The 70,971-nt window shown below is 49.3% G+C and overlaps 2 protein-coding genes across 2 annotated transcripts in view; both read left to right on the top strand.

Annotated features, from left to right (window-relative positions):
• The window catches only part of AP2S1 (adaptor related protein complex 2 subunit sigma 1), a 16,778-nt gene extending 9,987 nt beyond the window's left edge, over positions 1–6,791 (top strand). Inside the window, exons 2-5 of the mRNA XM_048502312.1 lie at positions 677–826; positions 2,525–2,651; positions 4,912–4,958; positions 6,258–6,791. Of these exons, the coding sequence (XP_048358269.1) occupies positions 677–826; positions 2,525–2,651; positions 4,912–4,958; positions 6,258–6,359 (426 nt within the window). The 3' untranslated portion in view covers positions 6,360–6,791. The remainder of the gene's footprint in view (positions 1–676; positions 827–2,524; positions 2,652–4,911; positions 4,959–6,257) is intronic.
• Positions 6,792–38,103: 31,312 nt separating this feature from the next.
• On the top strand, positions 38,104–66,829 carry SLC1A5 (solute carrier family 1 member 5). The gene is given in 7 exon segments (XM_048501752.1): positions 38,104–39,063; positions 58,332–58,368; positions 59,702–59,788; positions 63,074–63,267; positions 64,393–64,626; positions 66,627–66,678; positions 66,680–66,829. Coding segments are annotated over 7 exon segments (1,266 nt in total). The 5' UTR covers positions 38,104–38,551.
• Positions 66,830–70,971: the final 4,142 nt, after the last annotated feature.

Here is a 70,971-nt window from a genome sequence, read left to right as displayed (position 1 = left end):
ATGGACTACAATTCCCATTAGCCCCTCTGCCACAAGCATGGCCAATTCCTTTGGCACTCCAGATGTTATGGACTACGATTCCCATCAGCCCCTGCCAGCATGGCCAATTCCTTTGGCACTCCAGATGTTATGGACTACAATTCCCATCAGCCCCTGCCAGCATAGCCAATTCCTTTTGGCACTCCAGATGTTATGGACTACAGTTCCCATCAGCCCCTGCCAGCATGGCCAATTCCTTTGGCACTCCAGATGGTATGGACTACAGTTCCCATCAGCCCCTGCCAGCAAAGGAAGTTGACTGATGGTCCTTATATCTCCATAGTTAGGATTATTACTTTATCAGTTTTCGCCAGCATGGCCAATTGGCCATGCTGGAAGGGGCTGATGGGAATTGTAGTCCATAACATCTGGAGTCCCAAAGGTTCGCCATCACGGCCTTAGTGGCAGAGCGTCTGCTTGGCATGCAGAAAGTCTCCGGTTCAATCCCTGCCATCTCCAGTTGAAAAGCGCAGGTGAAGCATGATGCGAAAAACCTCCACCTGGGACCCTGAAGAGCCGCTGCCGGTCAGAGCGGGCAGCGTTGACCTTGGTGGGCCGGTGGTTCGGTTCAATGTGAGGCAGCTTCAGGAGTGCGGATGCTTTTGCCTAAAAGCCTCGTGTTCCTTTCTCTTTTCAGATCCGCTTTATTCTGATTCAGAACCGGGCCGGCAAGACGCGTCTGGCCAAGTGGTACATGCAGTTCGATGACGACGAGAAGCAGAAACTTATCGAGGAGGTCCATGCGGTTGTTACCGTGCGGGATGCGAAGCACACCAACTTTGTGGAGGTAACATTTGCAGGCACTGGTTCCTTTTCATCTCAGGGGGGTGGGGGTGGGGGTCCTTCGGTCTCCCAGCTGCCTCAGGGCCTGCTCCTTCCTTCCTTCCTTCCTTCCTTCCTTCCTTCCTTCCTTCCTTCCTTCCTTCCTTCCTTCCTTCCTTCCTTCCTTCCTTCCTTCCTTCCTTCCTTCCTTCCTTCCTTCCTTCCTTCCTTCCTTCCTTCCTTCCTTCCTTCATTCATTCATTCATTCATTCATTCATTCATATTCACTTCTTAGATTTTTTATACTCCCACTCTATCCCTTGAGGGGCCTTTAAGTCGGTCCTCCAGACTCTTTACTGGATTCTTATTGTCAACATGCGAACCTTTGAAAAACCTAATGTTGTGCCCCCTGGACTGTCCAATAATAAGACTCTGTGTTCAGAGGATATCTTTATTATGAAACCGCATCAGGAATAAGCATTTAGACTCCTACTGCCAGACTAAGCATAAACAGTAAAGCCATTCTCATATGTCCCCCCACACATCACCCCTAAGTATGTCACAATACAACACCATCCCTGACTACCTGTTCCCAAGGGGGAATGGCTCCCTCCAGTCCCATGGTCCAGAAATGATGCAACCTCCCTCGGGATCAAAACAACCTGCATTCCACGCTACTGACAGAACTACAGCAACAGGTGTCCAATGAGCTGATAAGGCGTTGCTCAGAAAGCACAGTGCAAAGAGTCAGCAAATACAACCACAGGAATGAAGAGGGAGGGGGGATGAGGAGAGAAAGGATCCCACATCCTGCACAGGAGACGTAGCAGGACCAAACACGGGCTGATCATGACACCGCACCTCTTAAAGAAACCCCTTGTACAGGCTTCGATTCTTTCTAGTTTGGTTGTATGTCAGGTCCAGTTTCTTATATATCTCACCTCTTAAACCTTGACCACCCACTGTCGGGTTCCTGCAACTTCTTCAGTCACTGTCCATATGGCTTTAGGTCAGTGGTGGGATCCAAAAATTTTAATAACAGGTTCCCATGGTGGTGGGATTCAAACTGCAGACAGCCAGTGGGCTTGCATGGTAGGTACGACGGGGCGTACCGGCATTCCGGGCGGGCATTCCCTAAGGGGTTGTGGCAAGGACGCAGCCACTGGGCGCCGGTCCTTGGGCGGGAAACGAAGGCATCGCAGGGCGCAGGCTGCCACGCACGCCGGTGCACCTCCTAGACTGCTTCAAGTTCTGCGCGCTACTGCTGAGAGGAGGGGCGTCACTAAGGCAAAATCACGTGGCAAAATCACCCATTAGTAACCCCCTCTCGGCACACACAAATAATTAGTAACCTACTCTCGGGAACCTGTGGGGACCTGCTGGATCCCATCTCTGCTTCAGGTTTTTCCTGCATTTTTCTTGCTTTGGGGGACAAAGTTTGAAAATATTCTGATTGCGAAGCTGTTCCCCACACACTGGAATTCCCTGTTGCTCAGCCAGCAAGACGGACTCTGGCCCTCTTCATGGGGAAATTCTTGTAACCTTTGGATAGATGGAAACTTAGTTGGCCAAATGGCTACGGTTTCTCTCTCCTGCCAGGAAAGTAGCCCTCCCATTTTGCGTGACTCAAGCCTTCTGCCTAAGTCCTTGGCTTTCTGCAGCAAGGCCCAGTGAGAGCCTCTGTGTGGTGACGGGAATTTTCACTGCTCCTCCTCTCTTTCAGTTCCGCAACTTCAAAATAATCTACAGACGTTACGCAGGGCTCTACTTCTGCATTTGTGTGGATGTGAACGACAATAATCTGGCCTACCTGGAAGCCATTCACAATTTTGTGGAGGTATATCTATCATTTTGGATTGTGTGCACGCACCCACAGCAAGAAACCGCATGATCAAATGCTTCTGTATGATAGAAAAAAACAAACAAACGCACAACCCCACAGCTGACTCCTGGGGGATATGTTTTCAGTTCCATGCTCTTCCTGACATGCTGGGTCTTTATGAGCAGATAATTTCCTCCTTTTCCCCGCAGTTTTCGCTTCATGTGAATCCCCTCGATTTCAATCACTTCAGTAACCTGAACAGAGGCAGTCTACTTGTAACCGACAAGCTCTGAATGAAAGAGTAAAGGAGCAGCAGTGGCATAGGGGTTAAGAGCTCGTGTATCTAATCTGGAGGAACTGGGTTTGATTCCCTGCTCTGCCGCCTGAGCTGTGGAGGCTTATCTGGGGAATTCAGATTAGCCTGTGCACTCCCACACATGCCAGCGCCAGTGACCTTTGGGGTAGCTCACAGTCGGAGCTCTCTCAGCCTCCCAGGGTGTTTGTTGTGAGGGGGGAAGGGCAAGGAGATTGTCAGCCCCTTTGAGTCTCCTGCAGGAGAGAAAGGGGGGATATAAATCCAAACTCTTCTTCTTCTTCTAAAGCCCCCAGTGAGCCGAATGGTCTGTGCCGCTTCAGACTCCCAAGTGGTAATTTTCAGCTTTATTTTATTTTGTCTGTCGGATTTAATATACTGCCCCATCCCCAAAGGGCTATTTAAAATTCCCTCTTACAAAAAAAACCCTTACTGCAAACAAGGAAATGAGTCCAGGAAGTTTTGACCCCCCTTTCTTTCTGACTTTCTGCATGCGGAGAATATTCAGAGCAGAGCTGGGTGTGCAGTGCTCTATCTCAGCCAGAAGGGGGCACTGTCTATTCTACCACTCTGCTCCCCCACAAGCATGAAGAAGGCTGCAGTCACAGTTCCAAAATACATTATTTATCTGAAACATTTTAACGTTGTCTTTCCATTGGACTAAGGCAGACCTGGGCATTATACGGCCCACGGGCCACATCTGGCCCGCCGGATGACCCTGACTGGCCCGTATGAGTCACAAATAGTAAAAAATGTTAACATTTTGTCTACCATTGTTTTGAGAAATTTGTGTGAATAAATTACATTTTTTGGAAGGCAACCTCACTTTTTCATTGCATAACTTTTAGCATACTAGTCTTGCCTGCTTGTCAAAACAATGCTATTTACTGCTTTTTTATATAAAGGAATACAATAAATATTATGCAGAATTGAGTTCGTTCTTGGCCCGGCTCCTCCACAATATTTTCTGCTCTCTTATGCGGCCTCCCATGGAAAAGCACCGCTTTAATTGCTTCCAATTCCTGACTACATATCTGCAAGGTGCTCCACAAATGTCTTTGCAGGGGCCATTCAGGCTACTGACTATAAAACTCCTACGCACCACACCCTCCTCTCCTCTCAGATTCTTGCTTGGAAAGCCCACGAATGCTGTAAATGAGTCCATCTTTGAGCTGGACAGGCCAAGTGGGCTCAGCCCCGGATTCCCCATTTGCAATCGCATTTTGGTTGTTGGTTCCAATTCAGCCTTAGTAGCCCAGGAGTTGCAGTTGCAAGCAAGATCTCCTGTGGAAAGGCTATAGACAGCGTAAGTGGATGTAACTGATGGCTAACCTATACACGGTGCCCCGAGGGTGGCAGAATTTCAGAGTCTTCTCTGTGGGCATCGCTAAACAGTGCCCCTGCACCCCTATACATCTAGGGCTGCTGGTTCCGGCCGCTGGCCTCGGACATTATTAGCATTTAAACCTAAGACCTAGTTTTGGGAAGCAGTGTAGGTGCAACCCTGTTAAGTTCGCTAAATCCTAATTCGATTTTCATATGGCTAAGAACTAAAGCGCCATCCTTTACCTGGGAGTAAGCCTCGCCATGCTGGCAATGGGCTTGCTTCCGTATAAAGCCTCCTAGGGTCATGATTCACCCATTGGAAGAGCTTGCAAACCAAGCTTTTACCCTGGTGCAACGCATCATCCGGGCTTTTAACCGCTTTTTCTCTAAACTAAAACCTTCAGTATGCAGGTTAAATTGCTCATGCTGGCACTTTATGCTATAAATTAAGTGGGTTTTGGGTTGCAATTCTGGGGCACCTCGGGTCCCTGTGTAGCACCTACTCATCACCGCCATAGGAGATCTGGCAGTTGTAAACTCTGAATTTTACTAAGAGCTCGGTGGAATCCAACGAACCTTTCCTCCGGGTGGTCCTTTCTTCACGCAGGCCTTTTCATGCCTTCTTTGTCCAGGCTCTTTGAAATGAATCATTTCCACAACGTCTGTGAACTTGACCTTGTCTTCAACTTCTACAAGGTGGGTTTCTGAGCCTGGTTCTTCCATCATGCTGGAGTAACACCCCCATCCCTACGCAGGGCCTTTTTAAAGCAAGCCCCGGCACTCGGCTGCTGCCTCGAGGCAGGATTTTGCAGAGGGCGGTGCGTTTGATTCCGCTGCTGAAGGGAGAGGATTCCCTTTTGTTGGTGTTTTCTTGCACCTGAGAGTAGCAGGGGGTGAAATACGGGCACTGAAAAGACAACACGGTAGAGGGCAGGGCATCCAGGCAGCCGTGCAAATTGGAAGAGAGGTGAGTTGTGGAAGCAGAAATACCCGGGGACTTGGCCAGGCTTCGTACCTCGGAAGGATGCTGTTCACGCAAGGAGGTGCTCATCTGCTGTGGAAACAGAGGAATGAGGGTCTCAGTGGGGGGCAAGAGGCCTGGGGGATATGCGCAGCGGGACCTCCAAGTCATAAGAACATAAGAACTAGCCTGCTGGATCAGACCAGAGTCCATCTAGTCCAGCATTCTGCTTCTCACAGTGGCCCACCAGGTGCCTTTGGGAGCTCACATGCAGGAGGTGAAAGCAAGGGCCTTAAGAACATAAGAACAAGCCAGCTGGATCAGACCAGAGTCCATCTAGTCCAGCTCTTCTACTCGCAGTGGCCCACCAGATACCTTTGGGAGCTCACTAATGCAGGATGTGAAAGCAAGGGCCTTCTGCTGCTGCTGCCCTGGAGCTAATCTGGTCTGGTCGCAAGGCCTTTCTTTCAAACTTGGTGTGATCAAGGAGGAGCAAGATTGGTGCAGCCATAGATCGACTTCTCCTCCATCAATCTGGTCTCAAGCCCCTTTGTAAAGCTATCATCAGTGTGGAGTGGCCATCACCACCTCCTCTGTGGCATGGCATATTCCAACACAATCACACGCTGGCGCGGAAGAAGTGTTTCCGCTATTAGTCCCAATTCTTTCCCCCCCGCCCTCACTCTGTGCATTTCCAGCAATGAATGCCCCCCTGGTTCTAGTGACATTAAAGTCAGACTCTGAAGCCACCCTTTTGTCCATGCTAATGGCCAGCTGGAAGCACCTCTTGAGCAAGACCTGTAACTCCGCCAGGGGGGTGCTGGGCGGGAGAAATTCCGTGTCTCTGTTCTCCTTGGGACTCTTTAGTGCCCGAGGCCGACTATGCCTGGCTTCTTGCTGGTTGGAAAGGCTCCCCATGAATGGCGGCAGGGGGGGGGGGGGCAGCACAGTCCGAATGCCTGTCGCTCCCCGGGTCGCCTCCCTTCCCTTTGCTTCTGCTCTAGAAGAACCCTTTTTTTTTTCTCGGGCTGCAGGTTTACACGGTGGTGGATGAGATGTTCTTAGCCGGCGAGATCCGGGAGACCAGCCAGACGAAGGTCTTGAAGCAACTGCTGATGCTGCAGTCCCTAGAATGAGAGGGGGAGAGAGAGAGAAACCAGTCGAGATCCTGCCTCTTAACCCCCTCCCAGCTCATCTGTCACCCATTCCCTGAATCAGTGACTTGCACAAAGTAAATTTGGCCACTTCGTAGTTGGGGCAGGGGGAGGGGGGGGCGCCTAAAATTGGTTACCTCTGTCCTCGCGTGGAGGATGGACGCAGCCAAGGCGGGGTGGGGCTCTTCTTCTCATTGAGGTGGGGGGTGGATATCAGGAGGAGGAGGAGCCCCCACTGTCCCACTGCTGACACGATCCCTGCAACCCCTCACCTGCCCCTTCCCATTCCTCTTAACATGTGGAAGAGGGACCATAACTCTATGTGTGGTGGTAAAAGACGTATGCGGCGCGTTGTCGTGGAGGATGGCAACGCCTCGTATTCGCCGGGTGAAGTGATGTAATTGAATAATACTTGTTAAAACACCTCTGCCTCTCTGTGGTCTCTGGAACGACAGTGTTTCCTGTACTGCCAGAATCGTTCAATACTGCAGGGCTGTTTTGTGCAGTGGTTGGTGGTACTGGTGCCACGTACTCTTACCCTGTTTCCCCGAATATAAGACATCCCCTGAAAATAAGACGTAGTGGAGGTTTTGCTGAAATATAAGGCATCCCCCGAAAGTAAGACGTAGCAAAGTTTTTGTTTGGAAGCATGCTCGACGAACAGAACACAGAAAAAGAAGACATCCCCTGAAAATAAGACATATCACATCTTTGGGAGCAAAAATTAATATAAGACACTGTCTTATATTCGGGAAACACGCAGTTGCAGGCATAAAAGTCCGCTTACTCAAAGCGGGAAAATAAAACAGCTGCGTTCACATAGAACCCGTAAAGGCTGAGTACAGAGAGCGGGTCTTGAGCCAAAGTCAGCCATTTTGCCCTGCTGGGCACATTTCCAAGTGAGCGGCCACAAGAGAGCCCACAGGGACTGTCGGTTGGGGGATTCTGGCGTGAGGCCACAGCAGAAGTCCCCAGTCTTCTTGGAATGTTGAGAGCGGTTGGTGAGCACCCCTCCAAAATGGCTGCCTCGGGAGGCGGAGCCAAAACAAGAGGCAGTGCTGAATAGAGTACTGCCTTCCTCACGCTTCTGGCATGAAGGAGATCCTGAAGGGAGAATGGGACCACGCATTGACTAATTCAAGGCAGTGTGCATATGAACCTTTTCGAGGCCGAAAACGCAAATTCGCAAACCCCAAACCCAATTTTATTTATCACCAAAAGTGCCAACACGCAATTTAACCTGGAATACTGAGGTTTTGAAGCTTAGAAAAACGGGTTGGCTCCCGAGGCGTATACATTCTCGAGTAAGCTTGGTGGTAGTCGATGGGTTTGCGTTGACGCAACCGTGCAACTCTTCCAACGGGTAAATCATGACCCTAGGAGGGTTTACCTTCCAGAAGCAAAACCCCATTGCTGTAAATCTGCTTTACCCCTGGTAAAGGATCTACGAAGCTCTTTATGAAAGTTCTCTGCTGTTTATCTACACAGCTTTAACAGGGTTACCCACATGCTTCCCCAAAACTTGGTCTTAGGTTTAATGCTAATAATTGAGCCCAGCAGTCCAGGCCAGCCCCAGATGTGGGGCACTCTGTTTGCGCCGCGATCTACAGAGGGGATCTTCAGTACACTTCTGGCAACCCGGTAAGTTATAGGCCTGCACCACTGGACTAAGGGAAGCTCAGAGGCAGTGGTGTGATGCAAAAATTTTAGTGGTGAGCAGGTCTCCCATGGTGGTGGATTCAAACAGTGGCGCAGAAGCGCCAATGGGGATGTATGGGCACAACAGGGGCGGGGGTCGGCATTCCAAAGACAAGGCATTAATAATTTCTCTGTTACTGTAAAAAACTCTTACTGTAAAAAAAAGTTCCTAATTTCCAGCTGGTATCTTTCTGTCCATAATTTAAACTCATTATAGCAAGTGCTATCGTCCACTGCCAACAGAAAATTGACTGCCTATCAAATAATACTTTCAAATGAATACTCTACTTTGTTTCTAGAAATCAAAAAGAAGGAGACTTCTCCTTAAACAAGGCAACTTTACCATATTTCTAAAACATGTTTTTAAACAGCCCAACGGGAGAATTATCCCCGCTTCTACCTTCACCACCAGCCACATAGGAAACAACAGGACTTTGTGATTTTGGTACCTAATGGAATTTCTAACGGAAAAGCAGAGCCAATCAGTAACCCCCTCTCGGCACACCCAAATAATTAGTAACCTACTCTCGGGAACTGGTGAGAACCTGCTGGATCCCACCTCTGCTCAGAGGCCGACCAGCCCGCCTCATCCTCCAGTGGAAAACCCTTTCATTTGAATGAAGGAAATCAGTAATAAGTTCTGCCTTACAATGGCCTTGCCCACATTCTGGATGGCTAAGTGGGTGCCCTGGTGCCCATGAGCATCATGTTGGGAAACCCTGGCAGCAGCAGCAGCAGCCAGGTATGGATGGATGGAGGAGGAGGGAGTTCTGGATTTATATCCCCCTTCCTCTTCTGCAGGAGGACCTTGGGGGCAAAGGGGCTGAGCAATCTCTCCTTGCCCTTCCCCTCACAAATGCAAACAAACCCTGGAGGTGGTAGGTGGGGCCTGAGAGAGCTCCTGAGAAGCTGTGACTAGCCCAAGGTCACCCAGCTGGCGGTGTGGGAGTGCACAGGCAGCTAATCTCGAATTCCCAGACAGCTTCCACAGCTCAGGCGGCAGAGCCGCAAATCAAACCCGTCCCTCCAGATCAGGAGCGCACCTGCTCTAACCTCACGCGTTCACCTACCAAGAAGTCCTGGGCCTGAGAGAGTTGGATGAGCGATTGTGCCAGTCACTTGGGGGCAGGGTGGGGCCAGTGGTGGGATCCAACAATACCTTCCTAGTAACAGGTTCCACATGGGGTGGATTCAACTGTGTGGAGCTTTACCGGCTGGGTGGGGCAATTTTAATGGCCGGGCACCCTTCAAGCGGGCGGCATTCTGGCAATGTGCAAGGACGCTTAAGTTGCTACCGGGTCCTTGCGGCAGGAAACGAATGCACGCAGGCGCAGGCTGCTACACGCCAGTGCACCTCCTGCTAGACTGCTTCAAGTTCTGGCGCCACTACCGGTTGAGCAGGGAGGGCCGTGAAAATCACGTGGCAGAATCACCCATTAGTCACCCCCTCGGCACTAATGCGCAGTCAATGAGTAACCTACTCTGGGAATCCTGTGGAGAACTCATGCTATCCCACCCCTCTGCGGGGCCAAGTAACAGGACTCTTCGCAAGTGACCGGGCCACTCCAGTGGGATGAGGAAACGGGATGACCTTCTATCCTCAATAGCCTCAGCTCCAGCCTCAAAGCAGCAGGCTGACTGCAGGCTGTGGGCTGAGGGACGAGGTCTTTGCTCTGTAGTCAGTTCAAATAAGTTATCATCTTTATCAGCCTGGCTGCCCCCACAGAGACGTTTTGGTTGTTGACTCCAGTGGGGGAGAAACAGTATAGAAATTGCAAAAAGAAAACCTCTGTCTGGCTCAAAGAACAGTGTTAAAAGCAAAACAGGTTTAAAATAATTCGTGCATCAGCACCCAAAGTTATCCAACAAAGAAAAATACAAACCGTGGCTAACACATTGCAAACCGAAAGAGGATCCCAAAATATGCACTCAGAACTTCATCCATTACGCTTAGATGCATGTGGCCGGCTACTCTATTGAAGTCATACTTTGGGCCTAGATGCCTTGTCATTTCTGTATATAATCGTGGCTGAGGAAGACCGAGGTTGAAAGTGTTGAACTCACATTACCACCGCTAAATAATGTTTCTACTAACTGGTGTTTGTATGGGGCCTGTCTGGTGAAGCGGAATCCAGCTAAACAACTGGCCATTTCTGAAACCTCTGAATCTAACTTGTGTTACTTTTGATTTTTTCACCTGAAGGATATTTCATTTTATACAGAGATTCCCTTTGAGTTCTAAGTCTAAGGAGCAGTGCAAGTGGCGAGGGGAGGCGCTTAAGAGCTCTGTATCTAATCTTGGAGGAACTAGTTACCTGATTCCAAAAGCTCTGTTGCCTGAGCCTGATGGGAGGCTTATCTGGGAATTCAGATTAGCCTGTGCACTCCCAGTTGACAGCTGGGTGACCTTGGGCTAGTCATCACAGCTCAGAGTTTCCTCTCTAGCCCCACCCACCTCCCAGGTGTTTGTTGTGAGGGGGGAAGGGCAAGGAGATTGTCAGCCCCTTTGAGTCTCCTGCAGGAGAGAAAGGGGGGATATAAATCCAAACTCTTCTTCTTCTTCTCCTAAGTGTTTGTAATGAGTTATCCATGTTTTGTATTTTTCTTTATTGTTGGCATTTTGGTCTTTTGACACAGACGCTTTAACTATTTCTATTAAAGGTATAGTTTTCACGCTGTTCTTCAAGCCAGACTGAGAAATATCTCCTTCCCAGTGGTTTAACAGGAATCTCTTTACCGTTGGAACGCCTCCAACCCGGCCATCCCTCCTTCTTCCACACCTAATGAGCAACGGGTGAAATTTCTCAAGACAGCTTAAGCCTTTGGCATGTTTTGATATAGTAGAAGAAGAAGAAGAGTTTGGATTTATATCCCCCCTTTGCTTTCTCTCCTGTAGGAGGCTCAAAGGGGCTGACAAACTCCTTTCCCTTCCCCCCTCACAACAAACACCCTGTGAGGTGGGTGGGGCTGAGAGAGCTCAGAAGAACTGGGTGACTAGTCCCGTGCATCTTTGAAATGCGTCACTCAGCTGGTGTGTGGGAGTGCACAAGCGTTTAACTCAAGCAAAGAAGAGTAGTAGTAGTAGTAGTGCAGTAGTAGTAGTAGTAGTAGTAGTAGCTCTTGATTTTATACCCCCCTTCTCTCCTGTAGGAGACTCCACTTACTAATCCCCTTTCCTTCCCCTCAAGCAACAAACACCCTGCAAGGTAGGTGGGGCTGAGAGAGCTCAGAAGAACTGTGACTAGCCCAAGGTCACCCAGCTGGTGTGTGTGGGAGTGCACAAGCTAATCAAGAAGAAGAGTAGTAGTAGTAGTAGTAGTAGTAGTAGTAGTAGTAGAAGCTCTTTGATTTATATATCCCCCCTTTCTCCTCTGGGAAGGAGACTCACTTTACACTCATAATCCCCCCCTCACAACAAACACCCTGCAAGGTAGGTGGGGCTGAGAGAGCTCAGAAGAACTGTGACTAGCCCAAGGTCACCCAGCTGGTGTGTATGAATTCCGCAGATAAGCCTCCACAGCTCAGGCAGCAGAGCAGGGAATCAAACCCGGTTCCTCCAGATCAGATTGCACCTGCTCTTAGCCACTATGCCACTGCTGCTCCCAGGAAGTGATCTTGGTATTCCGGAGAGTCACTGTAATTCCAGGAGATTTCCAGGCACCACCTGGAAGAAGAAGAAGAGGAGGAGGAGGAGGAGTTTGGATTTATATCCCCCCTTTCTCTCCTGTAAGGAGACTCAAAGGGGCTTACAATCTCCTTGCCCTTCCCCCCTCACCACAAACACCCTGGGAGGTGGGTGGGGCTGAGAGAGCTCGGAAGAACTGTGACTAGCCCAAGGTCACCCAGCTGGCATGTGTGGGAGTGCACAAGCTAATCTGATTCCCCAGATAAGCCTCCACAGCTCAGGCGGCAGAGCGGGGAAGCAAACCCGGTTCCTCCAGATTAGAGCACACCTGCTCTTAACCGCTACGCCACTGCTACAAGTAGGCTCATAGTAAGAGTATTGTACAGTGATCCTTTTGCCTCACTAATGGCTTCTGAGTGCGAGACAGGAGGGAATCATGGTGCCGTGCCCAGTGCGGGGCAGCTTTCGTTACACCTCAGCTCATTTCCCATGCAATTCTAGAACTCTTCAAGGTCAAGCTGCCCTGAACTTAACGTCTCTGTATTTCCGACCCCTGTCTAAACAGGAAGGTCATGAGGGCCTCCAGATGGACTCTTATTGCGCCTCAATGGCCTGGTAAACAGCAAACTTACTTATTATTCCTCCTACTGAAGTTCTGCTGGACTGAAGGTAAGGCCCAGTTTAAAAGACAGCTGCTTGCTGTCCCACCTGGGCTCCTGCTGACCAACGGAGAAAAGCTCCATTTGCGCAGCTGAGCAGTTTCTGTCGGTGGCCACGAGGGGTCAGGACTTTAGTCCTACAATCGATCCCTGAGGAGCTTCCTGGAAGAAAGAATCTCTGTATGTAATGCTGAACTTCAGAGGCTTAGGAGCAGCAGTGGCGTAGTGGTTAAGAGCAGGTGCATTCTAATCTGGTTTGATTCCCAGCTCTGCCACCTGAGCTGTGGAGGCTTATCTGGGGAATTCAGATTAGCCTGCGCACTCCCCCACACGCCAGCTGGGTGACCTTGGGCTAGTCACAGCTTCTCGGAGCTCTCTCAGCCCCACCCACCTCACAGGGTGTTTGTTGTGAGGGGGGAAGGGAAAGGATTTTGTCAGCCCCTTTGAGTCTCCTACAGGAGAGAAAGCAAAGGAGGGATATAAATCCAAACTCTTCTTAGTCCAGAACAGTGGTGTTCCAATACGCCTGCAATGCCCACTCTTATTTCTTTACAAACAAATATAGTAGGTGCAAAATAATGTTGGTTCCTTTCTTTCTCTCTCTGCGGTGCCACCTCTCTCTACATCCCCCTGAAATAGTGTGTTCGAGCTTTAAAGCAGGTTCAAAGAGCTACGTGGTCCTGAGAAAATTTCTAGTATGGGATTCCAGGTCATTAAACAAAATAAACCGAGGCAGCAACTTTTGGTGAGGTAACTTCTACTGTACTTTAAGAACATAAGAACGAGCCTGCTGGATCAGACCAGAGTCCATCTAGTCCAGCTCTCTGCTACTCGCAGTGGCCCACCAGGTGCCTTTGGGAGCTCACATGCAGGAGGTGAAAGCAATGGCCTTCTGCTGCTGCTGCTGCTGCTCCCGAGCACCTGGTCTGCTAAGGCCTTTGCAATCTCAGATCAAGGAGGATCAAGATTGGTAGCCATAGATCGACTTCTCCTCCATACTTTGGCTGGTTAGCCATCGGCTCTCTGGCACGGGTTGGGAGCAGAAGTGTGTTGGGGCAAGAAATCTTGTTCCAACGCGCTTCCTCTTTGTGGCACACCGAGAGAGGAGGCGCATCAAGGCAAGATTTCTTTCTCTGGCCCCACGCGTCCTTTCTGCATAGAAAGTGAGAGCGCTCCTGGCATGACTTTTCGTGCCAGTTCAGGGCCAAGGTGGGTAACAGCTAGCAGTGGGTAATCGGCCATCAATTCCCTCTTTCCTTCTTTACATATGTGAGACCCTCTAGGACAGCCATTCTCAACCAGGGTTCCGTGGTACCCTGGGGTGCCATGAGCATGTCCCAGGGGTACCACGGCAACACTACCGCCCGCCCCCCTCATTTTTGTGGTGTCTCCCACCGACGCCAGCAAGGACATGGAGCTGGCCCATGGGGCAGGGCCTGCCACAAGGTCAGCAGCCACCCCCCCCCCCAGTGCTTCCCTTCACCCTGGGAGGGGAAGGTGGGGGGTGTGGCAAGCAGGGGCAATGGGAGGGGAAGGTGGAGGGTGGCGGCAGGGGCACCGTGAGATATGAAGAGTGAGGTCAAGGGTACCCTGACCTCGAAAAGGTTGGGAAACACTGCTCTAGGATTTGACTTATTTTCTAGTCTCTCTTTTTCAGTACATCACAGAATTACTCTCTCGGTCCTCAGTACAGAATCCTCTCTCTCTCGTTCAGCACCTAATATCTTCTCTCACGTGAGTTCTGCGCACACTCTGACCAGTGGTGGGATTCAAATAATTTAACAACTGGTTGTTTACAAGCACCATTTTAACAACCGGTTCTGCCGAAGTGGTGCGAACCGGCTGAATCCCACCTCTGACTCCGACCCTATCTCAGTTCAGCACGGGCGTTCCGTAGTCAACCTCTGGCATTCAACCTGCCACTTTGCTCTCTCGTCCACCTTTCACGCCTTTTCCTTCTATAACTTACCTCTCAATTTAGAAAAAACAGACCCACAACATTTTAAAACATTGCAGTGCCCTTTTCCGCAGCTTGCTTTCATACATCGTCGTTGTGCGTCTTTTGCTTTGCCAGTTTTACCTGCTGCCACTCCCAAGTTGGTCATTTCTTCTGTAACTTGGGTGTAAAGAAAATTTTAAAAGTGTATGACAATAACTTGGTGCAAGTGATCGGGTGCAGAATAGTCAGATGTTTCCTCACCATTGGGCAGCACAACCTGCAGCCATCAGACCTACCAAACGGCCCCATCCAGGAGGTAATAAGGTGGCCGTGTGGCCATCTGTATGGAGATACCTGATAGGAAAAGGGATTGAACGATGTTGACAGCTTCAAACCTGGTTTAAATTCTTTGAGTAATTTTTCAGCAAAAGAATGCTTTTGAGAATGTGCAGAGTGCCTTTCCCAGGTAGCCACGCCTGTGTAACGAGGAAAGAAAAGGGTTTGCCGAGGGGCAGGCCCTGGCTTCAGCTGTTTTACTGCAGCCACGCCAGTTCTTTCTTCCTTTCCCGGCCCCTGCCGTTCAGGAGTGAGGCGGTTTTAACAGCGTCACCTGGGCAGATCTAGCTGAAAGGCAGTGACGCCGGTTCTGTTGACAGAGTGCTCCACCTTGACGTGGGACACAAGAGTGCCCTTTATCAAGCAGGCCAGATGCAGCCTGGGGGAAGCGATAGGTTCTGTTTTCTTTATCTTTCCTCTGCCCTCTTCGGTCCTGGGGCCAGGGATACTTGCAGCGGCTGGTTTGCTGCTTCTGCCAATTGCCAGCCTCCCCTCACCCTTGCAAGACTGCATAGGACAGTGGTGGCGAACCTATGGCACGGGTGCCAGAAGTGGCACTCAGAGCCCTCTCTGTGGGCATGTGCAAATAGAGTGTGTGTCCACCCCCCCCCCCCGCCCCCGCACACACATCTAGGCTGGCCTGGGCTGCTGGGCTCAATTATTAGCATTAAACCTAAGACCTAGTTTTGGGGAAGCAGTGTAGGTAACCCTGTTAAGCGCTGTTAAACCCCACTGATTTTCATGCAAAGAACTAAAGCGTGATCCTTTACCAGGGAGTGAGCTCGGTTGCCGGCAATGGGGCCTGCTTCTGAGTAAACCCTCCTAGGGTCGTGATTCATCCATTGGAAGAGTTGCACGGTTGCGTCAACGCAAAGCCACTGACTACCACCAAGCTTACTCCCGAGTAACCACGCCTCAGAGCCAACCGTTTTTTCTAAACTAAAACCTCAGTATTTGGGTTAAATTGCCATGCTGGCACTTTGCGATAAATAAGCGGGTTTTGGGTTGCAATTTGGGCACTCGGTCTCGAAAAAGTTCGCCATCACTGGCATAGGAAGCCAAAATGCACTGCATCTTTCAAGACGAGGCGTTGAAATTAGGATGTCATCCACCTTACTACACTGGTTCTTCTTTCCCTTTGAACAGCCGCTTGCTGTTCAGACCTTAAACAGGTGAAGCTGCCCCTATTGCCTTAACTCCAGCCAGGCCAGGAGTCCTTTCTCTGACGGCTGCGAATACCAAGCGGAGCTAGGAAACTGGCCACTTTATTTACAGTGTCCGCATCCCGCCTTTCTGCCTTCACAAGGGCTGCCGATCACCTTTTAAGATCGCTAAAATCAACCCACACACCTCATCAAAACATTTAAAAAACAGAGTTAAAAGAAGTACAAAGTATAAAAGCGACAGTCAAAACATTCTGCAAGGAGGAGGGGGTCACTGAAGGGATGCCAAGTCTAGGCACCGGGGGAAAATTCTTTGCCCGCTGGCGGAAGAAGGCAATGGAGGGGGACAGAGGAATCTCCAGGAAGAGAGTTCCAGATCTTTGGTGTCGTGACCAAGAAGAACCTTCAGAAGGTGGGGGCACCCAAAGTGGGGCCTCTGAAGATGGCTGTGGTGATCAGGCAGGTTCCTAAGGGGGCATGTAGTCCGCCAGGTATCGGGTTTTGAAGGTCAAGACCAACAGAAAACCTATTGGAGCAGCAGTGGAGTAGGAGAAGCAGCGGCGTAGGAGGTTAAGAGCTCATGTATCTAATCTGGAGAAACCGGGTTTGATTCCCAGCTCTGCTGCCTGAGCTGTGGAGGCTTATCTGGGGAATTCAGATTAGCCTATGCACTCCCACACACGCCAGCTGGGTGACCTTGGGCTAGTCACAGCTTCTCAGAGCTCTCTCAGCCCCACCTACCTCACAGGGTGTTTGTTTGGGGGGTTGGGAAGGGCAAGGAGATTGTAAGCCCCTTTGAGTCTCCTGCAGGAGAGAAAGGGGGGGTATAAATCCAAGCTCTTCTTCTTCTATACCCAGGTACCAGTTGCAATATAGGCACCAGCTACATGCAGCAGCTCCTAGCCAAAGTTGCCATTTTCCTATGCCTTTAACAACATCCTGAAGTTTTATTCCCCCCATGAAAGGCCAGAAGGGAGAGTTTTAATCTACTTCAATTCAAATCACCTGGCTGCTATAAAAGAAACAGGATAGCCCCTGTAATTATAACATGCAAACACAATTTCCCCCTTCTGTTACCAGCCCTGTTTTTTTTGCGCTCAAAATATGCGCAGCCTCAAGGCATGGAATGAGTGAACAAATACTGGAAGTGACCCCTTTCCTCCCCCTTGCCCCCCACGTCTGACTCAAAGGAGGAAGAGCAAGCTTTAGCATCACCTGGTTCAAGCCAGATAAGCTGTTTCGGAAGGCAAGAGAGATTTGCACGGTTGCCTCCCTCGAAGGTGTTGCTGCTGATGCAACTGAGGCCACTTCCTTGATCCGCTGATGCAACTCCTCTCTGTGAAATAACAGCAGTTGCTGCTTTCTCAGAAGTGGCGAAAAAAGATAGCTGAGGGGGAAATGTGAAGCATCTCTTGGCCCTAAGGTTTCTGTCTCTTATCTTTTGTGCTCTTGCATTCAAGGACTTGACTATCTTCAACTTCTAGAGGTGCTTAAAGCATTTAATATCCAATGCCGAAGCACTGCAGAGGAAATTTTCCCACTGCTTTACTTAAGGGACATCACATGAGTTCCAGGCATGATACAAAAGAAGAAGAAGAAGAAGAGTTTGGATTTATATCCCCCCTTTCTCTCCTTTAGGAGACTCAAAGGGGCTTACAATCTCCTTGCCCTTCCCCACTCACAACAAACACCCTGTGAGGTAGGTGGGGCTGAGAGAGCTCCGAAAAGCTGTGACTAGCCCAAGGTCACCCAGCTGGCGTGTGTGGGAGTGCGCAGGCTAATCTGAATTCCCCAGAGAAGCCTCCACAGCTCAGGCGGCAGAGCAGGGAATCAAACCGGGTTCCTCCAGATCAGAGTGCACCTGCTCTTAGCCACTGCTCTTAGCCACTACGCCACTGCTGAATGAATTAAATGAATAATTCTTAGCCACTACGCCACTGCTGAATGAATTAAATAAATACGTTTCAGCATCCTTATTTAGCAAGGAAAATCCAGATTTAGGGGCACCTGTCCTTTATAAATTGCTGAGCTCTATTAGAGTTGTCATACTTCAGGTGAACTCCTCCTGAGCTTCTAGAAATGAAATATCTGTGTGGTGCCGGTACTGTGCAACAGTTAGAGTAAACGGGTTAGGATCTGGGAGACTCAGATTCAAATACCTGCTCTGCCTTGGGTGCTTGGGTGCTACGTGACCTTTGAACAGTCATGCTCTCTTTTGGCCTAATCTGCCTCATAGGATCGAGAGGATCAAGTGGAGAGGCAGAGAATTATATCAACCACCTTGGTTCCCTGTAGGGAAGAATGGCAGGGTTTAAGTGAAGTAGATAAAATAAAATAATAATGGCACCGCTCAAACGGTCAAAGAGGGCTCTAGCTAGCCATGTGGCGGATTTGCATCTGAGAGTTTTAAAGACCCTGATCTGTGGGTGTTTTTCAATCAGCCAGCGTGGTGTAGTAGTTAGGAGCAGGTGCACTCTAATCTGGAGAACCGGGTTTGATTCCCCGTTTAGCCACTTGAGCTGTGGAGGCTTATCTAGGGAACCAGGTTAGCTTGTGCATTCCAACACAATGGGTGACCTTGGGCGAGTCACAGTTCCTCTGAGCTCTCTCAGCCCCACCCACCTCGCAGGGTGTTTGTTGTGGGGGAAGGGGAGAAGGGGAAGGAGATTGTAAACCCCTTTGAGTCTCCTTATAGGAGAGAAAAGGGGAATATAAATCCAAACTACTACTACTACTACTACTACTAGTAGTAGTAGTAGTAGTAGTAGTAGTAGTAGTAGTAGTAGTAGTAGTAGTAGTAGTAGTAGTAGTAGTAGTAGTAGTTTGGATTTATATTCCCCTTTTCTTTCCTATAAGGAGACGACGACGACTACTACTACTACTACTACTACTACTAGTAGTAGTAGTAGTAGTCTCCTTATACTTATATATTATAGTCTACTTATAATATACTTATAGTCTACTTATAGTCTACTTATAATATACTTATATATTATAGTCTCCTAGTAGTAGTAGTAGTAGTACTATTACTACTACTCCTTCAAATGTGAGGTGTGATGTTACCTATAAACTCAGCATCCATTGCAAAAGCCAGCTGGTAGTTCCAGGCAGAGGCTGGTTCTTTGAACATGTTGTTCACCTAATCCGGAGCTGGTCCCTTTATCAGAAAGATAAGTGTGCACGGAATGGAAAGCACTGGCCCTGCGGAGGAATGGGATCAAGGTTACACACTCTGTTTTTCCACAGTTCAAATGCAAAAATCAGACTTGAAGACAAAGAGTGTTGAGTCATGATTAAAACTGGGCAACTGAGCAAACAGCATCAGGTGCCAAACGGCCTCTTTTAATGCTGACATCGTTTATGCCAGCATGGTTTATCTATAAAGTATTTTAATGTTTTCCCAATAATATATTTGGAGAAAGGTTGTTTTCAAAGGAGCGAGGCCAGACAAGCTGGATAATGTCCTCTTTTTCCTTGCTGCTTTGGTAGTTTTCATAGAATCATAGAGTTGGAAGAGACCCCAAGAGCCATCAAGCAGGCGAAGCTACAAGGGGGCCAGGGGGGTGCATATTGTGCTGGGCACGCACAAAAATTCAGGTTTGTGTTTTTTGTATTTTTTAGGTTTTTTCAGTTTGTGGCCTGCAGGGGGTCCAGTTTTTAGGCTAGCAGCACCAAAATTTCAGGGTATCTTTAGGAGACTCTCCAGATGATACCGCCCAGGTTTCGTGAGGTTTTGTTCAGGGGGTCCAAAGTTATGGACTCCCAAAGGGGTTCCCCATCCCCCATTGTTTCCAATGGGAGCTAATAGGAGATGGGGGCTATACCAATATTTTGGGTGTCAAAGGACCTGATGATGAACATCTTATCTGGCAGGTGGGATTACTATATAGAGACTTAATTAGTAAAAGAAGCCTGGGTTCTATAGCAAGCTTCTGTAATTTAAGCCATAGCAGTGATCTATCTACGGAATCAAACGCCCCCTTTAGATCAATAAACGCTACATCTAGGCTGGATTTTCCTCTGTGAAGGCCTCTACCTCAAAATGGATAGAAAGGGCCACGGGCTGCAGTTATTTGGTGTGGTGAGGAAAGCCAGTACTCGGAAGCGTTCCCTGATGTTTTCCTTTCAAATGTTCAGAGATGCAATCGGGCTCAAGCTAAGTCCTGAAAAGCCCTGTTGTTAATTACAGCGATGTTCCATCCTCAGCCCTCCAGACATTAATATTCTTCTGAGGATGATTACACCTACACGGCCCCTCGGAAGTAGGGCAAGTCGCCGCAAAGCAACACTACAAGGGGACCGAGGTTTTCAAGTGATGAAGAATCCCCACCACCACCCTGTTTTCAGGATAACATGTCTGCACTGCACCTCGGTTTTAATAACTTTTTTATTATGGACACAAAAACCTTTGCTCGAAGGGGATGGCGGGATTTAATTTGCTCTCCACCTCCCGCTGGTGCCGGAGCTTAGGAAGCTGCGAGGACACGGATGGAGTCATGCACGGGCATGCGAGTTGCGGCAGAGACGAGCCATGTCCCAGCAAGAAGGGAATGCGATTGCCCCTGCTGAGTAGTGGGCGTACGTTTTTCTTTATTAAATTAGAAACAATTAAGAAAAAGCCATTCTTGCTCTGTCTTGCGGGGAGCGTTTCCTTCTCCCTGGAGCCAGGGCAAAGCTGGTAATTATGAAAGGGTTATATAATTATTGTGAGAACGGGGGCAATTAGGCAAGTCAAACTTTTTTTTTGGAGCTTGTGGCAACCGTGCCTTGATGAAATGGCCTGGCAAGTTTTGTTGCAAACAAAATGGAAGCTGTCCCAGAGAGGCCTGCTGCAGCCCCACCCCTCCGTTTCCCCCCAATTTGCTAAGAAGCCAGATGTCCCCCCCCCCCTCAAAACTTTGGATCTTCTTTGGTAGGCCTCCAGGTAACACTAGAGGTGGCCTTGAAATTCAAAGTTGCAGCTACTTAAACTGGAAGAGAAGAAGAGTTTTATTGATTGATTGATTGATTGATTGATTGATTGATTGATTGGATTGGATTATTTTAATTATTTGGGGTTTTATACACCGCTTCCATCCCCTATGGGCTCTGAATGTGTACAAATAGTAGAACTAATACAACGTAATCTAGGAGCAAAACAATATAATTGTTGAAAACAACAATGGCTCCATAAGGCTCCATCATTAAAACATACTAAATTTTGTTAAAACAGCAGTAATCATAATAAAAGGTGCCCTGTGAGTCCTTACTTCTAAAACCTCCCCTAGGAGCAGCCGGACTTCTCCATAGGGAGACACCTTAGATGTGGGCGAAAGCAGGGGTGCCATACTAAGCCGCTGGGTTAAGCCATCTGGGTAGCGGAACAATCTCAGTCTTACAGGCCTCCCAAGTGGAACTCACCGCAAGATCTCCGCGAGGGGCCCGGCAGTTTTGCTTCTTATATCTCCCTTTCTCTCCTGTAGGAGACTCCAAGGGGCTTTACAATCTCCTTTGCCCTTCCCCCCCCCTTCACAACAAACACCCTATGAGCTAGGTGGGGCTGAGAGAGCTCCGAAAAGCTGTGACTAGCCCAAGGTCACCCAGCTGGCGTGTGCGGGAGTGCACAGGCTAATCTGACTTCTCCAGATAAGCCTCCACAGCTCAGGCGGCAGAGCTGGGAATCAAACCCGGTTCCTCCAGATTAGATACACGAGCTCTTAACCTCCTACACCACTGAGAGCAAGGCTGGAGTTATGATAGGTAGATGACCTCTGTTTCTTATACAGGCCTTAAGAACGTCAGAAGGGTTCATCCTCTCCGGCATCGCATCTCACACAGTAGCCAACCAGTTCCACTACAGCAGGGGTTCACTCCAGTGGTTTCCCTCTCCAGATGTTCACTATTAAATCCCATCAAGCCTGCCAGCATGGGCCAATTGGGAATTATAGTCCACGAACATCTGGAGTGCCATAGGTTTGCCACCATGGGGCCAGGGTGTCAGATGTGGGAAACCCGGGTTCGCCCGTTCTACTGCAGTAGCCAATTGCAGCCACCACATATGCTGGCAGTAATGCCATGGGATTTGGTAGTCCATGAACATCTGAGAGCCGCGAGGTTGCAGTCCCTCAAGGTGCACAGGATCAGCACCAGAGTGCAGAGAAGACGAAGCTTTGGATTTATACCTTTGCCTTTTTTTTCTCCTAGCAGCAACGCGTAGGGTAAAACCCTTGGCACTCCAGATGTTATGGACTACAATACCTCTATCAGTTCCCTGCCAGCACGGGCCAATTGGCCAGTGCAGAGATGGTGAACCTTTTCGAGACCAAGTGCCCAAACTGCAACCCAAAACCCACTGATTTATCGCAAAGTGCCAACATGACAGTTTAACATGGCTCCGGTGGCTGCTGCTACTCAGTGAGTAAACTTGTGAAGCAAACTATGCAATACTTCAAATGGGCTTATCTCAGGACTCCTCGGAGAGTTTACTCAGAAGCAAATTCCCATTGTCAAAGCAAACTGAGCCTACTCCCAGGTAAAGCATCATGCCTAGGCTAAATAGATGTGTATGGGGTGATTCCCCCAATGCATGATGAACTCTGTGCTGCATGCCCACAGAGAGGACTCCCCAGTACAATTCTGGCAACGCTCCGTGGGTTCGCACCAACTGGCTAGTGGTTCGCAGACAAGCCAAGAGCAGCAAGCCAAGAGCAGCAGCACCGCCAGCCACTGAATCCAGAACTAATAGTCCACGCAGCTCACCTGAACCAGTGAAGCAGGAAAGCATTTGTGGCCAACAGCAACTGCACTCTAAAAGTCGCAGTGTGCGCTTGGAGGGCCAGAGGTGCCGCAGAGGATGCTGAGTTGGCTCAGGATGACGCCACAGCCTTGCGGAGGAGATCGGCCTGGAAGTGGAAGTGGCGGGAGCACGTTGTTGGAGCATTCGTGGCTTTCTCGGCCACACTGACTGGCACAGACTGAATGAACTCAGAACTCCACTGCCCGACTCCACCTCGGCCATTGACTGCCTCTTCTCAGACCTGCTTGGAACTAGATCCTCTGGACTCGGAGCAAGACAGCTCTCTCCCTCTCTCCCCTCTGTGCCTGCTAGTGGCTGTAATCTGACTCCTTGTGAATTCGGCAAGCCAGGAGGACACCGGGATTCAGAGCCTCTGAACATGGAGGTTCCCTTAATTCTGCAGTATCCAAAAAAAGAAAAGAAAAAAGCCACACTGCACACCAGGCTGGATATCTTATTCAGTTTACCAAACTAATTATTTTCATAACATCTACATAACTCATTGCGTTCACATATCACCAAGTGAAACAAAACAGCAATACGCTTCAATTCGTTTGAATGATTATTTAAAGAAACATAACACCATATAAACGGGATTGAAGTCTCCAAATTTGGTAGTCCTCAGCAACTGTCCAGTGTATAATAGTACAGCATAAGCCAATCAGGCGGTAGTCATATCTTCTATAAATCATTCACGAATTTGTACTTCTCATTTATATTCCATTCTTAAATAGGTGAAACCAGTGGTGTGATCCAAAAATTTTAGTAACAGGTTCCCATGGTAGTGGGATTCATCAACTGCATGTACCAATGGGCTGGGCAGGGCAATTCGACCGGGCTGGCAGGGCATTCCTGGGTGGGCTGTGGCTGTAAGGATGCTGGCACGGGTCCTGGCTGGAAACGAATTTCGCACGAGGCTAAAGCAGGCTGCCACGCGACGCCGGTGCACCTCCTGCTAGACTGTTTCAAGTTCTGCGCTGGCCATGTTGATGAGGAGGGCGCCACTAAGGCAAAAACCACGTGGCAAAATCACCCATTAGTAACCCCTCTCGGGCACACACACAAATAATTAGTAACCTACTCGGGAACCTGTGAGAACCTGCTGGATCCCACACCTCTATGAAACGCTTTAATTCACAATACAACTGGCCTTATGCATTGTTACTTACAAATGGACAGAAGTCCAACATCTTTGTTTACAGAAACTCCTTTATCATCAGGTTTGAAATCTATAACCATTTATTTTTATTTTATTATTTATTTATTTCTTTTTGATTTCAGAGTATCACCAACTCCTAAGGGGATCTAAGCGCGGGTATTTAGGTATTGATTCATTGCAGGTGATCCGCTTTAGCTGATGGATGCTATGGGATGATTCAGCTCTGTAAATTGAGAGACATTGAGTAATAATGTAGTACTATAGTATAGATTATAATGATATATGAATGAATAAGATAGTGGTATGAAATTGTTGTTAAAGACTGTATTGAGACTATGGGGTCATTAGTGAAAAGATACCCCTTTAAACTACATGTTATTATTTATATCAGGGCCCCTGCAACTTTTTAAACAGGGGCCAGTTCACTGTCCCTCAGACTGTTGGAGGGCCGGACTAAAAAAAAAACTATGAACAACTTCCTATGCACAAATGATTGTAAAATGTTTGATTTCTACCCCCCCAGCCTTTCTTGGCTCATGGTCTATTTTGTAGGAAATACTGAAAACAAAGTATGTCAAGTACAGGTGGGTTCCAAATATTGTTGGGGAGGCCGTGTGAATACCTTCCCCTGTAAAAAAAAAGCAGAACTTTCCCAATGAAGCATCTCCATCTAACCCAGGATCAGGTATCTTCCCAGTTCTTTTCCTCTCCCCTAGCCACGCCAGAGAGCTGATTCGCCAGCCTGGCTGGATGCCAATGGGAGTGAGGCGGAACAGAAAGCCTGAGAGCAACACATGGGAGTAGCTGAGGAGGGAAGGGCGGAGCAGGAGTTGCCAAGCATGTAAGGTTTCCAACTCTGGGTCAGAAAATTCATGGAGATTTGGGGGGTGCCATCATGTAACTGCAATCAACAGTCATTGGGGCCAGTTCCTCCTCTCCCTCGAGCCCCCACTGCACATGAATCGAGGCCTATCACACCAATGCCGTTGGCGGGTCGATAAATGCCTCATTAGGGCTGCTGACATTTGGCCCCCCCCGGCCAGAGTTTGGGGACCCCTGATTTATATGTACATGTGTATTTTCTTAATTGACTGACAGATTACCCATGGGATGCCCAAGTATAAAATTAATGAACTGAGATGTGGTACTGAAGAAGACTGTGGAAAGCGCTTATTACACGCAATGCGTTTTACCTATTTAAGAATGGAATATAGATGAGAAGTACTAATTGGTGAATGACTTACAGAAGATATGACTACCACCTGATTGGCTTATGCTACACTATTATACACTGGACAGTTGCTGAGGACTACCAAATTTGGAGACTTGGTAATATGTGAATGAAGAAAAGGAAGAAGAGGAAGAAGAGGAAGAAGAAGAAGAGTAGGAGGAGGAGTTTGGATTTATATCCCCCCTTTCTCTCCTGCAGGAGACTCAAAGGGGATGACAATCTCCTTGCCCTTCCCCCCTCACAACAAACACCCTGTGAGGTAGGTGGGGCTGAGAGAGCTCCGAGAAGCTGTGACTAGCCCAAGGTCACCCAGCTGGCGCAGGTGGAGTGCACAGGCTAATCTGAATTCCCCAGATAAGCCTCCACAGCTCAGGCAGCAGAGCTGGGAATCAAACCTGGTTCCTCCAGATTAGATACACGAGCTCTTAACCTCCTACGCCACTGCTGCAATGAGTTATGTAGATATTATGAAAATAATTAGTTTGGTAAACTGAATAAAGTATCCAGCCTGGTGTGCAGTGTGTTTTTTTGGATACTGCGTCGTTTGACGCTGGTTCCCTCAATTCACCACGGCTCGTAGCCACTGAGAGACCTTTCTGCTATGAATCTGTCCAGTCACCTTTTTAAAGTGCTCCGTGCCTGTGGCCATCTCCACATCCAATTCCACATTTGATCAGAGTAGTAAACCTTCCAGTAGCTTGGAGAAAGAAAGGCTGAGCGGAAGGTAAAATGGAGGGCAGAGAGCAAGAAGCAAGCATGGGAAAATAAAAGAGAAAGAAGTAGGGAGACGGCCAGATGAAAGATAACAGCCAAGATGTAAAATTAAAAGGCAGCCAAGGCCCATTAAAAGACCATGCTATGATTGCAATGACCCTTGTGCTGCTTTCTGCTATTCCAAATAGCACATGGAGGAATTATGGGTCTTTTGCCAGGGTCTTTTGGAAGCTGTTGAGCCCCTGAAATTCTGTGCACCCAGCCCTCAGTGGTCTCTTCCAAGCTCCAAAGGGAAAAGCAACATCAGAATTCGAATCTGTGGCTGGCAGGCACTGTGAAACCTTGATTGGCCAGGCTGAGTATAAGCCCACGCTGCCTTCTGCTTCTTGCCCAGAAGAAGAAGAAGAAGAAGAAGAAGAAGAAGAAGAAGAAGAAGAAGAAGAAGAAGAAGAAGAAGAAGAAGAAGAAGAAGAAGAAGAAGAAGAAGAAGAAGAAGAAGAAGAAGAAGAAGAAGAAGAAGAAGAAGAAGAAGAAGAAGGAGGGAGGAGGAGAGGGAGGGAGGAGGAGGGAGGAGGAGGAGGAGGAGGAGGGAGGAGGAGGAGGAGGAGCTTGGATTTATATCCCCCCTTTCTCTCCTGTAGGAGACTCAAAGGGGCTGGCAATCTCCTTGCCCTTCCCCCCTCACAACAAACACCCTGTGAGGTGGGTGGGGCTGAGAGAGCTCCGAGAAGCTGTGACTAGCCCAAGGTCACCCAGCTGGCATGCGTGGGAGTGCACAGGCTAACCTGAATTCCCCAGATAAGCCTCCACAGCTCAGGTGGCAGAGCTGGGAATCAAACCCGGTTCCTCCAGATTAGATACACGAGCTCTTAACCTCCTACGCCACTGCTGCTCCAGGACAAGGTGCGCAACCAGGGCTGGAGTCCGAGGGTGGCCAGCTTTGGCTTGGGAAAATGTGAAGACTTTGGGGAGTGTCTGGAAAGAACAGTTCGAGTAGGAAATTCAGCAGAAATGCTCTTGAAATTGCTCTTTCCTGTCGTCTGGCGATTGGTCGTAATTCCGAGGGAACGTCGGTCTGCACTGTGAAGCTGATAGCCCCAACCGGAGAACATTCCCACCTGCAGGTTCAGAAATTCTCCATCGCGGACGCAGACTAATTGTCAGCACCATCAGGGGAATTCGAAGGCAGGGCGCTAGGGTCAGCCAATTCTGGAGAGCGCGGGGAGCCCAAGCTACGTGCCCAGAATGTGTTTGCCTGGCATGGAGTACGTGTATTAATTAATGAACAATTAACTCTCCTTGTTCATGCCAAATAGAAACTCTGGCCTCTCTGCTACTCCCACCCCGACCCCAAAACCCAAGTATGTCCAGAAAGAACATCATGCAAAGGACTCCATCCATTTCAGAGGGTTAGACCAGGGGTAGGGAACCTTTAACACTCAAAGAGCCATTTGGACCCGTTTTCCACGGCAAAAGAAAACACTTGGAGCCACAAATAATTTTTGACATTTAAAATAAAGATAACACTGTATATATTGGGTTTTTTTTTACCTTTTACTCTGCTCATTCTGAGAAGCGCATGGATGCGTCCGCTCTGCTGCCTGCAGGGCGGGCAAGGATGGGGCCAGCGGCTCAGCTCATGGAGCCGCAGTGCAAGGGCAGAAGAGCCGCATGTGGCTCTCGAGCCGCAGGTTCCCTACCCCTGGGTTAGACAAAGGTCCCAGCCTTCTGGAGCCTGTGGACACCTTCACGAGTCTGAGACTGCGTGATGGATGCTGCCCCAAAATGGCTGCCAGAGGAGGCGGAGCTAGCCCCCAAAATGGCTGCTGCAGCTTACCTTCAGACACACACTGACGATCCTTGCGCTGTGGTGGCAGATACGGCCCAAGCAATTTTGGCTCAATCTGCACAGCCAATCAAATCTCCAAAGCCCAGCCAGAAGCTTGGCTAGGCAAATGCCCCACCTGGCCTTGGCCTCTTCCTAAAAAGAGGCAGGTACCGGGAAAGGTGTCGGTGGCAGGGGCGTAACAAGGCAAACTGGAGCCCTGGGCAAAACATTAGTTGGATGCGCCCCCCCCCCCATGGGCGGCCACCGCACCATGACCAAAAAAAATTTTTTGCACCAGGACATTGGTGCCTGCAGGGGGTGCATTTTTAGACATATCGCCACCAAAATTTCAGCGTATCATCAGGAGACTGCCCTAATGATACCCCCCAAGATCGGTGCAGTTTGGTTCAGGGGGGACAAAGTTATGGACCCTCAAAAGGGTAGCCCCCATCTCCTTAGCTCCCACTGGAAAGAATGGGGGATGGGGCACCCCCTTTGAGGGTCCATAACTTTGGCACCCCTGAACCGAACTTCACCAAACCTAGGGGGGTACCATAAGGACAGTCTCCTGTTGATATGCTGAAATGCTGGTGCTGCTAGCCTAAAAACTGCGCCCCCTGCAGGCCAAAAACAGAAAACCACTAAAAATAGCCAAAAACAAACCCTGCATTTTTGGTGCCCCCCATGAGGTGATGCCCTGGGCAGCTGCCCACCTTGCCCAATGGGCATTATGCCCCTGGTCGGTGGGCACCTTGGATTTAGAAGGTGGAAGATGTAATGCACCCAAACAACTGAGAAACGAGGAATAACACAAGCCAATGGCACCTTCTTCATGCTAGAAAATGAAACCCTCTCTGCTCTCTCCCATTGAAGCCATTGTCTGGGGAGGGGGTGGGGGGCTTGGAAAGAGGTGAGGCAGGAGGGGCCTTTGTGTCGCCTTCTTAATGGGTTCAGTCACTGTCTGCTTGATGAGAGACACCAAGTGATCAGCGAACCAAACAAGAAAATTCCACTCCTTAGTACAAGCGCACGATCCCCAGCTCTTTGCTGATGTGTGACTTACCCAGTGCTTTCTATCGTATTTCATTTCAAGACGCCCCCCTGTATACTTGTGATACTGTTGTGTGTTTGTGCACACATGCAAAGAGCCAGGAATAAGTTTACTGACTGAGACTTTAAACCACAAGCTGGGACAGTGGATTTCTGTGCAGACAACTGCTCCGGCCTCGCTTCAAAGATTGGGCTTCGGTGTAGATTTAATTTTGAGCAGGCAGGGGCAACCTGCGGGGGTGGGGGAAATGCTTTACTTGATCTGGCGAAAGGCCCACATAGTTCTGCAATCAGTCTTCATCAGTGGTAGGCTATATAACTCCTTAAAACCAACACGTAATAAAGATTTGTTTATTAGCAGGGCCTGGAACTCAGATACACTGCCTTCGAAACAGGAGGTTCCACTTAGCAATCATAGTACATAGCCAGTAATTGACCTATCAACCATTCACTTGTACCCAGTGGTGGGATCCAAAAATTTTAGTAACAGGTTCCCACAGTGGTGGGATTCAAACAGTGGCGTAGCGCCAATGGGGCTGGGCTGGGCACAATGGGGGCGTGGGCAGGCATTCCGGGGGCAGGGCATTAATAATTTCTCTGTTACTGTAAAAAACTCTTACTGTAAAAAAAAGTTCCTAATTTCCAGCTGGTATCTTTCTGTCCATAATTTAAACTCATTATAGCAAGTCCTATACTGCCAACAGAAACAACTACTTCTCCTCTAATTGACTGCCTGTCAAATACTTAATACTTTCAAGTACTTAATTTTGTTTCTAGAAATCAAAAGAAGGAGACTTTCCTTGAACAAGGAACTTGACCATATTTCTAAAACATGTTTTTAAAACTGCCCAACAGGGAGAATGATCCCGTTTTCTACCTTCGCTCACCAGCCACATAGGAAACAACAGGACTTTGTGATTTTTGGACCTAATGGAATTTCTAAGAGAAAAGCAGACCCAATGAGTAACCCCCTCTCGGCACACACAAATAATGAGTAACCCCCTCTCGGGAACTGGTGAGAACCGGCTGGATCCCACCTCTGCTTGTACCTTTTTAAAAACGTCATTTGAGGCAGTGATTGTAATAACATCTAATGGCAACTAATTCCATAAATTAACCAAGCGTTGTGTGACGGATGCATGGCGACGCTTATCCAGCAGTTTCGTTTTGTTTCACTTTGAATCGAGTATCACCCCTGATATACCATTAAAATGTTCACCCCACATGGCTCGTTTAGAGACCTCCAAAGACATCTCTTCAAGTCTACTTACCATTACCCCATCTGGCTTGCGCCTCATTGCAGAGAAGGAGGTTAGCTTACCTGCAAACACTGGACCGGATCTTCTGTTGGCATCTGCCTCTGGAGGAAATGGGGGTTTCCATGACAACGTGCACTGAAGCTCTTGGCTCATGTTTCTCCGCTCGGCTCGGCTTCTTCCTGCAGAGAAGTGTCTGACCTGCTCGGACACATCTAAGATACAGACGTGTTTGCAACAGAAATGCCATTCCCTTGTCTTGACCTGCAGACAGTCTCTGTTCTTCCAGCACTTAGATCATCACAACTGGATCTCAGATTAGTTAACCAGCGGGGCGTAGCAAGGCAAACTGGAGCCCTGGGCAAAACATGAGTTGGATGCCCCCCCATGGGCGGCCACCCCACCATGACCAAAAAATGTTTTTTGCACCAGGACATTGGTGCCTGCAGGGGGTGCATTTTTAGACATATTGCCACCAAAATTTCAGCGTATCATCAGGAGACTGTCCTTATGCTACCCCCCAAGATTGGTGCAGTTTGGTTCAGGGGGGACAAAGTTATGGACCCTCAAAAGGGTAGCCCCCATCTCCTTAGCTCCCACTGGAAAGAATGGGGGATGGGGCACCCCCTTTGAGAGTCCATAACTTGGGGAGTATCATTAGGGCAGTCTCCTGATGAGACCCTGAAAGTTTTGAGACTGTGCCTTCAGAAATGTGCCCCCCCCCCTCCAGCCTGCAACCCCCGTTGACAGCAATGCAGAAAACTCAATGCAGAACAAAGATTCTTGGGCAAATTTCTGGGATGTTCCTGCAGGGGGGGCATTTTTGGATGTATCGGCACCAAAATTTCAGGGTATCATCTGAAGACTGTCCTGATGGCACCCCCCAAGTTTGGTGCAGTTTGGTTGGGGGGGGCAAAGTTATGGACTCCCAAAGGGGGTGCCCCATCCCCGTTGTTTCTAATGGGAGCTAATAGGAGATGGGGGCTACACCTTTGAGGGTCCATAACTTTGGCCCCCCTGAACCAAACTGCACCAAGCTTGGGGGGTGCCATCAGGACAGTCTCCAGATGATATCCTGAAATTTTGGTGCCGATACGTCCAAAAATGCTGGGAAATGCCTCACATATCCATGGAAAGCCACCCCTTGCTTCCTTCAAATCCTTTGGGCAGATTCACCTGTTCTTTTAAACCTGTGGAACCTCCTCTCATTTACAAGCTCCCCATGAAGCACTCTGGTTTGTGTACTGATTTGACAAAGAGAGCCATGTTGACATTCAAGGCATCAATCACTTGTGTTTTGTGTTCACAAAACTAAGCTACGCAAGCTTAACAAAACAAAGCTCGGGTTCATCCATCTTCACGGTTTTTCCATGCTGGCAAGTCACCAGAACAGCTATAATAATCAACGTCAGGGCCTGTTAGTGCCGTGTTTCCCCGAAAATAAGACAGTGTCTTATATTAATTTTTGCTCCCAAAGATGCGCTATGTCTTATTTTCAGGGGATGTCTTGTTTTTCTGTGTTCTGTTCGTCGGACATGTTTCCAAACAAAAACTTTGCTACGTCTTACTTTTGGGGATGCCTTCTATTTCGCACTTCAGCAAAACCTCTACTACGTCTTATTTTCCGGGGATGTCTTATATTCGGGGAAACAGGGTATCACGTGGGCATCATGGTGGGCATCACGGTGCCTGCCGCCGCCTTTTCTGTTTGTCAGTTATTGTGAGAAAATGAGTGGGGCCAAGTAGGGATTTTGCCCAGCAAGGCTTTCATTTGGCCTTTGGAGATTGGATTGTATGGTGCAGATGTTGCTTCCCAGAGCACAAACCTTTTTCCTTTTTTGTTCTGTAAAACACCACATGGATGGTGCTATGTAAATATTGGCTATCAGTTACGATAACAGCGTAAATTGTGGGAGGGCAAGTGGGGTTGTGTGGGGCAGAACTTGTGGGTTCTGTGCGGCAGAACTTGGAATGAGTTTGCAACAACAAATTTAAAAAAAACCAAAATGGTTTACTTTCTTAACATATAACATCAACATTTAACATCACACTTCAAGGTCCTGTTCAGGTTGCAGTTTCAAGTCCTTCTAGTTACAGTCTACTGATACTGCCAAGTCCAATTCTTCTTTGCGAGTGGGTTGGCTCCTGAAGACTCCAAGGGCTTGATGAAACGTTCAACATGATGAAGGTTTCCAGGAGAACTCTCACCCATTACAACCACAAAAACCCTGAAACAATAAACTCCAACATTTACAACATAGCAAAAATAAACAACTACCCTCCCACTAGTTACCAACAACATTGCAGTTACCTCAACAAGGTGTTAAGGGCTTATACAACCAAGGTCTGAGTCTGGTAGCCTTGTCTCCTCCAACTACATGAGGTCTGCTGCAGCCTCTTGCTGCTTTGAGTCTCCACCCCTTACTGGGTCAACCCATTCTGAGCATGGGGGTTACACAAGCACCCCCAAAATCAGTGAACACCCTCAAAGATCTGAATTAGTTTAGTTCATTTATTTACGATTAACAACCAGTAAAACAACAATTCGCAAAAGCCAAATTCCAAATTATTTATAAACGAAGAGTTAGAAAGTTAAAATATAACGTAAAACTTATTTTAACATTCCTCTATAGGAATTAAGGGTCTCCAGTCCACCTGCTCTCCTGTATTTGTTTGCTAAAACACAAAACCGGGCTACATCACTTGAAACTTTTTTGTCCTTATCCAACAACAAATAGTTCAGTTTCTGTTTCTTGTCTTTTCCAGCCCATTCAGTCAAAATAGGCCCCAGGATTTCTTCTCTAAGCTTGTCGTATAGAGGGCACTTAAGCAACTCATGTTCTGGAGAATCGAGTTCTTCCAAGGAGCAACCACAGAGCCTCCGTTGATAGGAGATTTTCTTGAATCTACCCTCTAAGACAGCAGATGGCAGGGTGTTGCTTCAAGCCAATGAAAACATCCTCCTCTGATTTTTAAATAAGGGGCTGGTTTCACCTGGAATCTAAAGGTTTCGGGAGCCAGGTATTCTGGGGAGAGGCTTAAATCAGATTGCCCAACATCTGAATTTATGTTTATTTATTTTTTACATAGTTTGTTACCCATGGTCTGCCTTTCTCACTGAGACTCAAAGCAATACAACCAAAGTGAAATACAATCAAATAGGATAGGCCAGCGATGGCGAACCTATGGCACTGGTGCCAGAGGTGGCACTCAGAGCCCTCTCTGTGGGCACGCGCAAACTGAGTGCCCCCCCCCCATCTAGGCTAGCCTGGGCCACTGGGCTCAATTATTAGCATTAAACCTAAGACCTAGTTTTGGGGAAGCAGTGTAGGTAACCCTGTTAAGCGCTGTTAAACCCCACTGATTTTCATGGGAAGAACTGAAGCGCGATCCTTTACCTGGGAGTAAGCTCAGTTGCCGGCAGTGGGACTTGCTTCTGAGTAAACCCTCCTCGGGTTGTGATTCACCCATTGGAAGAGTTGCACGGTTGCTTCGAAGCAAAGCCACCGACTACCACCAAGCTTACTCCTGAGTAACGCATGCCTCACAGCCAACCGTTTTTTTTTTAAACTAAAACCTCAGTATTCAGGTTAAATTGCCCTGTTGGCGCTTTGCGATAAATAAGTGGGTTTTGGGGTTGCAATTTGGGCACTCGGTCTCGAAAAGGTTCGCCATCACTGGGATAGGACATCCAATAAACAAAGCAACACAATTTGGATTGCAGAAATCTGAAAACAGAGCCAACACAAAACTCACCACCTTTTCTCCACACCATAAATTGCTCCCACAAAACTCATGCTTGGGGCTGGGATGGATTTTGCGAAGAGGTCAAACGAGAAAGACCTTTATGGGATATTTTACAGCATCTCATGCTGAGTTCACAAAACTCTAGTGCTCTTAAGGGTGAGCATAAGTGATAGGTCAAGGTCTCAAATTACTGCTATATAAAGGAGGTAACTATATAGCCCAGAGAGGAAGAAGTTCCTAGTGGAAGAGGGATTGCAAATTCAATAGCAGAAAGGGCTGCAGGCAAACGAGGAACTAGCGCCCGTAGCGCAGTATGTCAGAGAGGGTTGCCACACAATATTTTGATGCCAGAAGGGGAAATAAGCCTATTGGTGCTAACCTGACCCAAAGACAGTTAACCCTACGGTGCACTTATGTGGCTTCTGCATTTCAGCAGGGCTAGTGCAAGGGAGTTTCCCCACATATCGTGACCTAGAGGTCAGACCCACTGCTTTTTGCCTTGAGAATAGTATTAATTACCGTGTTTCCCCAAAAATAAGACAGTGTCTTATATTAATTTTTGCTCTCCAAGATGTGCTATGTCTTATTTTCAGGGGATGTCTTATTTTTCCTGTGTTCTGTTTGTCGGGCGTGCTTCCAAACAAAAACTTTGCTATGTCTTACTTTCGGGGGATGCCTTCTATTTCGCACTTCAGCAAAACCTCTACTATGTCTTATTTTCCGGGGATGTCTTATATTCGGGGAAACAGGGTAGCCAATACCTTTTCTGAAGCTTGCCTGGTGTGTGTGTTTTTTATAGAAAGTGGAAAGGCAAAGCTAGGTGGAGCTTGTGCCCAGCAATACTTATGACTGGCTGTGTAGATTGAAAGGTTTAATGGCGCTCTTGCCTTAAATGTTGAAGTGTTACCGTGAGTGGGTCACTAATTATTTGTGTGTGCCGAGAGGGGGTTACTAATTGGGTCTGCTTTTCCGTTAGAAATTCCATTCGGTCCAAAATCATAAAGTCCTGTTGTTTGCTATGTGGCTGGTTAGCGAAGGTCGAAAACGGGATCATTCTCCCTGTTGGGCTGTTTTAAAAACATGTTTTAGTAATATGGTAAAGTTCCTGGTTTAAGGAAAGTATCCTTCTTTTGATTTCTACAAACAAAATTAAGTATTTGACAGGCAGTCAATTAGAGGAGAAGTAGTTGTTTCTGTTGGCAGTAGACGATAGGACTTGCCATAATTAGTTTAAATTATGGACAGAAAGATACCAGCTGGAAATTAGGAACTTTTTATTTACAGTAAGAGTTTTTTACAGTAACAGAGAAATTATTAATGCCCCGCCCCCAGAATGCCTGGCCACGCCCCTGTCGTGCCCTGCCCAGCCCCATTGGTGCTACGCCACTGTTTGAATCCCACCACCATGGGAACCTGTTGCTAAAAATTTTGGATCCCACCACTGGTTGCAACCACTACCCTGTGTCAGAATGACAAATGTGCCCACAAGTTCAGAAAAGTCGGAGGACCCCTGGCTAAAAGAATAAGATGCAGTTCAGCCTCTGGGCTCCATCTGTGATGGTCTCTCCACTGAAAGGATTGTGATGACAATATGCACACAAAGCCTTCTGAGCCCTGAAAGTGCCATAGAAATGCTGAATATTCTTGAGTTATGAAGAGCAGTATGGGGAGAATGTGCAGTGGTGGGATCCAAAAATTTTAGTAACAGGTTCCCATGGTGGTAGGATTCAAACTATGGCGTAACGCCAATGGGGCTGGGCGGGGCACGACGGGGGCATGGCCGGGCATTCTGGGGGCGGGGCATTCCTGGGCGGGGCTGTGGCAAGGACGCAGCCGCTGCGCCGGTCCTTAGGCGGGAAACGAATGCTTTCAGGCGCAGGCTGCCACGCACGCCAGTGACCTCCTGCTAGACTGCTTCAAGTTCTGCGCGCTACTGCGGAGAGGAGGGGCGTCACTAAGGCAAAAATCACGGGGCAAAATCACCAATTAGCAACCCCCTCTCGGCACACACAAATAGTTAGTAACCTACTCTTGGGAACCTGTGAGAACCGGCTGGATCCCACCTTTGAGAATACGTGCAAATGCATCCATCCGTACTTAGCAGTGTGCAATACTTTTATGGAAATGTTTCAGTTTTGCAAAGTACTTGGAGCGGTTTCTCAGGGGACAAAGGAGCCTCGGTTTTCTTCACCATATGGGAGAGCAAAGCCTGTACTGCAGATCCTTCCCATAGCAACGTGAGGAATATGATCAGGTGCGGGAACTTGCTTTCCAGATGTTCAGGAACTACAATTTCATCAGTTTCCTACCAGCATGGCCAATTGGCCATGCTGGTAGGGGCTGATGGGAATTGTAGTTCCTGAACATCTAGAGAGCCGCAGGTTCCCTACCCCTGACCTAGGTTAATAGTGATGTCAGCAGAGCATACCTGAGCTTCTCACAGTGTCCCAGTGGAGCAGGATGTGCCACAACAACAGGGTGCTACTGTAACCGGCCAGGCCTTGATGTGTGGCTTCCAATTTGTGCCAGCCATTTTGCTCCCTCAGTTTGTTACCCCAATTAGAGGGAACAGGATAAGTTACCCAATTCAGATTAGAGAATCAAAGAGACAGACAAAGAAAATGATTTCAAGAAGTTAGTAAGTTTATTAGAGAGGAACAGGTTGCAATAGCAGCCTGGGAGGAAAGACTCAACTTCGGCTTTGGAGACCGACCCTTTTATAGAAAAGCATCACATGCTAAGTCATTAAATTCCTATACATCACAGAATTCTTGACACCTCAGGGTCAATTACAGGACAATCCTTAAACAATTTTCCACTTTATTAAAACAACTTTCTCCCGAAGCTTCTCGATCCTCGGCACCATCTCCAGTGCCGCCCCTGCCTTCACCCTTTAGATGGATGGTAAAACACAGAATCTGACAGGAGGAATGCACTGAGAGAGGCAAGTGTATTCCTAACTAATAATATGTGTCCCCTTTAACTTAGTTCCCTTTCTCCCGACCTTGGTTCCTGTGCTGAACGCTATTGGCTGTATCTCTTAAAGGCCTCCCTTTTGTTATGTGTTAGGCTTCTTAGTTAGAACTGAATTTACTCACCAGCATGGCCAATTGGCCATGCTGACAGGCTGATGGGAATTGTAGTTCCTGAACATCTGGAGAGCCGCAGGTTCCCTACTCCTGTTTTAGGCTATGTTTTACCTATGCCTTTAGAGTCTGCTGAATCAGCAGAAAGTGTAGACATCCATGTTGTCTAGCTCTCCGCCATCCAGCTCAAATTGAGAGCTGAAGGCCTTTCCACAATGAGCAACTCAAAATAGCTAGTAGAACATGGGAATAAGCATATCGTGATTATTGAATATAAGTGCCCAATAAATGTGATTAAATATGATTAAATGTGATTATACTTTCAGTGCTAACAAGTTAGCAACTCAAAATGGCTTTCCTCCTGCCATATAACCTTGTCAAACAGCCTCTCTCGGGGAGGGAAACTGAAATGGCCTCTTAAATGGTGAGGCGAAGGTAAATCGATCTAAGAATCTGCCTCAAAACTCCACATTTCCTGAAGTTTTCAACCTGGGATCCCGAGACTGACTGTCTCCGCAAGATTGTTGTGAGGATGACAAGGACAATGGGTGCAGCATAGTTGTGACTGTGTAATGGTGTAATGACTGTGTAATGGTGCAGCATAGTTGTGGCATGGTTGCCTCAGTCAGCAACTTAAAACGGCTTCTCTCCTGCCATGTAAACTTGCAAAACTGTCAGGGAGCGAAACTAAAATGGCTCCCTAAATGGTGGGTGGGCTGAGGGTTTTGTGTGTGTGTGTCTATATGCGACACACACATACATGCACACACACACGCACACACAATGTATATGTATGTATGTGAATCTGCCTGAAAACCCCACAATTCCTTGAGTTTTCAACCTGAGACTGGCCTCCTCCACAATATTGTTGTGAGGATGACAAATGGGAAGCGGCTGTGTAATGATGCAGCATAATTGTGCAAAACACGGTTCTTCCCCCCCCCCCCCCGCTCTTGCCCACTTCAGTAGCTTTTACTACACAATTGGAAATTGTGGGGGTTAAATCCGGTTTAATCAAGGGTGTGGAAGGGTGTGGACATGCTTGTGCGCCAAAACTGATGTAAAGTTCCTCACCCCGCCCACCAGTAAGGAGAGGGGAGTACAGAGATGCCCATTTGGGCGGGAAACCCCCCCCCCCGGCTTTTTTAGCCCCGCCCCTCCTGCCATTTCATGGGCATCAATCAGCGGCCGTTGGCTCCCAGCCCACTTCTTTTGTGATGTCATAGAAACGTCCACGCTTTAAAGTTTCCTTTGTACTCATTATAATATTGCATCAGCTCCAGCCAATCCGGTGCAAGACACCGTCTCCCTCCCTCCCCCCCCCCCCACGTTCTCCCGCCCTTAAGGCTTTGAGTTTCCTCCTCAGCCAATCCGCTCACTCGCGGCGGATTCTAGCCCGGCCCACGTTCGTGGCCACGCCCCCAGCCCCTTCAGCGCACAAAAGAAGCGGTCCGCGTCAGCTTGCCGGGAGATCCCGCGTGTCTGCGTGGCTGGGAGGCGTACGGACCCGAAAGAGGACTCGGCGCGGCCACGTGGAGCCGGAGAGCTGCCGGACGCGGGGAGGGAAAACGTCCCCTGGATCCCCAAAGCAGGGAAGGGGTCGGCGGGATCCGCTGCAGGAGGGTCGCGCGCCCGGCTTCGTTAAGAAGCGGCGAGGCAGGTCCAATTTTGGGGGTGCCGGAAAGAAACAGAAGCCCCCCGGGCACGCTTTGAGGACCTCGAGGAAACCAACCGCGCCGGCTCTTCTCTGTGCGCGCGCGCTCGAAATAGGATCCGCACGAGCTCCGAAGAGAATACAAAGTTTGGGCTCCCCGCCGGGCTCCTCCCCTCCGATTTAAGGGCTCGCCGGCTCGCCGCGCCAGATCAGGGAGTCGCCCACGAGACGCCCGCGCTGCTGCCGCTGCTGCCATGGCGGCGGAGAAAGGCGCCCTGAACGGGGCCTTGGTCGGCGTGGCCCCCGGCGGCTCCGGAGGGGAAGAGCCCGGGCTGGGCGCGTCCCGGCTGCGGGGCTGCCTGCGGGCCAACCTGCTGGTGCTGCTGACGGTGGCCGGCGTGGTGGCCGGCGTGGCGGTGGGGCTGGGCGTGCGGCAGATGCCCGGCGAGCTGAGCCCGGCGCAGGTGCTCTACTTCTCCTTCCCGGGCGAGCTGCTCCTGCGGCTGCTGAAGATGATCATCCTGCCGCTGGTGGTCTGCAGCCTGGTGGCCGGGGCGGCCAGCCTGGACCCGGCGGCGCTGGGGCGGCTGGGCGGCTGGGCCATGCTCTTCTTCCTGGTGACCACCCTGCTGGCCTCCTCCATCGGCGTGGCTCTGGCCTTCATCGTCAAGCCCGGCGACGGCGCCTCGCCCCCCAAGCTGCTGGGGCAGGTCGCGGCGGTGCCCCCCTCCAAAGAAGTGGCCGATTCCTTCCTGGACCTGATCAGGTGAGGCGCCCCCGGCAGGGATTCCGCAACCCTCGCATGCTCAGAGGCACGATTGTTCGTCTCTCGAAAGAGGCGGGGAGGGGAGCTTTTGCCCAGCCCGAGTCCACTGAAGTGGGTTGATTGCCTTCATTTTTGCTCCACTTTCCCAAAGCAGCATGCATTCTTCTCCATCCTATCCTCACAACAACCCTGTGAGGTAGGTCAGGTTGGTAGTGTGTGATTGGTCCAAGGACACCCAGTTAGGTTCTGCAGTGGAGCAGAGATTCAAACCCGGGTTTCCCACATCTGATGGGAATTGTAGTCCATAACATCTGGAGTGCCAAAGGTTCGTCACCACGGCATGGTGGCAAACCTATGGCACTCCAAATTTACATGGACTATCATTCCCATTGGCCATGCTGGCAGGGTCTGATGGGAATTGTAGTCCATAACATCTGGAGTGCCAAAGGTTCGTCACCACGGCATGGTGGCAAACCTATGGCATTCCAAATTTACATGGACTATAATTCCCATTGGCCATGCTGGCAGGGTCTGATGGGAATTGTAGTCCATAACATCTGGAGTGCCAAAGGTTCGTCACCACTGCCCTAGCCACTACACCACACTGGGAGAGGCCATGACCAGGTTCACACATGTGGTCTTATCACTCACTCACATGAGAAAACTCAAAGTGTTTTCCAGGCAACGTTCACCCCAGGTGGAAACTGGAAGACCAATGAACGATGCATGAATTGATTGTGCCTTGTCAGTAGCATGAGTTTTACTTTGTGTGTGTGTGTGGGGGGGGGATTGCAGGTTTGGCTAGTGCAATCCTCCGCCTTGTCCAAGTCATTAAAAGGTGTGTTGTGTTGTACTAACTATCAACTCTATATCTAGCTTTTCATTAAAAAAAACCCTTCAAGGAGACGCTGTTCAATCCCAGAATTGCTCTGGGTGTCTAGATGAATCTGTTCCTTCTTTTGCATTGAGGAGATTGGGGCTGTGAACATCTGGTGAGAACCTCTGGAATCGGGCATTCAAGGACACACTCTGCTCACTTCCCCCACAATAAGTTTTTCTGAGATCTGTTTATTCCTTTCTGCCTTCTTTCCCCCATCCTGCCTTTTGAACATGCGTTTGAGAGAGAATATAATCCTGCATCAGAGGATCATGTTAAACGGTAGAATCAATTTGTAGCCGTCCTTTCCTTCCCAGAGAAATAAATATTTATCTCCCCCCCCCCTCCCCCATCTATTCTAAATAAACCATCCCTAAAAAGGCAGTTGGTTAGTTAGTTAATTTCCTTGCTGGAGGAACATTCTGTCCAAATAAGGGGCAGGCGCAGAGTAGGCTGGGGGTTGGGTGGAGGGAGGAAAAAAGCCATCAGGGCCAAGAGGAGCCACTGGGGCGTGGGAGAGGGAACCCCGGAGCTTGCTGGGGCCAGCCCTTGGTGGAATGGCCATTCGCAGCACTGTGTCCCTGCAGCATGCAAAGTTTGCAGTGTGACTGTACTAGTGCGGGAGGGAGCCGTGCAGAATAACCACTCCTTTGTGTGTGTTTCTGGAGAGGCGTGGAGGTTTAAATATTGCCTAGGCAGGTCAGCCCAGAGTAGTATTCCTAAAGAAACGCATAATTTTAATATCATACCTTCTGGGAAAAAAATGGCGATGTTTCAACAATAGTGAAGGCGTTTTAGATGTACTAAAAGTTAGGGCAATTCTTTTATAGTAATCCACAGGGGGGAAGTATTCGTATGAAATCAACTGAAACTTGTTTGGGGCACACTTTAACAACTGGCTCAAAGAGAACCTAATTGTACTATAATTTGACCAGCTATTTTGGTTTAGCTTGGATTGTCCAATATACAACACCGCTCGCTCTTTTTGCAAAATTAACGAACTCATATTATCTAGCTTTAGCTTCCAGGTGGGAGTAGGCCAGTGGTGGCGAACCTATGGCACGGGTGCCAGAGGTGGCACTCAGAGCCCTCTCTGTAGGCACGCGTGCACAGAGTTCATCATGTGGGGGGGGGGATCACTTCCCCCACACACACATCTAGGCTGGCCTGGGCCCCTGAACTTGATGTGTGTACACCTCAGTGAGCAGGGACGACTCGGCTGGTGGGCCTGGTGCCTGTGCTCTAGGTGGCTGCTGCCTGGGGGGTGGGGGTGGGTAGAGAGACGCAGAGCGGCACATGTGGGAGTTGCTGGAGGCTACAGCAGGCTGGCCCCTGCTCGAGGGGGCCATTCAGGTTAAATTGCCGCGTTGGCACTTTGGGAGACATAAGTGGGTTTTGGGTTGCAATTTGGGCACTCGGTCTTGAAAAGGTTCGCCATCACTGGCGTAGGCCTTGAAGGCCGATAGGCAGTGTCTGAATAAAAAGGAGCTACCACGTCAGATCCATTTCCTGAAGCTTGTGTCTTTAAAATTTGATGGGAGATCAAATCTAATTTAGCCCCCAGGGTGGTAAAATTTGTTAAAAGCAAGTCAAGAGTTTTTGAAATTAAAATCAACTCATTAGAGAAAAGTTCCTGTCGAATATATAAATTGTGACAGCCCAGAGTAGCACTTTAGCTCAGCCTCTGTCTGGGGTGTGCAGCTCGCTAGATAGCCGGGGCAAGTGATCGGAGGGGGGGGGGGGGGCTGCCGTTCCAGTGGCTTCGTCCCATCATGTGGAGATGCTCGGTGTCTTTCAGCGATGGGGATGGTTCCAAGTGGCTGCTATTTTAGTAAGGGCAAAATAAAAGAGGAGTTCCCGTGACAGAATTTATTCCAGAAAATGCATCTGGCGAACTGACTCACAAAAGCTTCCGCTGGAATTAATTCGGCATTGACTCTAAAATGCCACGGGGCTCTATTATTTTCTGTTTGAAGGGCATTCCATTCCAAGCAGATTGTATCTGTCTTTGTTGCCTTCGCTAATTTATTTCATTTGTTTCTGTTCCTTATTGCCCGCCTTTCTCACTCGGCTTGTGCAGAGGGAGTCAGGGCAATCGACAGGACTGGGATACGCAATTTTTCTGATTTTTCTCTCTTTCTCACAATACTAGAACCAGGGGGCATTCATTGAAAATGCTGGGGGGAAGAATTAGGACTAATAAAAGGAAACACTTCTTCACGCAACGTGTGATGGGTGTTTGGAATATGCTGCCACAGGAGGTGGTGATGGCCACTAACCTGGATGGCTTTAAAAGGGGCTTGGATAGATTTATGGAGGAGAAGTCGATTTATGGCTACCAATCTTGATCCTCTTTGATCTGAGATTGCAAATGCCTTAGCATGCCAAGTGATCGGGAGCAAAAGCCGCAGAAGGCCGTTGCTTTCACCTCCTGCCTGTGAGCTCCCAAAGGCACCTGGTGGGCCACTGCGAGTAGCAGAGTGCTGGACTAGATGGACTCTGGTCTGATCCAGCTGGCTTGTTCTTATGAGTCCTCCTTGGGCATGCAACTTATCTGACATTTGGAAGCCGCTTGGGTTTTCTGGCCATCACAGCAGAGATTCAGCCGTGAATTCTTATGTGGAAAAGGTGGCTGTAAGAGAAGTAACACAGCAACATAACCTGCGTAGATTCCATAGGTTTGGTCGTTGCGAGGAAAACTCTTGTGATGCCTTGGTTTCAATCCCAGCTTGAAAATTAGAAGGGCTGCGGAGTTGCTGTTCAGTAGGTCTGGTTCTTGCAAAGATCGGCCCCCTAGAATGAGTCCTTTGATAAAATCAGAATTATTTTTGATAGTTCAGCTATCATTAGAGAATGCTGCTTGTGCGTGAAGAGTCACTGTCTGCTAGATGGGAACTCCCAAACATGTCTCCTAACATTTTATGAATGGTCTAGGTCGGATGAGATCAACCAGGGGATCTTTGTACTTCTTCGGAGCTTGGGTATTTGTCTTGGCACAAGGTACCCAAATGCTGGCCTGGAGCACAGAAAGAAAGGGAAAAGGAACTGGGAATCAAACCCAGTTCCCCCACCCACCCACGCCACCCCTTCTTCCTTTGCCTGAGCGTGTGCTCCCAACCGTGGATCTGTGCCGAGAGCCTTTTCCCTAGCTTGGAGCTGTGGGTGCAGTTGGCATCTGGTGCCAGCGTGGTGCTGTGGGTGTAGCTTGCTCTGGTGCCAGCTAGGAGTAATTTCACATTACCTGGAGATTTTTTAATGAGTGTTGTCTGCTTTGTAAACGTGTTTTTTCATCTTCCCATTCAAAGGCTGGCAACTGCTTGGTTGTTGACATGGAAGGCGTGACCAAAGAAATGTGGCAGCCATGTCATTCTGCAGTCAGGGTTGGCAGTATTCCGTGCTCAAGTGTGGGTATCTCTCTTTAGAAGGTATTTATTGACCTCTCATTGGCCCCTTCCGCACACGCAAAATAATGCGTTTTCAAACCACTTTCACAACTGTTTGCAAGTGGATTTTGCTATTCAAAGAGAAGAAGAAGAAGAAGAAGAAGAGTTTGGATTTATATCCCCCCTTTCTCTCCTGCAGGAGACTCAAAGGGGCTTACAATCTCCTTGCCCTTCCCCCCCACAACAAACACCCTGTGAGGTGGGTGGGGCTGAGAGAGCTCTGAGAAGCTGTGACTAGCCCAAGGTCACCCAGCTGGCGTGTGTGGGAGCGCACAGGCTAATCTGAATTCCCCAGATAAGCCTCCACAGCTCAGGCGGCAGAGCTGGGAATCAAACCCAGTTCCTCCAGATTAGATACACGAGCTCTTAACCTCCTACGCCACTGCTGCTCCTGAAAGCAGCTTCAAAGAGCACTGAAAGCAGTTTGAAAGTGCATTATTCTGCGTGTGCGGAATGAGCCTTTGTAAGGTATTTATTTACTTCAACCCCTGCATTTCTGCTCTGGTGTTGTCCTCACAACAACCTGTGATGGAGGTGAGGCTGAGAGTCCTTCAGCTAGCTTCTGTGGCTGAGCTGAGATTGGAGCCTCGCTGTCTCTGATCCTCGTCTGACACATTAGCCACCACGCCACCCCTTTTGATCTCCACGACGCTGGCTCCTTTTCTAGAACACGGAAATGTCAGCTCCCACGAGGAGCAAAAATGCTGCCAAAGAAACCTGGGAGTTCAAAGTTCAACCTCAGAGCTTTGGTTTTAAAATTTAATTTTCAGGCGACGCTTCGTTGTGGAAACTAGAGCAATATTCGTGGGGGAGGGAAAATAGGCAAGGAGTGCCCCGTTGCGTAACTTCCTAGAATTCCTTCCAAATGGAGTCTCATTTTCCATTCTGTGAGACCTGGGCAGCCCCCCCCCCCCACCCTTTGCTGGGCTCCATTGCTGACTCAAGAGGTGACCAAGGTTGCTCTTGGCTTTTCTGCCGTTGGAACGTCTCCAAAGGAAGATATGAGGACACTTGTGTATCCCCTTCAGCTCGGAGGATGGGTTGTCCATCTTAAATTACGACGGTGGTGATGATTTGAGTTGTTTACTTGCTGGCAAAACAAGGCAGCCGGCCTCCCGTGTTTTTGCCCAGTCATCCACTTCCTGCTCTCTTTCAGTAAAGAAGGTTTGGATTCATATCCCCCCTTTCTCTCCTTGTAGGGAGACTCAAAGGGGCTGACAAACTCCTTTCCCTTCCCCCCTCACAACAAACACCCTGTGAGGTAGGTGGGGCTGGGAGAGCTCAGAAGAGCTGTGACTAGCCCAAGGTCACCCAGCTGGCTTGTGTGGGAGTGCACAAGCTAATCTAGTTCACCAGATAAGTCTTCACAGCTCAAGCGGCAGAGCAGGGAATCAAATCCGGTTCCTCCAGATTAGAGTACACCTGCTCTTAACCACTATGCCACTGCAGTGCAACAGATGTGTGGTGGGTTTTTCTAGGCTTCTGAACTGGGAATCCCCTGTAAGTCCCAGGGTGGGGAGGGGTTATGGCTCCGTGGCAGAACATCTTCTTGGCATGAAGAAAAGTCCCAGGTTTGATCCCCGGCATCTCTAGTGAAGGGCCAGGGCAGAGGTGACGTGCAGCTGTTTCAGGATCGTCTGTCACCTGTTGGTCTTGAAACTTACACAAACCTGTGAAACAATCTGTCATTGACTTTCAACACGTAATCTAAGCCGCCCCTGTTAGCGTCGCTGCCGGTCCGGGAGAGTTGAACCCCGTTCTGCGTGGAACCGGGAATATCCCGCTCAGATGGGCTTCGGCCAGGGTGTTCCAGTGCGGGGCAGCGCTGCAACACAACAGAGGAGTTCTCTGCTGTGAACTGCCGACATCCGAAGAATCGTATGGACGGAATCACGTCCCCCTTGCCTGATCCAGGCCTCCGGATGCAAAGAGCTGCTCAGAAGGGGAGATCCATTTTCTGCTCCACCTGCTTTGCTTTTGGAAACTGTCCTTTTCACATGATAAGAACATAAGAACAAGCCAGCTGGATCAGACCAGAGTCCATCTAGTCCAGCTCTCTGCTACTCGCAGTGGCCCACCAGGTGCCTTTGGGAGCTCACATGCAGGAGGTGAAAGCAACGGCCTTCTGCAGCTGCTCCTCCTGAGCACCTGGACTGTTAAGGCATTTGCAGTCTCAGATCAAGGAGGATCAAGATTGGTAGCCATAGATCGACTTCTCCTCCATAAATCTGTCCAAGCCCCTTTTAAGGCTATCCAGGTTAGTGGCCATCACCACCTCCTAAGAACAAAAAACATAAGAACAAGCCAGCTGGATCAGACCAGAGTCCATCTAGTCCAGCACTCTGCTACTCGCAGTGGCCCACCAGGTGCCTTTGGGAGCTCACCTGCAGGAGGTGAAAGCAACGGCCTTTTGTTGCTGCTCCTCCTGAGCACCTGGACTGTTAAGGCATTTTGCAGTCTCAGATCAAGGAGGATCAAGATTGGGAGCCATAGATCGACTTCTCCTCCTCCATAAATCTGTCCAAGCCCCTTTTAAAGCTATCCAGGTTAGTAGCCATCACCACCTTCTAAGAGCATAAAAATATAAGAACTAGCCTGCTGGATCAGACCAGAGTCCATCTAGTCCAGCACTCTGCTACTCGCAGTGGCCCACCAGGTGCCTTTGGGAGCTCACCTGCAGGAGGTGACAGCAACGGCCTTCTGCGGCTTTTGCTCCCGAGCACCTGGTCTGCTACGGATTTGCAGTCTCAGATCAAGGAGGATCAAGATTGGTAGCCATAGATCGACTTCTCCTCCATCAATCTGTCCAAGCCCCTTTTAAAGCTATCCAGATTAGTGGCCATCACCACCACCTGTGGCAGCATATTCCAAACTTTAGATCGCGGGCCGAACAGGGAACCAGCAATTTCAGTAAAACATCCACTCATTCTCCCTCCGGTTTTGAAAGGCTCTCTTTTCAGAATCAACTTTTCTCTTGGCCCTTGTTAGGGGCTAGCTTTTATTTGAAATTGGGGCTGTATACATCAACAGACGCCTGATCTGACGTAGGTAGCCTGTAAGGCAGCCGCTTGCGCTGCATTATGGGATTTGAAGTGTGTGTTGAATTGCACAAATGATGGATTGCACAAATTCCCGCCTTGCAGGAAATCAGAAGCCCCAATGTCTGACGGTGCGTGGAAGTCACCGTTCCCCCTGCGGAAACAGCTCCGCAATCTGTCGTGGTTTTCAAAGAACAGCCTGCTTGAAAATTAGCACTGTGGCCAGATATTGGGCAACAGGTGGACGCCCCGTTCCTGGAGGAGGATCTCGTGTCTGCCACTTGAGGAAATCGAGGAATAGTGAACACCATAACGGGGGGCATCTGGGTCCCTGAGCCCCCTGCAAGGCTGCTGCCTGAATCTATCCCTGGTTCTCTCTGAGCTGAAAGAGGTGGAGGGGCTGTGAGTCAGAGGAAGAGCCTCTGCTTTGCATGCATAAGGTCATAGGTTCAATTCCTGGCAGCATCTCCAGTTTAAAAGGACCAGGCAGCGGGTGACGTGAAAGATCCGCAGCTGCCAGTCTGAGAGGGCAATTTTGGCACTGATGGTTCTGACTCAGTTGGAGGCAGACACCTGTGTCCTTGTCTAAAGGTGCTTCCAGTTTGAGTTCTGACCCAGGAAAGAGCCGGGGTATGTGGGGGGTGGGCGTGTGTGATCTTTCCAGAGACCATTCAGCAGTGGCGTAGGAGGTCTTGATTCGGTCTTGATGTATGTAATCGGTCTTGATGTATGTAATCTGTATGTAATTCGGTCTTGATGTATGTAATCTGGAGGAACCGGGTTTGATTCCCAGCTGTGCCACCTGAGCTGTGGAGGCTTATCTGGGGAATTAAAATAAACACACGCCAGCTGGGTGACCTTGGGCTAGTTACAGTTCTTCAGAGCTCTCTCAGCCCCACCCACCTCACAGGGTGTTTGTTGTGAGGGGGGAAGGGCAAGGAGATTGTCAGCCCCTTTGAGTCTCCTGCAGGAGAGAAAGGGGGGATATAAATCCAAACTCCTCTTCTTCTTCTCCTTCTCCTCCTCCTCCTCTTCTTCTTCTCCTCCTCCTCCTCCTCCTCCTTCTTCTTCTTCTTCTTGTCTAAAGGTGCTTCCAGCTTGAGTTCTGACCCAGGAAGGAGCCGGCGGGTATGTGTGGGGTGTGTGTGTGTGTGTGTGTGTGTGATCTTTCCAGAGACCATTCATTACATCCTCCTTAATGTTTTTCCTGTGCCCCGAGTGTCAGCTTTTCCTCATGTGTGACTCACACGCCGTGCCCTGGAAATATTGGCATTTGAATGTTCCTTGGCTTACGAACCTTGTCTGGGTGCCTGTAGATTGAGCAAGGGGTGGGGCGGGGTGGGGGGAAGCGGCAGAACCCCAATTTCCTTGGCTGTCTGCCTCATAAGGGGAGTTCCCCGGCTGCACCAGAAAGGGGAAACGGCAGCAACATTTCTTCATCCTGGCTGCTATTTCTAACCCGTCTGGCTCTTTCGGTCTTGATCTGTCTCGAAAGGGGCGGGGCGGAGTAGGTGGCTTTCTCGGAGTCTGATGCAACTGACACAGAGTATTGAGTTTCCTTAGCTGGTGTGACAAGGATCTCTCTTCTTGGAAGGCCTTTTAGAAAGAAATCGGCCATCCGGAGTATGCAGGGGAGTTCGTTGGGGCTTGTTTGCAGGCTGAGGGGGGAAAAACCCCCTTTGGCTTCCCGGACTTCAGCGATCTATTCTTGTCCAGGCCAAATAGCTCCTTTTTAGGGGGTTGGAGGCGCTGGAATGAAGTGGTTGGTTGGCAGTTGTGGATATTCCATATTTGAGGACTGACATTCTGACTCATTGGGTCAGTTTGACCTTTTTTCCTGCAGGCCACCGGCCCTGTGGAGTCAGGAAGGTTCTTAAAAGTTTGGGAGCTGGAGCTCCGGTGGCAAACCTCTTCACTGCAATCGGAACTCACAGCTTTTGGAGAACTGCACAATTTACGGGGGTTTTTTTTTGGGGGGGGCGATCTCTGTGGCAGTGACATTGGGGAATGGATGTGACAGCTCACAACCCCATGAAAATCATGAAAATATATTGTCGAAGGCTTTCACGGCCGGAATCACTAGGGCAGGGGCGGGCAATTATTTTTTCCATGGGGCCGCATAAGAAACAGAAAATATTGTGGAGGGCCGGGCCAAAAGGCAGGGGGGCGAGGCGCTTTTGAAAGCCCCGCAGAAGCCGGCAGCCAAGGCAACCGGCTTCTGCGGGGCTTTCAAAGACGCCTCGTTCCCCAGCACGGCAGGGGGGCCAGTCAGGGTCATCCGGCGGGCCGGATGTGGCCCGCGGGCCGTATAATGCCCAGGTCTGTACTAGGGTGTTGTGGGTTTTCTCAGTTGTGTGGCCGTGTTCCAGTAGCATTTTCTCCTGACGTAGCAGTTTCTCCGGAAGATGCCAGCCACAGATGCAGGCAAAACGTCAGGAGAAAACGCTACTGGAACGTGGCCATACAACCTGGAAAACCCACAACACCCATTAAAATAAAGATTGTCAATATTTACACGGGATGAAAACAACCGAAAAGTCCAGCTGCTTTTCCATTCGGAATGCCGAATACTGGATTTCCCACACGGTCTGCCCTGACCTTGTTCCTTTCTCCCGATTCTTGGGAGCCATCCATAACGTGCGCTTGGGGGTGCGTGGCCGGTCTCTGGACTGCCCCCGAGAGCAGCTCACGGGCGCAGCCTGGACCCCAGTCGCGTTTTTTGCAAGAACCGTTTTCAGGTGTCTCGACCGCCTGGCAAAAGCGATCTGACGTTGATGATTAATTCAAAGGCTAACAATAGTTCTTGGCATGTGTTTGTATTGTGTGCCACATCCACTGTGCAGGTACGCTGTTGGGACTCTTGAGGGAGAATGAGAACGGGAGCAGGCTGGGTTCCAGAGATCAACCGAGTGAAAATGGAGCAAGCAGAGCTGCTCCGCGTGTTTTGTTTTACCTTAACCCTGGCAAACGTCAGTCCTTTTGGCTTGCTTGATTAAATCTTGTTCTAGAGCGCGCGCGCGCGCGCAGGCCAGAGGTCCCAAACCTGTGGGCACCTTTGGAATTCTGACAGGGGGCACCGCCACAAAACGCCTGCCACCGCCAAAGATCAGGAAGTTAGGCTGCGCATAAATCTCATGGTAACTCTCCAACATTTCAGGCAGAAGAGCTCTTGAACAGAATGCCTTTTTAAATGGACGGACTGGTTGTTTTTCCCGTCAGTAACACAGTGGAGATCATTGTTCCGAGGGGCGGCTACTGCCAAAGTGACATTTTTAATGATTTGCACACCCAGTCGGAAAGCCCCGCTGAACGGAGCTCTCTTCTGGCCCCGCGCACTTTGTAAAAACACTTGGCAGGCACCCAGGAAGGTGTTTGTGTACCCCAAGGTACACAACCCAGGAGTCATGGGTTCAAGGTAAAGGAAAAGAGATTCCACCTAAACATCAGGAACAGCTTCCTGACAGTCAGGGCCGTTTGACAGTGGGATGCACTCCCTCGGAGTGTGGTGGAGTCTCCTTCTGTGGAGGTTTTTAAAGAGAGGCTGGATGAACATATATTGGGAGTGTTTCCATTGTGTGTTCCTGCGTGGCAGGGACTTGGACTTGAAGGCCCTTGGGGTCCCTCTATAATTCTAGGGCATAGGTGTCAAACTCGCAGCCCTCCAGATGTCATGGACTACAGTTCCCATCATCCCCTGCCAGCATAATGCTGGCAGGGGATGATGGGAACTGTAGTCCATGACATCTGGAGGGGCGCGAGTTTGACACCTGTGTTCTAAGGTGTCCCCATCCAGTGGTGGCGAACCTTTGGCACTCCAGATGTGATGGACTACAATTCCCATCAGCCCCTGCCAATTGGCCATGCTGGCAGGGGCTGGTAACATGGGAATTGGGGATTCCATCTTTGAAAGTGCCAAAGGTTCGGCCACCAATGGATACAGACTTACACAAAAATGAGACTTGCCTGTTGGTTTGGGAAGAGAGAGACGGGGAAGCTGCCTCAAATGCAGGGTTGGGGAGTTCGATTCTGACGTTGGAACATAGTCACCGTTGGAGGACTGGACATTTGGTGGAACTTAGCAGTTGCTGGTCTATTTGTTATGGATTTGAGATTTACAGAGATGGGAATCTAGGTCTGACAGCCGTAGAAGGAACAAGGCACAGAACTACTGTCGGTGGAAATACCAAGCCAACATTGTGACGGGGGGGCGGGGGGGGGGGTGCCATTCTCCCTTTTGAGGCAGAGAAAAGAAATCCAAGATGCAGCGTGATGACATGTTGGGATAATGGGGAAGCTAATTTTAGTGATTGTAAATCCATGCGGGATGTAGATCTAGCTAGAGCTAGGATGAAAAAAAAATGATGGAAGAAGAAGAAGCATTTGGATTTATATCCCCCCTTTCTCTCCTGCAGGAGACTCAAAGGCTCACACTCTCCTTGCCCTTCCCCCTCACAACAAACACCCTGTGAGGTGGGTGGGGCTGAGAGAGTCTCCTGAAAAAAGCTGTGATTCAGCCTGGCTGGGTCACCCAGCTGGAGCGTGTGTGGGGAGTGTACAGGCTAATCTGAATTCCCCAGATAAGCCTCCACAGCTCAGGCGGCAGAGCTGGGAATCAAACCCGGTTCCTCCAGATTAGATACACGAGCTCTTAACCTCCTATGCCTCTGCCACTGATGAAAAATATCATGCAAATGCTAGAGAAGAGCGTGACCCTTGGGATCCATTTAGAGATGGAAGCGCTGCTGGAACGCCCAGGAACAGCAATACACGAGGTGCGTGTAAGTGGAAATACTGTTAACAGGTATGGGCAGGGGTGGGACTTAAAGAATTGGTTAAAATTAAGCTGAAGAGGAGAGTTCAGAAAGTCAAATCCCATCAGGGAGACTGTTTACTTTTAAATTACCCAACTCTGATATTCCATGCCTATTAGAAAGGATCTGGACAAGCCAAAAGGGATGCCAGCGTGGTTGAACGGCAAAACTTTTACAGAGAGACCTGTGGCCCAAATGTTAGCGGAGCGTGCGTGTGTGTGTTTTCCAGGCAAAACAAAACGTTAAGGTAACAGAAAGAAGTGCGTGAAGAGCTGGCAGCCAAACCAGTTTGTGGAATCGACGTGGCAGAAAGGCTATGTGCTTGCATCATTGTTGATACAGGAGAGCCGTGGCTGGCTGGGGTTTCACCGGCTCTTCCGTGCCAGACAGCTGGCATTGCTGAATCCTGGTTATTGCTTCCAGTTGGGGGTGTATGTGTGTGCATCTTTGGGTTACTCCCCACTCCACCCCCCCCCCCCCCATCTCAGTCTTGGGCTCTTAACACATGTGTAGCTTGGATGAGTTCCCTTCTCCTCACTCTTGGTGTCTCCTGGAGCAGAAGATAGTGGAAACACGTGATTCTGCCCTGATCCCCAGGAGGGGTATCGGGGCATCGCTGGCTTTCAACCCAACTCCTAAACTGCAAAGATTGTCATGCCCTTATATAAAGCAGAAAGGCGACCAAGCACTTGGAGTAACTGTGTCCAGCGCTTCTTGGTCAGCCAGATCTCAAAAAAAGGATATCGAGGGAGATAGAAAAAGTGCAGAGAAGGGCAAACGAGGGATGATTGAGGGACTGGAGCACCTTCCTAAGCGAGGAGAGGCTTCGCAGCCGCTTAGACTCTTTTTTTTTAGCTTTGAGAGGAGTGAGGACAGCCTGAGGGGGGATAAGGATTGAAGCTCCATAAAATTCATGCATGGGTGTAGAAAATGCCTCTGGACAGAGAGAAATTTTTTCTTTCTCACAATACTAGAAACCAGGGAGCACCCATTGAAACAATGCCAGGGAAGAATTGGGACTCACTGTGCTGAAACACTTCCCTCACACAACGCGTGGATTGGTGTTTGGGAATATGCTGCCACAGGAGGGGGGTGGATGGCCACTGACCTGGATAGCTTTTAAGGGGCTTTGGATACAGATTTTATGGAGGAGAAGCTCGACCATGGCTACCAATCTTGACTCCTCTCTTTGATCTGAGATTGCAAATGCCTTAGCAGACCAGGGTGCTCGCAGAGCAACAGGCCGCGAGAAGGCCATTGCTTTCTACATCCTGCACGCGGAGCTCCCTAAAGGCACTTCTTGGTGGGCCACTGCCAAGTAGCAGTGCAGAGGAGCTGGACTCAGGATGGACTCCCTGGTCTGATCCAGCTGGCTTGTTCTTATGTTTGTCTCTGAATTTATCAGGGCTGGAAGACTTTTTTTCCCAACCTTAGAACTGAACGTTTCTCCCCCGCCCCCCCCTGCAAGGTTAGGGAAAATATCAGCATGTCTAGATAACCTGGTGCTTCCGAGCGTCTCCAGCCTGGGGCTTGAAGTAGCTTTGGGACAGAACTTTGTTGCTGGTTTCTCCGCCACGAGTTCCTGCAAATTACAGTCATGCCTACCCCGATTGAAAGTGTGCGAGAAAGACGAGCATTCGGAGTTCACGAGGGCACAGACACACAAAGAGAAATATCGTTTTCAGCGCGGTCATAGGGAAGAAATGGACACTGGGCTAAGGTTTTGCATTAATCAGGTGGATTGGGTCTACCTATGAAGGGGGGCAGCATTCTTGAATATTCCCTATTTTGGGGGGTGGGGTGGGGAAATAGCACCACAAGGAGAGTGCCCCCAGACCCTCTCTTTCCCTGCTGGGCTAACGCTCTTCCAGCCTTGGAGTGATTCTTTTCGGTTAAATGTAGGAGAGTTTTAAAAACTGTGACCTGCAATCTGAGCCTTATTATGTACTTGGCCTCCACCTGATACCGCTGCTCAGTTTGTGTTCAAGTGACGGATCTGACGAATGAACGGCCGGGATGCCCCACGAAAGAGCTTCCTCCGTGTGTTCTGGGACCTGTGAGCGCAGTAAATTGGGGAGGGGCACATAAAATGTTTGTCTTTAAGTGTATGGCTCTGGGGGACACCCCCCCCCCCCACCCACCCAGAAGACAGGAAATTCAGATACAAATTTGGGACCTCCCCAGAAGACAGGGAATTTGGATAAAACTCCTGTCCTTATTTATGGGTGGGGGAGTTGTGGAATTGCTCCCACAAGGTGTGCGTGTAGGATCACCAACGCTATAAGTTTCCCCTTGCCTTTATGCGCTTCGAGAGCGTAGGCTGCTTTGTCTTGACTTGGCAGGGTGGCAGTTTTAGTGTGTGTGTCCATAGCATGCCCAAGGTAGGTCACGCACGGAAGGTGGGTTAGGGTTACAAATCGCAGGTTGAGTCAGGAGGAAGCTGCTCCTAATTATTGGCAACAGACTGTGTCGAATGTTGAAGTGTCGTTTGTGTAAGAACTGGCTTTCAATTACACGGTAGAGTTCTGTTCAGAGCCTAAGCAGACCCTCCATGTATAGAGGCCGTGGGACCTTTGAATAGCAAATGCTAACAACAGGGAACAGGTGGACAGAGCTTGTTGCATTCGTTCCCCTTCCTTCCTTCCTTCCTTCCTTCCTCCCTCCCTTCCTTCCTTCCTTCCCTTCCTTGCTTCCTTCCTTCCTTTTCCTTCCTTCCTTCCTTGCTTCCTTCCTTCCTTCCTTCCTTCCCCTTCCTTCTTCCTTCCCTTCCTTCCTTCCTTCCTTCCTTCCCCTTCCTTCCTTCCCTTCCTTCCTTCCTTCCTTCCTTCCTTCCCTTCCTTCCTTCCCTTCCGGATTTGGATATACTGCCCCCATCCCCATAAGGCTGTGGTGGCGAACCTTTGGCACTCCAGATGTTATGGACTACAATTCCCATCAGCCCCTGCCAGCATGAAGCCACAATTAAAATCTTTGCTCTGGGTCCGTTTTGAAAAAGAATTACGATGGAGCTTTGTGGGATACCTGTTTGAAAGCAAACGCATTTTTTGGGCTTAGCTGTCAACTTTTTTTTAGCAAATGGGAGCGGCCGTAACTTTTTTTTTAGCCTCTCGTTTGTTTCCTGCGCAGGATGGTGCTGAGAGGTGCTGAGCCACACCGGCATGGGCCCCGCAGCGGCTCCGGTGTAGCTGAGCCCCACCCAGTGCCAACGGAGGGCCCTCCCATCCCCCCCCCTCCTTGTAAAGCTGACAGGCAACTGGTTTAGGTGAAAGCACTTTGATGCCAACCACAAACCGGTCTGGCAGAGTTCTGGGGGCAGCTCCCTCCTGGGAGTGGGACGGGGCAGGACTGAGCTGGTGAGCTAGTTGGTGCTGCCCATTCAATCTCCCGACAGGTGCCCTGCTCTGAACTGGGCGAGGGGGTGGGGTAGCCATGGGGTGGCTTGATTGGGTCAGAGAGGAAGCAAAGCAAAGCAAAGCCTTTATTGGCATACATAGAACAACAGCAACAAAACACAACAAACATATAGGAAATTTTCCTTTAAAAAGGCAAAAAGGATAACCTCAGATAAAATAGCATATTATTCTTGGCTCTTGAATTGTTCTCCGGGCAACAAAGTGCTCTTGCAACCCTTTCTTACAAAAAAAAAACCAGAATCTTGGGGAAATCTTGTTCCAAACAAGAGAAATGGATCTAACTCAATCTGTTAACCTAGATTGTAAGAGGAGTGGTAGATTTCGACATACTTAGATCTAATTTTAGCAAATTTGGTGCAATGCAATGGCTTTGCAGGAGCCTAAATGTTTCAATTTCACCTTTAGAATTACAGCTACACAACCTTTTAGATTTTTTTCCAGAGGTTATTAAACTCCTGCCATGTGCAAGGCAGATGGCATACAACATCAGAATCTAGCAACTAGAAGGCTCTCCTTTGGAGCAGGGCAATAGTTGAAAGTATAAGCAGCTGGCCATGCTAATTCTGCCTTCAAAATGGAAATCTTTAAAAATTGTGCGGGTGGAGATAGTTATTTCCAGCCGCTAGGATACAGTTCTGCAAATTTCTAATCATCGGTTTCTTTCTCCTGGACACATGCAGAATAATGCATCTTTCAAAACCACTTTCACAACTGTTTGCAAGTGGATTTTGCTATTCTGCACAGCTACAAAGAATATTGAAAGCAGTTTGAAAGTGCATTATTCTGCATGTGCGGAAGGAGCCTAAGAGACGGTCTTTGGGTAGCTCTTGTAACGCCTCTTGAGCAGGGAAAGAGAGAGTAGGAGTGATTTGGAGAGACAAACCGATAGGATACAAATTTTATTTTCAATCAGAGAAAACCAGGGTTAGCCTGTGTGTCTGGGAGTATTAAGGAAACAAGGGAATGTTCAGATGGAAGATAATGAAGATGCAGAGAGGAAGCCAGGTGCCAGCAGGCGAGGGGTAAGGCTGTGATGGCCGACCCCTTCTGTGGGCTGATTTTGAGCAAGGCCCAGATACTCGGGAGCGGCAGGCGGCAGGAAGGGAATGCTTCGTCTGAGACTTGGTGTGGAATAACAGCAGAGTGTGCTGTGAGAAGGGAAGGCGCAGTCTGGTATTCTTGCTGACATCATGTGACGCCACTTCAGGGTTCCCCAATATGGTGCCGGTGGGCATCTGGGCACCAGCCAACGTGTTTCCTGGTGCCCACCCAGTGTTTTTAGAAATGGGCCCAAATGGAGTTCCTGCCCAGTTGTAGCAATATATACAACAAGACAACAGGCAGAAAAGAACGTCTAAAACCCAGAAGGATTCCTTCCCTAAGAATCTTGATTGTATTGAGAAACACAGATAAGGGATCCTCCTGGATTTTAGACGTCGGACATTGGTTATGCCACGACCTTGTTGAGTTGTCTGTCTTACAATCTTGTTCACTGTCTTTTATACACAGTGCAGAAGTATTTGAAAATGTTTCCTTGCATGTTACATTATTAGTGTTGATATATAATGTGATCATCACCTCTTTATAATATAATATTAGCACAATACATTATACGCCTTGCAGATTTATATACAGTGTGTTGCCTTGTTCTTTTGTTCCTGCCCAGTTGGCCACTGGAGATGTGATTGGCTGGACAGATTATAATAACCAGTGTGGATTGTGTTCTCTCACTCTTTCCCAGTTTGTGTGTCCTTTTGATTAGCCCTCTTATACCCTCTGTACTTGGGCTTCCTCTATGATTAGGTTCAGGGCCCCAGAGGCTCAGAGGCCTGTTCATGGACTACAAATCCCAATTGGCTATGCGGGCAGGGGCTGATGGGATTTGTAGTCCATGAACATCTGGAGAGCTCAAGAGGTTGCAGGACCCCTGCCTCCATGGAGTATATCATTGGTCTCTCTAACCCAAGAGGGGGGGTAGCTTTGTCACTGTGCCACCACCCTGTGTGTGTAGCAGCAGTGGTGCAGTGGTTACAGAGCAGGTGTGCACCTCTAATCTTGGAGAACCGGGTTTGATTCCCCTCGCCTGCCACTTCAGCTGTGAGGCTTTATCTGGGGAACCAGATTAGCTTGTGCACCAAATACACACACCAGCCAAGGACCTTGGGCTAGGTGACAGTTCTTCAGAGCTCCTCCCAGTCCCACCCATCTTTAACTTTCACAGGGTGTTTGTTGTAGCGGAAGGGAAAAGGGAGGATTGTAAGACCCTTTGGGCGTAGTTCTCAACCTCCAGGGTCTAGAATCCACTCCATTCTCACACAGGGGTCATTTCTAAGACCTCTCTGCAATTCAGTGTCTCCATCTGTAAAATGGATGAATGTTAGGGGGTTGGGGGGTCAGTCATACAACATGAGGAACTGTGGATCAAAGGGTCGTGCGCGGGCATTTGGAAGGTTGAGGACCACTGCCTTTGAATCTCCTTACGGGAGAGAAAGGAGCCAATCCAAACTCTTCTCTTCTTCTGTGTCAGAATTTCAAAGATGCTCACAGGCTCAAAAGGTTTGGGGAACTTTGCTTTAACATGTCCAAAGCACAAAATGAAATCTCACGTAAGCGAAATAAGGCTGATCAAGCACTTAATCCAACTGCGCCACACAGCACGTAGGTTCCTGTGGCAGAGGGATGTATCCCTTCAGGATTCCTCCTCTGCGAGGATAATATTCAAGACTTTGCAGGGGCCAGCTCGGCGCGGTTCAGCCAGCAGGTGGGAAGGGTTTCTTCCGGTCGCTATGGTAGGTGCAAGCTTCAAGGAAGTGGACGTGCCGGACAGTCACAAGCAGCCAAAAAGCAGCCGAGGTTGCCCAGAAGGGTGGGATATGAACTTTGGCTGAAAGGCGTCAGGCGCTCTCAGGGGACTAAGTTAGCTGTGTGTGGTACTATGTTTCCTCGAAAATAAGACCTACCCCGAAAATAAGCCCTAGAGTCTATTATCATGAAGAATTTTAGGCCTCGAGATACATGGATCATACTCTAAGAAGCTCTGCCAGCATGGGCTACAATCACAGCTGGCCATGCTTTGTATTGATGGGAATTGTAGTCCATAACATCTGGAGCGCAAAGGTTCGCCACCACTGCCCTAATATCAAGGCGATTTTTTCAGGGATTTTGGGAGGAGGCTTTAAATATATATCTCCTCCAAAAAAAATAAGCCCTACTCAGCCGCCACATGGATCAGGGATGGTGTGATCCAGCAGGGGGCTCCCGCCAATGAGGATGCAGCTTGCTCGGCATGTGACGGGAAGCCGGCAGAGTCCGGCCTTTAATGAATTGTGAAGGTACCCTGGGCATTCCTTCGGCAAAATAAGCCCTACCCCGAAAAGTAAGTCTCTAATGCAGTGGGTGCAACACCACGTTTCTTCCAGGATGTTCATGAACTGTAGTTCCCACTCAGTCCCTTCCCAACATGAGCACTTGGCTATACTGCTGGCAAGGGGCTGATGGGAATTCAGAAGTTCATGAACATCTGGAGGGCCGCAAGTTTGACACCTGTGCCCTAATGCATCTTTTGGTCCAAAAAATTCAATATAAGACCCTGTCTTTATTTCTTCGGGAAACATCGTAGGATCAAAAAAGGGCTGCAGTTTCCAAACACCCTCCTGACCTCGGGATTTCTTTGCTCTCCTTTACAGGAATATCTCTCCTCACCTAACCTGGTCTCGCCTTTATGTCTCCATCTGTGAGTAGCGCTTTGGCTCTTTCTTTCTCCCCTTTGAGAAATCCATTGATTATTCACCCCCCCCCTAGCTGGATGCCAGAAGCTGGGATGCGGATTGCTACCCAGCTGAATCCTTGCGGCACTGAGTCGGCCTCTGTCGCATCCGGGCACACACCCTCCACCTTCCAAAACCATATAAACCATCACCTAATGAAGTTCATTTTTCCCATCGTTGTTTATTAACCGCCTTGAACTTCTTTTCAGACGCAGCCCAGTTCAAAAACAGGAAGTAGTTTGGCTTAACTGTGTCAAAATCCTTGTTAACGTCAACAAAGGCATAGCTGCCAAAAGGGCAGAGGCCGAAAGGTTTCCAGGGAGCGTGGCTTCGGCTGGTGTGTGTTCGGCGCGCAGGTGCTGTCTGGCCAGTTGGCGGATACCTCTGTAAAAGCAGCTCAGATCCATCCTCCTTAAAAGTACACTTTTTTTCATCTCCTTTGTTGCACAAAACAGCTTGTGATCCCCAACAAGCCGCTTCAGGTATAGATGTGTCAGGCAGTTGTGGTGGTAGAAAGTACTCATCAAGTTTACAGTGTGGACTTTGAAAACCTACAATGGGGGCTCTGCAAGGCAAGAGATGTTTCAGGGGCTGTTGGCCATTGCCTCATTTTCATAGTAGTTTGAAATAGTGGTGTATAATTTTGGCACTCCAGATGTTATGGACTACAACTCCCATCAGCCCCTGCCAGCATGGCCATGCTGGCAGGGGCTGATGGGAATTGTAGTCTATAACATCTGGAGTGCCAAAGGTAAGCCACCACTGGCCTAGGACTTCCTTGGTGGTCTCTCATCTGAACCAGGACTGATGTTTCCATGCTGGGCCACGCTCCGGCTAATCTGGGCTGTTCAGACTGCCGTTGTGCCGCTGGACTCATCCACTTATCCAAGTTTTCCCCCTCTGCGTGGGGTCGGTGGGTCTGAACTGCTGGTGGAGATACAGTGTTTTTCCTGACTCATCCTTCCGTTCCCATCTTCCAAACAGTGAAAGGGCTGAAAAGCAAATTTGTCCAAATCCAAATCCAAAACCTTTATTAGGCATAAAACCGGTGTGTGTCAATAATTCCAAATACAATAAGAAGATCACATTGCTAACTTGCAGTACACAGAGTAAAAATATAGCAACAGCTTGCTCTAGTCACGACCCATCTGCAATTGTAATTAACAAGATGTTCCAGCAGATTTGTCTTGATTTGGGTCTCTGAACACTTCCAGATCCAATAGATAAGAAAGATGTAAAGCCCGGGTAGTTTGGGATGTATCTGACGTCCTGCTCTGCTTCTCCCCCAGTATGCGACTACTTACGAGACTGTGCTGATCAAGAAGAACTTGACTGATGAGCAGGGTGTCATTGTTGAAAATGTCACCATGATGAAGGTGAGTCTGAAGACGGGATGTGCTTCAGTGACAGACGGGTACATAAGAACATAAGAACGAGCCAGCTGGATCAGACCAGAGTCCATCTAGTCCAGCCCTCAGCTACTCACAGTGGCCCCACCAGGTGCTCTTTGGGAGCTCACCTGCAAGAGAGGGGTGAAAGCAGCAATGGTCTTCTCAAGTGGCTGCTGCTCCCGAGCACCTGGACTGTTAAGGCATTTGCAATCTCAGATCAAAGAGGATCAAGATTGGGAGCCATAGATCGACTTCTCCTCCATCAATCTGTCCAAGCCCCTTTTAAAGCTATCCAGGTACATCGGAGGGTGCTTTGCTGAAGACTGTTAGTTAGTTAGTTAGTTAGTTAGTTAGTTAGTTAGTTAGTTAGTTTGTTTGTTTGTTTGTTTGTTTGTTTGTTTTCATTCCATTATTATTCTGATTTAATATACCGCTCTTATCCCCAAGTGCTGGCTCAGGGCGTGAACAAGCCATAAAACATATATAAACATAAAAAATATAAAAGCTTTAAAATTTACCTATTATCCTAAGAGTATCCCACAAACCCATAATGCAACCCCCTCTTAAGAAGAATAATAGTGGGTCCCGGGAGGATAGGGACCCTATACAGCAGGGGGGGGGGAGGTGATGTGAAAGCAGGGCACCCCTCAGCAGCTGGTCTCTCCCAAGGCCCGTGGAACACCAAGGTCTTTACAGGCCCCAAGTGGAACTCTGTCCCAAGGTCCCAGGGCCCGGACAGCTGGTGGCAGAGTGTTCCCATTTCCAGGCAGGGCCAGGAGCTCGGCAGTGAAGGCCCTGGGCCCGAGTGGAGGCCAGCCGCATCTTCACTATTTCTAGCCGCCACGGGGCTGCAGGAGCAAATAAGAGCTGCATAGATCCAACGGATTTATCCAAGTCCTGGTACTGAAACGTTCATGATCTTCTCTTGAGAGCCAGCACGGTGTTGTGGTTAAGATCAGGTGGATGCTAATCTAGAGAACCGGGTTTGATTCCCTGCTCCTCCACCTGAGTGGGTAGAGGCTTCATTCAGGAATCCAGGTGTGTTTCCCACACTCTCCATTACTCCTGCTGGAGTGACCTTGGGCCAGTCACAGTTCTTTCTGAACTCTCTCAGTCCCACCTACCTCATAAGGTGCCTGGTGTGGGGAGAGGAAGGGAAAGGAGCTACCTTGAGTCTCTTTACAGGAGAGAAAGGGGTGTGTGTGTATAAATCCAAACTCCTCTTCTTGTAAAACCCATTGTGTGGTCCCTGTTGTTTTATTTTTTATTTAATTCATTTCTACTCCGCCCTTCTTCCCAATGGGGATCCTTCACTCTCTTCCTCCCTCCAGGGTAATACAAAAAGATAAAGGGTCAAGCTACACGATGAAGAAGAAGAGTTTGATTTCCTCTATCCCCCCTTGCTCTCCTCCTGCAGGAGACTCTGGGGCATGGATAATCTCTTGCCTTTCCCCTCACAACAAACTCCCCCTAGGAGGTGGTGGTGTGGGCTGAGAGGGAGCCCTCCCCGAGAAGCTGTGGACTCAGCCACCCAAGGCCACCCAGCTGGCGGTGTGGGAGTGTACAGGCCAATCTGAATTCCCCAGAGAAGCCTCCACAGCTCAGGCGGCAGAGCGGGGAATCAAACCCGGTTCCTCCAGATTAGATACACGAGCTCTTAACCTCCGACGCCACTGCTGCTCCATAACACCATTCAGTTTCTTAGGGTGTGAACTCGCTTGTGTTGCTAGGGTTTCCTTCACACTCTGACCTTGTGTATGTTTGTTCTTTTTGCTGTGACCACACAGCTCGCTTGCTTGAGCCACCCCGGTCGTTACGGGCCAGAAAGGGATTCCCTGCTTGGAACACCTGGCAATTTTGCTCCTCCTTAGGAGAAGGGGGGTTGGGATAGCAGAAGAGCATTGGTGCTTTTCTCCGGTTTGGGGCTGCCCCTGAGGAAACGGTATGTTAGCAAGGGTGGCTGTTGAGGCACAGATAGGTAATGAGGGGAGAGGCAGGTGTTCTGTCCTTTAGGTAGGACAAGGTCTCAGCATCGTAAAGCACTAAAAAACCTTTCACCTGGTTGCCTGAGGACAACTTCTCTTCCTCCTCCATGAATGGAAGAAGAATTGGTTTTTACACCCTGCTTTTCTCTACCTTTAAGGCAAGGGTGTCAGACTTCAGGGTTCTCCCATGGGTCCAGGAACTAAATTTCTACTGTCCCTTCCCAACATGAGTAATTCGGCAATACTGGCAAGGGCTGATGGGAATTGTAGTTCATGAACATCTGGAGGGCCACGAGTTTGACACCTGTGCTCTAAGGAGACTCAAGGTGGCCTACAAACTCTTTCCCCTCCCCCCAACGGACCTCTTGTGAGGCAGGCGGGGCTGAGAGAGTTCTGAGAGAACTGTCACTGGCCCAAAGTCATGTGGAAAAGAGGGGAAACAAACCTGGTTCTCCAGGTTAGGCTTCACCACTCATGTAGAGCAGTGGTGGCGAACTCCTCGGAGAGACCGAAAAGCCCAAATTGCAACTCCCAAACCCACTCCTATTTATCGCAGCGCCTAACATGGCAATTCTAAATCCAGAAGGCCGAGGGTTTCTGCTTAGGAAAAAAAGATTAATTTGAGGTGCTAGCTGCTAATGAAGTCGAAGTAAGTTTGGTGGTAGCTGGTGGCTTTGCTTTGAAGCAACCGTGCAACTCTTCCAACGGGGTGAATCATGACTCCTAGGAGGGTTTACTCTTGTGAAGCAGGCCCCCATATCCAAAGCAACCCAGCTTACTCCCCAGGTAAAGGATCGTGACTTTGGTTCTTCGTGTAAGAAGTAATCAGTGGGGTTTAACAAGGCTTAACAGGGTTCCCTTGCTACACCGTTTCCCCAAAACTAGGGTCTTTAGGGTTAATGCTAATAATCGAGCTCCAGTGGCCCAGGCCAGCCTTAGACGGGTGTGTGTGTGTGTGTGTTTACCCTTGTTTGCTAGTGCCCACAGAGAGGGCTCTGAGTGCCACCTCTGGCACCTTGTGCCATAGGTTCGCCACCAACTGATGTAGAGGGAATGGGAACATCTAACCTGGTTCTCCTGCTAGAGTCCACTGCTCTTAAATCCATTGCAACTGCGGGCGCCTCAAGTCAAGTGCCTGTTATTGTCCCTTCCCATCATATGCTGGGTTATTTTGTCTCCCTCAAAAGGAACAGAGGGCCTCTCCCTGTCCCAGTCCCTTTGAGCTCCCCCCCCCCCCTCAGACAGTAGTTAGCTCACCCGGGCGGCCCTCTCTTGCTTCCCTCAGGGTCCCCAACGGGCGGAGAGGCTCGAGGGGGATGAACATATTCTGGGCCTTCCGGTGGTCTTCGCTACGCATCGCCTCTTTGGGATCGCCTCTGCTGGAAGCTCAGGCCTCGAGGGAGATCCCCTGGTGAAGTTCTTTCAACTCCCTTCAACGGGGTTTCACCACCAAGTGGTGCTGGTCTCCTGGATCATGTGGTAAGAGATACCGCGTTTCCCCGAAAATAAGACAGTGTCTTGTATTAATTTTTGCTCCCAAAGATGCGCTATGTCTTATTTCCTTTGTGGGGATGTCTCTTTTTTTCTGTGTTCTGTCTGGTCATTGGCATGTTTCCCAAACAAAAAACTTTGTATATGACGCCTTACTTTCTGGGATGCCTTTACATTCTCGTGACTTCAGCAAAACCTCTGCTACGTCTTATTTTCAGGGGATATATTCGGGGAAACAGGGTAGCAGCACTCCGGGGAGGGTCACCTCAAAGAGTAGACAGGGCAGCCAGTGGGAAGAGGGCCATGAAGCAGGCTTTGTAGGGCTTTGTCCTCGACAAGATTCTGGGTCTGATCGCCACCGAATTAGAGCACTGAAGTCTTGACCACTGTGCCCCCTTCCCAGTTCCCTCCTTTGGCTATGTTTTCTTGTGTGTCTTGCAGCCGTGAGGGGCTGGGCAAAGTTGGGGTGGGAGCAGCCTGCAGCCTTTTAAAGCAGGGGTAGGGAACCTTTAACACTCAGAGAGCCATTTGGACCCGTTTTCCACGGGAAAAGAAAACACGGAGCTGCAAATAATTTTTGATATTTAAAATAAAGATAACACTATATATATATATATATAGGGGGTTTTTTTTACCTTTTACTCCGCTCATTCTGAGAAGTTTAAGGATGAAGCCGCTGCCTCGGCTCCTCGCCGGGCTGCCGGGATACCACTCTGCTCCAACGTGGGCAGGCGCAGAAGGGAAGCTCGCGAGCGCAGCCCAGCCTACTGTGGGTTGAGTTGTTCCTGCTGCCTGGCTCCGCAGTGGACGGCATGCATGGGGCTGGCATCTCAGCTCGTGGAGCCACAATGCAAGGGCAGAAGAGCCACATGCAGCTCTCGAGCCGCAGGTTCCCTACCTCTGTTTTAAAGAGACCAAAACTGCTTCCAGGAAGCAGGAGGGTGAGCCCAGTAAACCCGTCTGCACCTGGTTTGTGCTGTTGTGGGATTGTGGTTGTTCACGGTAATTCGCCATTTGATGCATACACCGCGACGGGCGGGACTTCTAGCCCCTACCACCACACAGGACTTTGTAGCTAACGCCATGGCATCCTTTCTGGTTCTCCCTTTCTAGGTACGCCCCCCTGGGTATCATGTTCTTGGTTGCTGGCAAGATCGTGGAGATGGAGGACGTGGTGTCTCTCTTTACCAGCTTGGGCAAATACATCTGCTGCTGCTTCGTGGGTCACGCCATCCACGGCCTCGTCGTCCTGCCGGTCATCTACTTCATCTTCACTCGCAAGAACCCCTACCGGTTTCTTTGGGGCATCTTTACTGCCCTGGCCACAGCCTTTGGGACTTCCTCCAGGTATTACAAGATGAGATGCGACTCTGGGCAGGGAAGTTCCTCTATCTTGAAAGAGGCTGGGCAGCCCTAGCTGAAAAGATGTGCTACTTGGAGCAGACTCTTGCAACGGGTGACACTCCAAATCTCCTCGCTAAGTGGACAGGCTCCCTTCTTCCGCCTTCTCATCCCCTTCCGCACACAGTTTAGTTTAGGGGTGGCCAGCCAATTGACCAGGCTGACCAGGGTATGATGGGAATTGTAGTCCATGAGGATCTGGGGCATCAATAGTGGTGGCGAGGACTTTACCTAGATGCAGGGACTATACCTTATTTCAGTTTCTGCCAGCATGGCCAATTGGCCATGCTGGCAGGGGCTGATGGGAATTGTAGTCCATAACATCTGGAGTGCCAAAGGTTCGCCACCACTGCCCTATCATGATTTTTCAGGATTTTTTTGGGGGGGGGGGGGGGACTTAAAATATAAGCCCTCCTCCAAAAATAACAAGCTCTCACCGTCGCTGCCACACATGGATCAGGGATGAGGTGTGATCCAGCAGTGGGGCTCCTGCCAATGAGGGGATGCAGCTTGCGCCGACGCGTGACGTGGGGGGAAGCCACTTTAGAGTCCCGCCTTTAATGAATTGTGAAGGCACCTCAGATTTCCTGAAAATAAGCTCCCACTCTCAAAATAATAAGCCCTACACCACGGCCATAGGTTATTGCCCCCCCCCCCCTAGTTTAGTTCTTCTGACGGTTATCCTGAATGTCAGGAATGTTGCGTAGCAGTCGGCTCGTTGGAGACAGGGTTCAAATTTTCCAGTTGGCCCAAAGCTGACGGGGCAGTTTGGGGCCAGTCACGATCCTTTGGCTCAACTTCTACTTTTCAGATGATCTCGGCATAACAAATAGCTTCTAAAACAGAGGGCAAAACACTCGCAAGTGCCGTCAAGTGAAACAAAGCAAATGCTGCGCGCTTTATAAAACAGCCTTCTCTACCAGCGGGTTTACACTCAAACATAATTGGTCTAATCTCTTTGTCCCAGCTCCACGCGAAAGTGAAAATCGCATGCCAAACTTCACGGATGTTATGACCTCTTAATAACAAAACACCCGGCTTCAGTAGTAGTCACATCTTGATACTGCTGGTCAAAATAGTGTGTTGCATCACTCAGGCACGCACGCTACGCAAGCAGAGGTGGGATCCAGCAGGTTCTCACAGGTTCCCGAGAGTAGGTTACTAATTATTTGTGCGCCGGTGCTGCAGGGAGGCTGGCCACTGTTCGGGGTGATTTTAAGCCACATGATTTTGCCTTAGCCCCTCTCTCCCAGCAGTAGCACGCAGACCTTGAAGCAGCTCCAGCAGGAGGGTGCACGGCTGCTATGCGGCAGCTCTGCTTCGGGCGCTAGTAATTGCTTTCTCTGGCCTAAGGATCGGTGCAGTGGCTGCGCCCTGCCACAGCCCCAGGAATGCCCTCTACTCTGGAATGCTCCGTATTACACCTCTTACTACGCTACCACAGCTCTGGAATCCCACCTACCATGGGAAATCTTTGTTACTAAAATTCTTTGATCCCCACCGGCTGCCCCTTTGAAATCATTACCTGGGTTTGTTAACATTCTGTTGCTTCCTGCTGAGTCCATTTGAATGTTCTGTGACATCACAGCAGGGTTGGCGTGGCAGAGGCTTTAACGGTGCATGAGTATAGTACAGTGGGGGCGAACCTTTGGCACTCCAGATGTTATGGACTACAATTCCCATCAGCCCCTGCCAGCATGGGGTGATGGGAATTGTAGTCCATAGCATCTGGAGTGCCAAAGGTTCGCCACCACGGGTACAGGAGAACGCAATGCAAATATTCCTAATTCAGAGCTGGCACGCCTGTTAAAAACAGAATGTAAAATGGCGGCGGGGGTGGGTGGGTTTACCTGCTATTCCATTCCACACGCACCCGCACCCCCAGGAGGTTACAATTTCAGCCCTGCCCAAGCCCGTCCTGACTTGACTCCTTTTCCCCTTCGCAGCTCCGCCACGCTGCCTCTGATGATGAAGTGCGTGGAGGAGAACAACGGCGCGCTACTATCACATCTGGCCGCTCATCCCGCCCATCGGGCTAACCGTCATCATGGACGGGCCGCCTCTTCCAGGCGCGCGGGCGGGCCTGTTCTCCATCGCCCAGCTGAACAACTTCCCCCTCAACTTCATCCAAGTCATCACCATCCTGTGAGTCTTGCTGGAGGGTCCTTCGCCCTCTCCCAGGAGGGAGCGTCACCTAGCCTGCCGAAGCTGGGGCTGCGTGAGAACCCCCAAATCAGTCCCCAGCAACCGCTCCAGTTAAAAGGCCATTTTAAGGCAGGGAAGACTTGGGAGGTGCTAAAGAGCCGCCTGGCCAATTAGAGGACCGCCGGCTGGACGAAAAGGTTACGCAGTCTCCGGGCCCACGCCCCGCCTTCCTCAGTTTGCCAGCATACCTCACAGGGTTGTTGTGAGGAGGAGAGAACGTCGTAAGCCGTTTCAAGTCCCCATTGAAGAAGAGAAGAAGAAGAGTTTGGATTTATATCCCCTTGCCTCTCCCGCAGGGAGAATTCAAAGGGGCTTCTCTAATCACCCTTGCTCCTTCCCCACAACAAACACTCCTGTGGTGCAGGGTGGGCTGAGAGAGTCCTGGTAGCTGTGATCTAGCCCAAGGTCACCCAGCTGGCGCGGTGTGGAGCAGTGCACAGGCTAACCTTGAATCCCCCCCCAGATAGTTTCCACAGCTCCCAGGGCGGCAAGTAGAGCTGGGAATCAAACCCGGTTCCTCCACTTTACGCCTCCCAACGTTTAACCTTCCTACCACTGCTCCCATTAGAGCAGATGTAACCTCCTGCAGGAGGACCCAAAGGGGCTGACAATCTCCTTGCCCTTCCCCTCACAACAAAACACCCTGTGAGGTAGGGTGGCCAGAGAGCTCCGAGATGCTGTGCCTCAGCCCAAGGTCACCCAGCTGGGCTGGCGGTGGCGCTGCACAGGCTAATCTTGAATTCCCTGTGAGAAGCCTCCATGCCTAGGGTGGCAGAAAGCTGGGAATCAAACCCGGCTTCCTCCAGATTAGATACATGAAGCTCTTAACCTCCTGGGCCAATGCTGCTATAAACTCTGTTACAACTTCCCAGTCTCCCTTTGCTGGAGAATGCTTCTAGTTCTCAAGGGTTCAGCGGTGCGGCCTCAAGGCTGAAATTTTTGGAGGAGGGAGAGTGATGCCGGGTGTCCCGGTGGTTACGCGAGTCTGGCTCGTGGCCTGCAGTCAGATTTTCCCACCCAGATGTTCCTCCTGCCTCACTCCTTTCTCCGCCCCCTGTCAAAACGCCAAATCTTACAACAACTCAAAATATTTGGTTTGGAATAAAGCTGTGATTAGCAGCTGGACTGATCTGCAGGCTGATGCCAGAAAAAAAACATCAACCCGTCTTCGTTCCATTGCTACCGGGGTTTATACACATGAAGCTGCCCATGTACTGATTCAGATCTTTGGTCATCAAGACCCGCGTTGTCTTCTCAAACTGTCCGCGGCTCTCCAGGGTCTCCAGCAGAGAAAGTGTTTTCCCATCGCCTGCTGCCTGAACCCGAAAACTTGGCGAGGCTGGAGATTGAGAGCCAGCGTGGCGTAGCGGTTAAAAGCAGGTGGATTCTGATCTGGAGAGCCGGGTTTGATTAACCTGAGTGGCAGAGGCTTATCTGGTGAACCAGATGTGTTTCCGCACTCCTACGTTACTGCTGGGTGACCTTGGTCGAGTCACAGTTCTTCGGAGCTCTCTCAGCCCCACCTATCTCACAAGGTGTCTGTTGTGGGGAGGGGAAGGGAAAGGAGTTTGTAAGTCCCTCTGAGTCACAGGAGAAAAAGGCAGGGTATAAATCCAAACTCTTCTTCTTCTTGATCCTGGGGCCAAGGGGATACTCTGCCACGGAGCCACAGGTCGCTCAAATGGTGCACATTTAAAATGTGCTGAGTTGGGATTTTGCTCCATTGGAGCGACTGTGAGCCAAGTGTGTCGCAAGAGTGGTTTTTGCTCCTGGCCTGCCGGGTGCTTAGTCATCTACCAGGAAACAAGACCCTTCGCTGACACGGGGCAGTAACAGAAGGACATGCCTGGTCAGGAGAAACGGCCAGAGGGCAAGAAGAGGATGGTGCTTTTGGTGACCTCTGCTCTCCCGGGGGTGGGGACGGGATTACAGGAGTCCAGCCAGCTGGGTAAGAGCTGATTTGTTGCAGCCCCCAGGACTCTGGCTTGGTGTTTCTGCCTCAGAGATCTTGGCTTCGAAGGGCAGCCTCCCTCCCAGCTACCCCGCAGAACCAGTTGTCCAGGGTCTGTCTCTACATTGCTGGTCCTGGGGCTATCCTAATGCCATTGTCGTGGAATGGTCTAGACGGTCGCTTGGCCTTTAAGGGGAGCAATGTTGAAGGTTTCGAGGCCAGTATGCAAAGTTCAAGAGCAATGCTTCCTTATTGGCATAAAATAAAACATACAAAATAAGCATACAAAATTTGGCTCCATTATTGCCTTCAAGCAGTTATGCAGACACTGGTACTAAAATATATACATGTCCTTCCGTAACTATAGGACATCTTCCCAACTAAGTTGGACTTTCACTTAAACGCCACATCGGATAACTGACAGAAGCTAAAATACGCTGGCTATATGTGGTCATAATATTGCACATAGGACATTGATTAGTATCCATCTAGGACTTCTACTAGCTTCCATTATCTTTAGTAGAAATTTTGCTACATTGACCTCGCAGACACTGTGGGATCCATGTTGTTCCAAAAGCATAGGTATCTTATAGAGCATCGGGTTAGGATTGTTATACAGAAATGGGATAAGCGAGATTAAGTATATCTCTGGTTCTTTTGCAAACCTTTTACATTAATGAAAGAGGGTATGATCGAAAGTAAGTCTCCCGCTTCGACCCATATTGCATGGACACAGCCCTCCTTGGTTTTATCAATTTGTTGATATCTGCCGCAAGTAGAGCAGCATTAGAAGGCATTTGGGATTAAATCTCGGCCTGTGTTATAGGCCTGTTTAGTTTTAGGGTTGGTGGATCCAACATAAATAGTTGGCCATATGTTCTTGTCTTAAATTGGAATAAGCAGGGCTCAGGGGAACACGCCTTCCTTCGCTGTGTGAGAGTTAACTTGTGAGTCGAAGCTGCCGGCCAGGATCTCAAGTGAGGCATTTGGGGAGAACTGTCAGCTTCACTCTCATTTCTCGAAGATTCTTGTTTTCATGGGGGTTCATGAAACCTCAAGGTAATGAAACAAAAAACCTTTTATCTTTTATCTTTATGAACCTTTAATAGGCATAGATAGATCAAGGTTTACACAGACACATTCTGCAGTCTCAAAGATAGTTCAATAGCAAGAAAATAGTCCACATAAGATCACTTCAGATTTTTTTTTAAAAAGAAATAGCCAGAGCATTACGACAGTAAATACCTCTACACATCAATGTAAAAATACAATCTAATATAAAATTGCAATATAAATAGATCTGCTTAGCAAGTTAAAAGCAAAATAGTACAGCAATAGGTATCCTACCATGCCAAAGATTAGACCGATTGGAGAAGATACCTACCCTGTTTCCCCTAATATAAGACATCCCCGAAAAATAAGACATAGTAGAGGTTTTGCTGAAGTGTGAAATATGGATAGGCATCCCCTGAAAGCAAGATTACAGCAAAGTTTTGTTTGGAAGCATGCCGGACGAATAGAACACCAGGAAAAATAAGACATCCCCTGAAAATAAGACATAGCGCATCTTTGGGAGCAAAAATTAATATAAGACACTGTCTTATATTCGGGGAAACACGGTATCTTTTATAAGAAGTTCTACATTTGTTTTATGTATCATATTTGATATTTAAAGATTTGATTCTGTGCCAAATAATAATGAACCAATTTGGTTTAGTCTACTGGTATAGTATATATTTTTTAAAAACACAGTTAAAAGTAATAAAAATGGGAATAGGTTAGCACTTTAAAATGGTTGTCAGGTATAGAGCTACCATACGTGTTGTATGAGCATTGTAATCTCCAAGAAGAAAACATATGGCAACAGTAGGGTTAGAAATTTTCCTCGCCACTCCTGCGCTTGACGTGGGAGTTTTGGTCTTGGCTTTGAAAAACCTTCGAGTTTCTGCACAGTGAAGCTGGGCCGGTTATCTGAACTTTGGGGTGGTTGGGCTGTGTTTAAGGGGGGTGGGGGTGGGAGCAGAAGCAACTTTTATCGGGGGGGGGGGGCTGTAGTTATTCTCAGCAGCTTTGAGTGGCAGCCCCCCGAGCTTGAAGGAGAGGGATGTCTGCCTATGTTGCCATTGGCCTCGTGG

The sequence above is a fragment of the Sphaerodactylus townsendi genome, linkage group LG06, assembly GCF_021028975.2.
Source record: "Sphaerodactylus townsendi isolate TG3544 linkage group LG06, MPM_Stown_v2.3, whole genome shotgun sequence".
NCBI classification, from domain to species: Eukaryota; Metazoa; Chordata; class Lepidosauria; order Squamata; family Sphaerodactylidae; genus Sphaerodactylus; species Sphaerodactylus townsendi.
This window is presented reverse-complemented; position numbering and strand designations above follow the sequence as displayed.